At 41.4% G+C, this 60,948-nt stretch overlaps 1 protein-coding gene across 3 annotated transcripts; it reads right to left on the bottom strand.

Moving 5' to 3' along the window:
- Window positions 1–549: 549 nt before the first annotated feature.
- On the bottom strand, window positions 550–55,855 carry FAM124A (family with sequence similarity 124 member A). 3 transcript variants are annotated; one of them, XM_074931685.1, is made up of 4 exons: window positions 55,767–55,855; window positions 35,334–35,365; window positions 16,225–16,964; window positions 550–4,531 (listed from the first exon to the last, which is right to left on the bottom strand). In XM_074931685.1, exons 2-4 carry the CDS (start codon window positions 35,347–35,349, stop codon window positions 3,728–3,730), a joined length of 1,560 nt encoding a protein of 519 aa, XP_074787786.1. In that variant the 5' UTR covers window positions 35,350–35,365; window positions 55,767–55,855; the 3' UTR covers window positions 550–3,727. The 3 variants fall into 3 exon arrangements, with proteins under 3 accessions (XP_074787786.1, XP_074787776.1, XP_074787791.1); XM_074931675.1 differs by lacking the exon at window positions 55,767–55,855 and adding an exon at window positions 45,531–45,648; XM_074931690.1 differs by lacking the exon at window positions 55,767–55,855 and adding an exon at window positions 44,835–44,926.
- Between the last annotated feature and the right edge of the window lie 5,093 nt (window positions 55,856–60,948).

Genomic DNA, 60,948 nt, shown 5'->3' with positions numbered 1-60,948 from the left:
ATATAAAATCCACTTTGCTAAACCATAAAACCATCAAAACTAAACAAAGCCAAACCTACATAGCTTTGCTTATACAATATAATGTTGACATGCAGACACATCCCATGAGGGGAATAAAAAACCATGTAATAGATAACACCACACACTGATGAAAACAATAGGGAAGCACTATTATGAAGACCAGTGTACATGAAACAAACCAAGATGGGATTTAAGCATGTAGGATTACCAATATGTGTCACAGCTCCTATTTTGTCATTCAGCTTTACTGGAGCAAATGATTTACAACACCACAGTGAAAATCAAAAGATCCGGTCTGCAGAGGCAAAGCTGAGTCCAACATAAAAATATTTTTGCTATGTTTATTTTGTAATTATCCCACTGACATGGACTGCCAAGAGCTGGAGAGCTGGTGTCACTGCATTTATTTTGGAGCCTAGTTAAAATAGACAGTGAGTCTGCAATACTTCATAAAGAAACACGCAGAAGGTTAAGCACAACTGACTCTTCATCTCTATTTTATTTCACAGAAGCAATGCATTTCAGGGGTTGAGAGGAAGTTTAGGGAAAACCTGCAGTTCTCAGAAGACATTGTTCATAATTTAACCAAAACAATACAATACATAAGTAAATGCCATGAAACTTGTGCATATTCAACTTTGAAGAGATTAGTCCCTTCTTAAATAATGGGACAAGAATTAATGAAGCCTATCTTCAGTGAAACACTCTTCAAAATCTGGCTTGCTTTATTATAGACAAAAAGTTTTCTGTACACTATCATCTCTGTTTTTCCTGACAGTAGGACACTGAGTTATTCCAAAATTTGGTTATAAGCACCATGAATGTAAACAATTAAAACCTTCATTTCTAGTTAATTATCAGTAAACAGAACAGAAATACTTGCAGACAGAACCAGTGGAGACAGCATAAATTCAGAGTCCGTGGAAGATCATTTGGCTTTCTTCCCATTAGGATTAAAGTGGTAAAATCTGGAGCTGAGATGTTTGTAGAGATGATGGTTAATGCCACACATGAGCTTCATGTTTTGACACCTGAGCTATTCTGTGCTTGTCTATAGACTTCCACTACCAGTGTTTCCTGTCACATCAGGAGACGACGGCCAGATGTGCTGAACTCCTTCCTGCAGAGGCACACCCTAGGCAGAAAGAAATTTCAAAGCCTCCACTTTGTTAAAAACCGCAGTCAGCTTTTGTCAGGAGCTTGGCTGTTGGCGTGATTCCAGGATAAGACAGACACATCAGCTCAAACCAGTTTTTAATTTCATGCTCAGATCAAATGCTATCTATATTATTAAAATATTGTGAACAGGCTTTTTTTTTTTTCCCCCCCTGTTCCAAATAATGAATACTAAAATTTTTAACAGATTTGAACCAAATGCATCCAAATGCTTGTTATATCTGGAAGTGGCTAATGTTGATAAAATGACTGTCCCATAAATATACAATGCTATTTCATAATTTATTTTTTTACTATCACGAATATGACAGAAAATAATGAACCGTAAGTTTAAACCTGACTGTCCTAGGCATTGCTGCTCCTATGGTGAATTGCAAGCTGATGGATAAAACTGCTGGTCTTACCTCACAGTGTTTTAAACATATTTTGATGTGGTACAAACAATAACATAGAGCACAACTTTGGAGAGAACGGGTCTGCTGTGTTCAGAGGGGGTTTGATCTAAAGGCCACAAAAGTCTGAGGAAAGACTGTGCGGACTCTGAAGGAGTATAGAGCAGGTAAACACATGCACACTATGACAAATCCTTAATTTGTCTGGTCCCAGACATTTCTTAAGAGAACAGTTTACCCAAAACTGCAGTAAGCATAAACAGTTTTGAGGACAGGAGGAGGCTGATAATCTCCCATGCTCTTAGATCTTGAATAGATTTTCCTATTCATACATTGCGTCTAGCACAAAAGACAAGGTCTACCTCTGGTACATGCTATGATAGCATCTCACAAAGAGGAGACTTGGACTTCAGCCTGTTGCCTCTTTCCCTTTGTGGAGAAAATGACAGCAAAAGGAAAACACCTCAAGGAGTAGCATCCTGACTCTTGACTATCCCTCTGGCCTCTTCTGTATTGGGGGTGCAGGTTTAATGGAATTCCCCTTCCTCTCCTGTAAACCTGTACTCAATTTCCCCCAGGCTTTCTTCTAGAATTGTTTATACAAACTGTGTATTTACTTAAATGGGTCAAGGGAGCTCTTCCTTTTTTTTTTTTTTTTTTTTTGTTTTTTTTTTTTTTTTGTTTGTTTGTTTGTTTTTGTTTGTTTGTTTTTGTTTTCAAAGCAGCAATTCTTCTGAGTAAAACTACCTGGTGATACAGCAAACATTTGTTTCCACAGTGAGTTTTCATTCCATCCACTGCAACGCCATTATGGTAGGTCTTCAGCATCTCTATCTGTATATGGGTTACATACCGCATTATACATACATCTTTTAACATGGTCATTTTCTCACTAGCTAGACCAGAGCTGCAATCAGTACCGCCTCTCTGCCAAAAATGCAACTTCTCAGAACATGCATGATGAAATATGTATATACAACTTAAATCCTGGTGAAGGTACTTAGCTGTCATATTAACAGCTTTTTACCTTTTTTATAAATACCGAATGAATTGGAGCAAAACAGATTATCAAGAATGTGCATTTTAAAAACATCACTTGAAAAGCCAGTAAAATTTCACTTGTTCTCCCTTTGGAGAGAGGTATTTGAGACGAAAGTGTTTTACTTAGAAGTAAGTTTGCACAGGAAATGTGAAGAATAATTTTCTGCATTTTATTATTTTTAGCAGAAAAATAACCCCTTAAAAAATAGGGAGCTGCCATATATTTGGGACTAGTGGAGTAGCAATAAATAAAAATGCTGAGATGTCTTCTTTGTTTTGTATTCCATAAAAGTAAGCTCTGCATTGCCTGAGTTAGAAGCAGCAAACGTTGTTTACTTGGGTTACCACTGTCCACACAAGCAGTTCAGACGACAATCCACATGACTCTCAATTGTAAAGGACGGGCTTTTTGAGGGGATGGGTTGAAAATGTTCCTTAAGGTTTTCCTTTTGGCACTTTCTGCATCCTGGACTGTCAAAGTGAGAGACACAGCAGAGCTTCCTCTTCATTGGAGATGGAGTGAAATGTCTCCCTGCCTCAGCAATGTCAACTGTCAGAGGTCAGAAGGAACCGTGTATGTCGTCACAGGAAACATCTTCCCCGACTCAACTGGAGATGTGCTACTGTGACCTTCTGTGCTTAGATCTGCTTTTGGAACTTGTGAAAGGGAAAGAAGACCCCTTTGTCCTCCCATCTTTCCTGATTTAAGGGAATTTCTCAGGGAAGTTAAAGAAGTTTGGTGTCACAAATTACTTTTCATTTTCTGCCAAAGAAAACTGGATTATTGTTTGTCTCTTCTGGTATTTCCATCACCACCAGTCCAAGGGTCAGTCACAGAAACCATCCACCTTGCACAGCCAAACCTCTGTGCTAATCATCTCCTCTGATATAAAGGTACAGGGCACAAGCTCAGACTGCTTTACTGTACAGAGTTTGGTGACAACCATCTCTGAGGAATCCAAGTACTTTCAAATATTTAGTATGCTCTGCTGCACCACCTCTCCTCAACAGGAACCTTCTGCAAGCTCAAGGTGGGCACACTGCTGTCATTCGCAAGCAGAACATGTTTGCCCTGGAAGGTGTAAGATAGAGAAACCTCAGATGTAAAATTCTTCTTCGTTAGCTGGTGAAGCTGGGCAAACACTGCCATGACCATCCGGAGAACAAGGAGCTGTTCTCAAGGACTTTTTGGGCTGCTTGGAGACAGATGCTGACATAAATGAGATGGAAGGCCATTCAGAAAGAGAAGGCAGTGAACCATCAACTGACTCAAAGTTATTGCACATGGCTGATACAGGCCTTCCACTGGTGGCCACCCGTTCAGCCTTATTGACAGTTTGTTTCTGTGGGGGAAGAGAGACTTCCAAGTCATTGCAAAATCCATTAAGGGCAGAGTATGCAGAGACCACAGACAGGTCTGAGAAGGACAGCTTCATCCCTGTGTCTACATCAGTCTCCTGAGCACCCTCCAAGTCATCAATGTTAAGCCTGGGGCTGCATCTCCATGTTTTTAATCTGGTTGCAGGTGACCCAGTATTTAAAAACTTAAATGGTTCATTGAAATGAAAAGTCTCTGAGGATGAGGAGGATTTCATTGTGGGCAAGCAGAACAGAGACTTGCTTCGTTGAAATGACCATGAAATGCTGGAGGCACTGCTGGATCTGCGTGTGAAGTCTCCTCGATCACTGTGTCTCAAGTCCTGCTGGGAGAAACCAAGATAATGACCGAGGCCGTTTGCGTGATGTACCTTGTTTTGACCCATTTCTTTTGCTTGTTCAGGGACAGATTGGTGGCTCTGAGGAAGAAAGTCTGGCAGAGTGGTGAAGGAGGAATCTGTTGGCGCAGATGGATATGGTTGCTTGTTCTGCTTTGCAGACTTCCTACACCAACTGCGTGTTTGCTGCAGCCAGGAAAAGGAGAAAAGAAGATCATATTAATACAGAATTGGCAGTCTTACAACCATAAGTCTCCATTGCTGAGTTGTTACTGCAAATAATTATGAAGCAGACTTCATTCAGTATGCTTGCCGCAAATGTTTCACTTCAATAACAAAGAGAAAGCACCCTGCCAAAATCCTAAATATTTACATAAGAAGCCTCGAAGACAACAAGAATAAATGGTAGAGGAGCCCTGCCTTGTGGGCTGTATTACACTAGCTCAAAATTCTCACTTCCTATTGACTTGTTCAGATTCATTCATATTCTGTCTTCCAACATTACTGCCTTAGCAGACAGCTGAAGAACAAAAATGAAGAAGAAATGGGAAAAGTATGTTACAGTCATTATTATTTCTCATTTCTTGCTTACTGTGGTGTAACGTTCTTACTTTTTCCTCTGAAACGTCAAAAAGCCTTTAGCAAGCAACCTCATACTCTGTCATCTCAATAGGAATTTACTACTTCTTTCAACTCTGACATTTGCTCTTTCACATCTGGTTAGCTGAGCAGTGTGCTCTAGAGCCCACTTGCTCTATAACTAGCTCCTAATGACTTTAAACACAGCTTTAAACATGTAATTTGCTTGTAGACACCTAGACTGGAGACCTATCCTGATGGTTATGATCTGAACTGGCACCTGAATCTCATCCCTAGGGCAGGATTCAGCTGTGTACCTGCCAGATACTTGAGCATTTGCACAGGGATAGCAGCTGTGACAAACGGGGAGACAGTGTCCTTCTCAAGAAGCAGCTGGAGGCCAGGTGGCCTTCCTGTGGGATTAGACACTGATGTGGGGGCAACTGAACTGAGGCCCTAGTGTCCAAGCAAGCATAAGGTTTTCCATCATCCCACTTATCTCGGTAAGGCTTTTACAAGTTGGCATTTTAAAAAGTTTAATTTAAAATCTTACTGGAATTTCTCACATAATACAAAATTCTAGATTTCTGTCCCAGAAGGGGTGGGAACTAAAGGAACAAAGTACACAATCATACCCTTGAGAATAAACAGTACTCTCAGCTATGGGAATTGTCAGCTGGAAACAAGAGAGGAGAACGAACCAGGTACCTTGGTCGCTATGTGCTCTTAAAGTGACAAGGCTGTGACAAACACGATTCTGGGCAGTCACAAATGAGCTAAAAAAGTATTAATGTGCTGTGGACAGCACTGCTGAGGCCTCATCCATAATGCTGTGCATGGCTCAAATCATGGCTATGTGAAAAAGAAAAAACTCACTGGAAAAGATGTAGCCAAAAGAAAAAAAAAACCCAACAAAAAAAGATGAACTATCCATTAAAAACCCCGAATCACAAACTAATACAAGGTTTCTAATCACAACAGAAGTAGAAGAGTATTCTGAGGTAAGTAATGGATAAAGATGGAGCTTGATCACTTTATCAAAGAGATTATATGACATGACAGAAAGGGATAAGACCTGGCAACCAAGGAGGTCCTTTGAATCCCCTGTCTCTAGAAGAACTCCATACATTGCTGCTTCTGATGTCTTGCTAGTGCACACCACATCGTCTTAGTGACCTAGACCTGTCATAACCTTCTTGGTTTTTATTGCAGTGATTTTACAGGCAAAAAAGGATTTTCACATCTGTAAAAAATGTTTTGTTCATTCATGACTGCCTATCTAGAGGTGATTTATAGGACAGCCAAACCACGGGCATTCACTTAGACATTGTAAATGAATATATATATACCAGTGTATCTGTAATGAGGTATGTTAATTCATAACCTATTTCTGTATATTATAATAAGATGTTTTCCTTAACGCCATAAAGAATTAAATGAGCTAATGGGGAAATTAACCACAGTAGCGTAGCAGTTTCATTAACTGATAAGAAATGGAGCACAAAAGAGTCAAATAAAATGAGTCAAATTGTCAACAAAACATTAACCAGACATCACTTTAGATCTCTACATGCAACATTATTTTATGTGTGCAATATGTGAATTAATTTGTTTAAAAAATTACTCAACAAGATAAAAGGCTTGTATCCATGAAGAAAATACCAGCTGCTTCATAACTGAAGACATTTCTGGATAACCCAGCAATAATAAATGACATGTTGAAATTACACAACCAAATCACTGCCCTCTTTTGATGGGTTTGTTCAAGAAAACAATCCTCATTATATTTTGTTTGTATTAACCAAAGCTACTATTTTTTTTCTATTCAGCAGATCTGATATCAGATACACTACATGGACTCCACCATGCTTGGTGAGAATCAACAGAAGCACCTCCAGAACACTTTTCTTACCTCTCAGAGGCTGATTCACCAAGCATGATGGTTGAGTCCATGAAGTGTATCTGACATCTGGGATTTCAGCCCCTGGGAATGTTCCTGGGCACATTTAATTTATTAATACAGGTAAAGTCTTAAGCATTTTGGGAATAAAACACAGCCACAAGAGTAGCTGTTTTGAGCTCTCTCTAATATTTACAAACATTCCAGTTTAAATCAGCTTGTGTTAATTTTGGATTGTAGATATGCAACACAATGACTACAGGTGCAACCAAATTACCAAAAGGATGCTTACGTGAGACATCACCTACAAGGGTGTGGAGCAGAGGTCAACACCAGGATAAATGGATGAAGTGAGATGAAACACCCCTGCTAGAAACCCTGGGGGCTCTCATGTAGGAACTTTCTCATCAAAATGCAGATAAAAATTAGAGACTCAATGGAAAAGGTGAAATTCTAAGTGGGAGCACTTGGAAGGGCCAACCTGTCCTGTGCAGCAGAATAGCTTTATGTACCTGACCTAACTGGATCATGCTTACACTAACAAGAAAAATCTCCTTTAAGTAAGACATGAGTTTTAGAGTTTGGTTATTTTGAATGTTTTTCCTAGCTCTTTTAATGTTCCTGTGGACAAATGAGAGTATTTCATTTTATACAAGGTATTTGCTGTTATTCCTGCTACTGGGTCACAGCTCCTAGTCAAGGGCTGGCAGGAGGCAATGGTGGATCTGCGAGGAGAAGGGGACAAGTACAGCCTGCCCTCAGGATGGCTGCCTGCAGGGCAGGCCAAGAGACATCATTAACACAGCTTATTTCTGAACAGCTCTGTTTATAGGAGGAATCGTTTACCTCAATCCTTTTTTTTTTAGATGTGTTTTGATTTAGAAGACCTATTTTTCAATGCTGCTCTTCAAGATATGGGCAGAAAGGGGAAATAATAGGGGGAGACTTTTTTAATGCTTTCATCTTAAAACAACATAACTGAAGACTTTCCTGACTGTGAGAATACCAGACTGCGCAACTGTACTACAGGTAGAGTGTCAGAAGCTCCATCTCATGAAATACTAGTGAATAAAGATTACAGGCTAATCCTACATTGCAGAGAACTGGATTATGTGGACTGATTAAGACTTTTCTGTATCTATATTCTGTAGCTTGTCAGAGATCACAGAGAGGTTTCAATGATTTAGCAAGGATGGAAATTCAGGCAAAACTAGCTTCTAGTCCTGTGCCAAGGCCATTGACTGTGCTCCCTCGTACCACCCTGGCATAGCATATTGAGGGCTGCATGCAGCCTGTGTGTTTGTGTGATCACTCCTCTTTGTTTTAACCTTAGAGTGCCTGACAGTCCCACAAAGTTCAGGCTGAATTTCCAGGTGTGACTGCTCATGGGAGAAACCATGACAAACAAGTGGGAGGTGCTGATCTTCCACTGCCCTTCGTGCCATGGGATGCTGAAAACACCAAAACTTATTTTTGTACCTTGAGGATAGTGTGATGCACATGCAGCTACTCTTTTCAGCAGAATAGCCTTCTCCTGCCTCCTCAGTTCTGCCCTTGGCTTTGGAAGCAGTTGTATCTGCTTTAGTTTTCTGAATTATTTTCTTTTTTAAGTTCTTATCTTCAGCCTTCTCACAGCTTGCTTTCTGCATTGCCTGTTACCCTGCTGCAGCCTGACAGAGCCCTGCTGCTACAGCCATGCTGCCTGCATCAGGCACAAGTGTGGCAGAGATGCTGGAGAGGGGATCAGACATCTGAGAGGGCTAAGACTTGATCCAAACCAACATGTTGATTTTGAGTGAAATTCCAAATACGGGGAGAGAGATTTGTCAGACCTCGCCACAGAGATGCACAACAAACCCGGCCATTGACTGAACTGATTAGCTCTCTAACAGAACAGGTTTTTTCATCTGGCGCTAATCTGCTGCTCATTTATAATCTCTGCACAAATCTTTGTGAAGCCTGAAGGGATTTAGAGTCTTTGTGTATTATAATGGGCTACAGAAGAATTTCATGACGAATATCCGGGAATGCCATAAACAACTGAGAGTGACCCTCACAAAAATGCACTTTTGACTTCACTTGGGCTGCCTATACCTGACACAAAAAATCCATGAGTGCTCCTGCAGTCTATTTTCAGATATCTGCTTTTTAAGAAAGCAGATAGTGATCTCATTACACATTAGCTGTATTAAGCACTGCCAGCAAAGGCTCCGCTGAGGTTAGAACCCAACCAAACAGCCAGCATGGCAATGACATCACCACCTTGAGCCCAGATTTTGCCTGCCTTGCTCAACTGGAGTGTGATGGTGTTTGTTTAATTGTATTAAAACCTGTGGGATTGATCCAGGAAAAAAAAATCCATGCAAGAAAAACTGGCAAAGGTTAGCCCTCAGTATCGCTATATTGTCTTACTTGAAAGGCAAAATGTATTCAGAAGGGCAGCATATCAAAAGGCAAAATGCACAAACTTGATTTAAAATTGAACTAATTGAAAAGTGGCGTGTAGTGTGTTTGCGAAACTAGAACAGGTGGGTGCCTTGCAATCCTAAATATATTTGCTCTTGAGTGTTTGCTGGGTGTATAGTCATCAGAGATCTTAACTGGACTATTGGAAAAGACAGAGAGAAAGTACCTTAGGATGAAGAAAAACAACTAAAAAAATCTCCTCCTATTTGAGTTAGTTGCTGATTGGCTGTGTGCCCCCCCACCCCCCCCCCACCATTAGCACTAAGAACCAAACATCTACGGCACTAAAAGGAAAGGAGAAATAGAGAAAGATCTTTAAAAACAGGAGGCTAGTATTAGACTTACAGATTAATTGAATCAGCTTAAGGCATCTCCCTTGACTGAATCAATTTTTACTCCAAAAGTCTGTCATTTTCACCAGTTTCAACAGAAACTAAAAGTAATTTTTTGTAAAGGTGCTCTATATACATACTTGCTTGTCCCAGATGCTTTTCTTGCCTTTCTCTCTGTGTTCAGATCTGCTCTATCTGCACTATTAATTTGATCAAGATTGAAGCTCTTTTCTCACCTAGATTTTCCTTCTTGCAGACCAAACTGCTCTCTGCAAAAGTGCCCTCTCTTTGTCTGTTTTTATCTTTTCTTTTTACCGTTTCTGCTTCCCGATTTTTCTCTCTTCTACTTGTACTTAACTGTAGTGTCTCAAGACTGTACTAGTTGGACTGTGCTTTCTTTCCTTTATTTCCCAGAGTCTGTAGTTAGTAACGCTTTGAGTAACAGGGGCGAAATGATTTAGCCGCATTTAAGACTGCAGGGGTACATTATATCATCCAGCTTGACCCTGTGTTCATCATTTTACAAATCATTAAGCCATTTCTTTATTGAGCCTGCTGACACTTCAGGCAGATGAGAGCATTTCAGTTTTCAGGAGACTAAATTGCTGTATGCCTAAGACATAGGTGCCACAAATCCCAAGGCCCCTAAAATGGCAGCAGATTGACTAATGATTTTAGACTATTTACACATTTTATCAAGATTATATGAATGCTGGATGACCATCAAAGCACCTAAACTGGAAACTCAGGGAAAGAGAAGGAACGCTGCTTTGTGCTGGAGAGAGGAAATGCAGAGCCAGGTGAGGTCTGGAAGGGTTTGGTGGGTCAGCTGAAGTAAATGCCACTGTGACCACACTAATCTGTGTCCTAAACCTCTCAACAGAAACAGAAGTGGACCCTGAGCCTCCAAGATATGCCTCTCCTTGGTCAAGATAAGCCTGAGTGGCAAACCATCCCTTTTGCTGCAGAGGAGAGTAAAATGTTTCCTAGTCCTTTTAGGGCTAGGAGAGGAAAAGGAAAAGCTTTGTTCTAACCTCAGATCTTGTAATTATTTTGACCTCTGCAGCTCACGAATACCCACCCTTGCTGCCCATATATCTAAGACAGGGTATTTTCTGCATTGTCCAAGTCCCCTTGTCCCAGCTCCTTGCTTCAGTTACAGCCTGTCTCCAGCAGTCTGTAAGGAGGCACTGTCTGCTCCCTAAAACCCACTGGGTCAGTTGTGCATCATGGAAACATCTCTCTCCCCAATTTCTGCATTCAGTTGAGTGTGAGGTTTGACTACAACCATAGCTTTCATGCAGATATGTACACGTTTTAAATAAGCTGAGGGAAATAAAGGCACTTTTGTTCTCCTTGTGGTCCCAGATAAAAGAGTTCATGAGTCTCACAGACACCTGTACATAATACACTAAATAAACAAAGAGGATTTCAGCTATAAGCTTTTGATTCTTTTTGCGGTATAACATAATTGCCGATGCCTGTGTAGGCATGTAACCTTCATGCAAATGCATAGCATAGAGTGCCTTTATGCTTGCAGCTGGCAGACATCTGCAGCCCCTGATTGACTTCTGGCAACTCCAAGGACATATTCAACAGTGACATACTGATCTTGTACATAAATGACTGAAGCTGACTTCATGAAACCATTAGGGGATGACTACTGCTTGAACATAGATCTAGAGTACTCATTTTGTACATAAAGTGATGGCAGAGACCTGAACTTGCAGGTAGCACAGCAGCAGGTTAATCATTCTTAATGGTTGGGTCTACAAGCTGTCTTTTCTCAGAGCCAAAGCTTCAGGTAATAAACTGTGTTTCCTAAATATGGTTGTATCACTTCTAACCTCGGGATTACAGTTGTCTGGTGTAGGTAAGAACACTGGCCTATTAACTCAGCAAATCAGCTAAAAAATTCCCTCTAACTAAAAGCTGCAATCAGTTAACATTTGCCCTGTTATTTCAAGGATGCTCTATAAAGCAACACTAGGCAGAAAATAGCGACCCCACAAATAATATAGGTTCATTAGCACAATAACTGGCATAAAAGTTTACAATGCCAGATCTAACTACCTTGTTTCAGACAGGATTAGCATAGACTGGTAACAAACCACACATTTCTTGAGATTTTTATTTGTCTTGGCTTTCTGGCACTGTTGTTTGCTTCTTGGTGCTGAAGATGGTGAAAGTGAACGGATTTCATCAAGAAATTGGTTATTACAGGGTGATTCAGGTGCTTGAACATAGGTGTTTGGTCCATTCTGGTATCTCTTAGGGTGCCTCCCTGGCATTTCAGAAGGGCACAGCTCTCCTGTAGGTTCTGAGTTCAGCCTGCCACAACACCTCTTCTGGGTGGCTTCGGTACCCATTGGCAAGTAAAATAGCAGTCGGTCTTATGCTTAAGAGCTGAGTCACTAGCTAGGTGAGATATTCATTTGCTGTCACCCACCTTCCTCCCAAGTACACTTGCATGTCCCCCCTCATGCAGAGTAGCTAGGAAATTCTGCCAAAATGTTATTTTACCTTTCCTACCTTATCCAAAGACATTCTCATAATTTAAAGGAGCCATCTGTGCATTTTCGTCTCTCTGCTCACTATCCCTGCTTCCCAAGCATCTGTGGCCAAGCCAGTCCCATCAGTTGTTAACCTTCCTCGTTTCCCATGTTGCACCGCCAGTGTGCAAGTTCATTAGCACTTCAGCTGTCCCTGTGCAGATTATGCCCAGAAGCAGCCAGGAATTTGGACAAGACCTATGAAACTGGCAGTATATTCCATATACCAATATATGGTATATTCTTAGCTGCATTATTTACATATTCTTCCCACTGCTCTGACAAGAGCTCCCCAGAGCTCCTGTTTCTGGGCACTGGTGAAGCAGTGTGGGTGTCTTTCCACAGGATTCAAACATGCTCTTAAGCCTTGCTCCTGCTAAAGCCAACTGTAGCTTACATTTTGCCTCAGCTGGTATATAGTTGCACCCTTGGAGCTAACTTGCCAACGTGGAAAAGCTACTGTGACAAAACAATTTTGAAGGGCTTCCTTGCAAACGAAGGAATAGTTTCTGTGGTATTAAACAGACATACCCTGCCTATTCGTAACTCTATTTTCTCCTGCACTGACTTTATCTAAGCCCCTTGGTAACTACATTTACAAAATGGGTTAAGAACATGGATCAGTCTGGCTGGCAAGTATCCAAGTCCCTGTAAGCACACCAAGAAAAACACAGAGGTCACATCTTGTTAGTCTAATCATGGAGGTATATTCAAACTTCAAGCATTAAACACTGCCTGTAATCTGTAAAAAGGTGCAGGGTCCACATGAAGTAAATAAAAATATTCTGATGATTACTAAGTAGCAACTCCTGTGCAGGCTGAAAAATACTAAGAGGTCATTGTTTGGGTTCATATAACTGCGTAGAAGTGAAAGTTATTACTAATGCTGTGGCATTGATAACATTATTAATAGCAGCACTTGCTGAGAAGTCAAAAGGTAGTACTTGTTACATGAAAAGGTAAATACTATAATTGTTCTGAACTCAGAACATGCTAAAGGAATATATGAATTCCATGGACAACCAAATCAAGTGTTTCCTCTAACCCATTCTCCATCGTATAATCCCTTTTCCTTAACTGACCATTCTGTCTTGAATTAGGGTATTAACGTGTTTTCACCTGCTGAGTGGCTGTTATGTAGTTAGCCATCGATATGAACAACTGCCAACTTAAATCTATTTATCGACAGTTTTTTTGTTCTTGTGCCAGAAGATTCATTTAGTGAAACAGCTTTTTCCCATTCCTGGCATTTATCTTCTGGTATATTTTCTGAGTGCAGTGAGAGGTCCCTTCAGACTTACTTTGGCTAGGCTCATACGACCCTGCTCTTCCAGTTTCCATTTGCAAGACAGTCTCTCCATTCCTCTGTATGGGTGAGAGCCTTTCCCTGTACCCGCACCTCTCTGAAGTCACCTTTCTGGAGCCCAGGGCTGGAGACAGGTGAGGCCTGTGGGACCTTGTGCAATGGTACAAGCACTTCCCACACTCCTTAGGGATACTAACTCCAGGTACACACCAGAGACTGCACTTTTATTTTCATGGCCATGTTGCACTGGTGGCTTGTAGTCATCTGAGTACAAACAGGACATTTTGCCTTTGGTCTAGTTATAGAGCTCCACTTCTGATTGTATGAACTTGTTTAAAACCTGTATACCAGGACCTAGTCTTCATGACTTTACGTGAGATCCGAAGTCCCCGTTTCCCCCCAGTTTTGCATCTATTAAACTTCTTTTAATTAAATTTAATTAAACCACACTTCCAATGTGATAATTTCCATTTCTGTAACTTCATTCCCATTTATCAATTTGCTCTCCTGTTCAGCATCATCCTCCTTACTGAAAACACAAGTGAAAATTAATTGCACTTGGAGGCCATGCTTAGCAGGTTTTTGCTCTTCTCTTTTGATGAATATGGCTAAAATCTTATTCTGATTTTCTTTGCATGTTTTATGTCAGTCTGTTGTTCAACAAGTCTTGTTTTACCTCTACCACCTAGCACCCATTATTTTTGAAAATGTGCTGTTTTGAAATTGAAAGACTTATTTAGAAGCCTTATTGGTTTTTTTTTTACCCTTCCCTTCAATTGACTTGAAACCAGCACAAGATCTCATACATATAGCAGAAACCTCCTGAAAAAGAACAGGGAAAATGGGATGTGAGTCTGGTTGCTGTGTAAAAGTTAATGATGGCTCTTGTAAGCTTAAGTTTACAAGTTACCTCAGGCTAACACAGATATGCCTACCGTGCAAGCAGTAATCCTGACAAATTGGTGGCTGTCTTGGCAGATGGTCAGGGAAGCTGACCTGCCTCCTGAGCCCTACATGTGTGTGGTTCAGCTCTGGCATGGAACATCTCTCTGGGCAGCATCTGCAAAGTGGCATCAAAAAGTTTCACCACCACCTGGATGTGACTCACCAGAGAACAGATGCCCCATGTACCTGGATTTTCAGTTCCCAGGAGCTACAAACCCAGAGGCACTGTGCTGCAGGGGGCTGTACATACCTCCCTGCATGCTAGGAGGTTTGTAAAGTAGAAGAATGGCACCACAATGCCTCTTCCACAGAAAAAAGGTTGAACAATTTGACAAGCATTGTGAATGCAATTCATTTGAAAAAAATACCCCTCTTTGAAATCTCAACAAGTCTTCCAACAGTCTGTGCTCCCTGATTCGGCCAGCAGGGACAGGGAAGGGATCTGACCCCTGTACTCGGCACTGGTGAGGCCGCACCTCGATTCCTGTGTTCAGTTTTGGGCCCCTCACTCCAAAAAGGATATTGAATGACTCGAGCGTGTCCAGAGAAGGGCAACGGAGCTGGTGCAGGGTCTGGAGCACAGGTCGTACGAGGAGCGGCTGAGGGAACTGGGGGTGTTTAGTCTGGAGAAGAGGAGGCTGAGGGGAGACCTCATCGCCCTCTACAGCTCCCTGAAAGGAGGGTGCAGAGAGCTGGGGATGAGTCTCTTTACCCAAGTAGTAAGCGATAGGACAAGAGGTAATGGCCTCAAATTGTGCCAGGGAAGGTTTAGACTGGATATTAGGAAGCATTTCTTTCCAGAAGGGGTTGTTAGGCGTTGGAATGTGCTGCCCAGGGAGGTGGTGGAGTCCCCATCCCTGGAGGGGTTTAAGAGTCGGGTTGACATAGCGCTGAGGGATCTGGTGTAGTTGGGAACTGTCAGTGTGAGGTTAATGGTTGGACTGGATGATCTTCAAGGTCCTTTCCAACCTAGATGATTCTGTGATTCTGTGAATGCTAAGCAGCAATAAATACATCTGCAGTGCAGGAGTGCACATTAACCTGGCTCTGTATTGCCACAGTTCCCCCCTCTGCAGGGCAGGCAGCTATTAAAAGTTTGCTGCTTGTTACCACTTTTTCTCTCTTGGATGTGGTGTAGCGAAGCAAAGCATGCTGATACATTGCCCAGATATGGTGCCTACAGACATCCTAACTAATAAACAGTCTTTCAGGACTTGGTTACGAGCACTTGAGATTAGTACAAAAAGAGTTTTTGGGAATGTCTCTCAGGCTGGCTGCTCTTCAGGGTGCAGTTCTTTTCCTTCACCACCTCCCTCTCCATCCTGATAATCACTGTGCAAAAGAGAGATGCAGTTTGTCACCCTGCGATGCTAGAAAATAATGAATACCATCAGGAATTCTGCTTGTCTTCCAAAAAAATCTCATAACTGAGAGCTATTTTATAAACCCCTGTCAGTTTTGTGCCTAGATTTCTTATAAAACTACACCCATCAGCCATCATTTCTCCACTTGGGCTCATAATTCCTTCTCTCCACATTCTTTTAAACAGCTACCTCATCTCACATCACTCTTTGCATAAACTGAGGTTGACTGATATCTGGATAGTATCATCCACTACTTTCCTGATTAGTTAAACACACAGCAAAGGGTTTCAAGTTCGTTCTTTGGTGTTACTGTCTTGGCTCATTCTCATAGGGTAAAGAAAAAATAAAAGCCTTTTTTCTGGCTGCTATTGCAGGTTAAGCTTTCCTGCACAAAACCAATAAATGTGCTTGTGTTTCCCTGAGTACTGAACTTACCTGCAAAAGGATCCTATTCCCATCATGGTCTTCTGTCTGCCACCTGCCTTCACTGATGGGGCTGCAAGGGTTGGGCAAGAGAGGCACAAGCTTTCCCACATCTTTTACTCTGAACTCCAGCACTGCTGAATCTGTTGGCATTGGCACCTGGCCCTTTGGAAGTTTTTTTAAAGAAAACTGAATGTCTATTTCCATGTTAGAATAGATGGGAAAAACACAAAAGTCTGTTTTTTTCTGACATACTGGTCTTTTCAGTATTAACTCGTACAATTTCAAAATGTCAACAAAGTTTTCACTCCTGCAGTATATAGTGAAGCGGATAATTTCTTTCCCATAGTGCACTGGGCGAATGGCCCACAGAGGAGTCTCTGGAGCCAAAGTGTAAAAGTCCTGGCTGCATGGCATGTAAGGGAGGAACTTCCCATGCACTCGCTCTGTGTGGTGGTAATGCCAAGGCGGCTGCTGAAAGGTTTTGTGGAGCTGCAAGATCGGTTCTTCTCCATATTCCTCCTGCAGAAACAGAATGATGGCAAGGGCTGGCTGAGAAACACCAGCCTTACCTGGCTTCCTGTGCTTCTTGGGTGCTCGTCTTTCTGAGACTCGAAACAGCTGGAGGTCTGGATGGATCCAGGCTAGAAGCTTATCAATGGCTTGCTGAAGAGTCTTGGATTCACCTGGGTCTGTGATAATATGTACACTAACAAGGAATGGATCTTGTATGCCTTCCAGAGAAAGTTCACCTGAGAGCATAAAAAGAAAAATAACCTTTAAGATTTGTAACCAAGTTGTCAACATTTAGGTGATCCTTAAAGGAGAAACAGTCTACTCAGTCACACTAGGCTTTTTTTTCATCTCTCAGGCTCACCGTACAGAGTATGTACATGTATGTTACAGAATAATGTACAGAGATATAGCAACCAAGAAAATAATCAGAAGACAGAGATTCTTCATCAAGTATATTGTAAACATTATTGTCTCTACTGAGGTAACATCCAAAAGACATTATCCAATGTGCATTTCTGTGTTAGAAAAGAGCTGCCCCATATAGCTGTGCGGTAGGAAAGATAAAAATACTGACACAGAGTGGGGGTGACAGGGATGCTAATGATGTGCAGAATGATCAGAGTGGACAGTGTTCATCCCACCATTTTAATTTGTGACAGTTGGCTTGGGGCATGGAAATCACAACACTGAACTCCACTCTATCACCTTGACGTTGGAGTTTTCCACCCAGTTAAGAGTGTTGTGTGTCCTGGAGGCAATTGTTTTAATAAGTAAGGCAAAGTCTGTAGGGAGAGGTGATATCTTTTATTAGACCAACTGATACAGCTGGGAAAAAAACCAGACAGGCCTTCAGGCACACAAGTCCTTCTTCAGGAAAAGATATTACTTGTCCCTACAAATCCTGCACTGTTCATATCTTCAGACCGTCACGACTATAATACTACCGCTTAAAGGTTTTTATAAGGTTAGGGAAGACTGGTAAAAGCAGGAAGCACAAAAATTACACTTACTCAGGGGAAAAAAGAAACCTCTAGTTAGCCTTTGGAATGTTCACAAGGGCTCAATCTGTTGTTGTCCCTGAAAGTTCTTTGATAGCTCAGAAGCAGAGCAATGGCTGGTTGGAGGGCAGGGGAGAAACTGTCACTTCTGTTCTGCTGGAGCTGCATGCCAATAAAGATGCACGTGAATGGAGATCCAAGACAGTTTAATTAATTATGCAGGTAGTCTGGATATTTTTGCTGAAATGGTTCCCTCTCTGTGGTGTTCTGAAACCACCTCCATGTGTGAGACCCCGAGCCTAGGCACAAAGTCTAAATGTGTGAAGCCTTAGAAAGGCTTCCCAAGCTTTTCATTGTGCAGATCACATTTAATAGGGGGATTGTCTCATGGGCTGTTTTCCCTCCTACTGGCAACCAGTACGAACCTCTTCCTCCTCCCTCCTGGCATCAGAATAACATTCCTGTGATACTTCAGCAACTGCTTTATGGAAAAGCAGTATTATACGAGTAGTGTATTTTAGTTGTCTTTCAATACAGAATGGCTGCAAGACCCAGAAAAAAGCTAGATGCAACTTCATAGCTTTCCAGAGCTGACCAGTAAACATACCATTAGCTTCAATTTAGAAGCTGCAGAAAGATACAGTATGCAGAGGAAATAGCAACCATGCATTTTGCCTAGGGGAGATATAGAAAAATCAAGCAAATAATCAAAAATACAATTACGGGAGAGTTCTCATATCTCTGAAATGGGTGATGTGGAGTGACTTTGTCAGATGGTTAAAGGAAGAAAAATATTAAAGAAAATATCTGTGTCAGTATGTGGCAATGGCTTTGCTGTGGCAGTTGCTACTAGTAGGCAATTCTTTGAGATATCCCCTGTGGATAGTCACAGTACGGGAGGAAAACAAAGGGGTGTGGGGGCAGGTCCTCTCATGGTCCTTTACACGGGACAGCAGGACAGGAAGGAAAACAAATTGCAGAGGACAGTGATCTAATAAAACCAGAAAGAAAGTAATCACCATAGCTACGCAGTCATTCATTTTCTAAGACTGGAATAGAAGATGTTCAGCTTTTTTCTCCCTCCATTTCCTTTGTTACACAAATGCTATCAAAGCCTGCAACAAGTGACAGGCTTGATATTTATGCATATAAATGACTGCAGCTCTGAAAGAAGCCTGGGCACAACAATGTGAAGCCGAGCCATCATTCCTGTCGGCTTCTTGCTCTGCACTGAAAAAAAAAAAAATCCCTGAGCATGGCTTTTCTGCCCTCCTGTTGCTCAGCATGGTGCATAGACACTGAATGGCTAGAGCATTTTTCAAAAGTGGAGCCCTGTGGGAGCCAGCCCCGGCATTAGTATTCTGCAGCCATCGCTGCCTGTGCCCATCAGCACCAGATGCTTGCAGAGCCAGCCTCAGAAGACCACCAAAGCACGGCACAAAGCCACTGTTAGGAGCTAGGGTTATACGTACAGCAGAGCAAATTACCTTTTTTGAGCTAGAAGTAACTATGCTGAAGGGGGAAAAGTGTAACAAATCAGTACAGAAAGAACTTCAGTATCTGTTTTATGCTAGTAAAGAAGCTTTTTACTGCAACACTTTTACACCTTTCATTATGTGGCTTCTGTGCTTATAAAATGGCAGCCTTTTCTGTTTTGGTAAGAAAAAAAGAAACAAGAAAAGCAGAAATACGAGGCAAAGAGCTAAGAGAAACTTTCCCTGAACTGATGATAAATTGCAAATTATTTATCCGTTACTTACAAGTCTTTTTGCTTCAACTGATTGGGGGGGGGGGGGGGGCGGGGGGCCGAAGCGACACCATTTCTCATGACATGGTTCAATTTGCCCCCAGCAAATTGTCACAGAAGCAGAAGAAAGCTCTGCATATGTATTAGCCTTCCTGTATTACTAGTTATCCCACAGAAAATACCAAAATGCTGAGGCATCTATCTGAAAATAAGCTCCACAATTCTCACAGCTATTACATTTTTTTCTTTCCTATGACAGAAGAGGATTAGTTCTGAGTTAGTAAAACACAAACATTGCTAAGAGATAACTATTACCAGGATTGAAAGAGTGTTTTAGAATTCTAAACTTTTTACTCCTCTGTTAGGTAGTATTAACCACCCATGAGAGGTTAAAGCAAACAGTCAGACCAAATGCTGCAGGGCTGTCACACTTGATGTCTTAAAGCTGAGAGCTGAAGGTGGCCTGATATTTTATGACTGGTCTTTGGATGGGTCCTTCTCTACATATTATTTTTATTTTGTTGCTGATGCAGTACTGCTGAGCAGAGAAAAAAGAAAGTCCTGCAAAGCAGAATGGCAGTCTTGCCCTGTGGTTCTTCCTCCCCTTCTTCACCTGCCCAGAAACCAGGATCTTTTAATCAGAAAGACAATCTGACAGAAAGTAGTGGGTGTTACCAAGTCTGTCTGTGCCAGCTGCCTCATTTCAGTATGACTTCACCATCCTGTCTTGTGGACATACAGGATAGGTACCTGTCTGTCTAGCCCAGTTGCCAACATCCCCTGCTGAATGCATGGAGAGAGACTGCTGCCTCTGAATAACCTGAGGATAATCATGCCTTCCTAATTCCTTTCCTCCCTCCTTTCTCTGCAGGGAACAGTGGTGCCTGCAGACAACAACCCTCTCGGCAACCAGAGCTGCCCAGGCCTCGCCTGGCCACAGATGCCTTGCTGGATGGCTATGACAACAGTGGCAACCTAGTGACACAAAGACCCATGGGTGAAGTGGGAAGCAATGGGTTAAGTGCTCTGCTCCCTTGGGTTGGATGGTGGTGGAGGCAGCCACCACCCCTGAGAGTTGCCATAAAGACTCAGTCTGGTATCTGTTAATATGATCCTTGCTGCAGCCGGCCAGGAAGGTGGTGGTCCTGGCCCAAAGCAGGCACAAGCAGGTGTAAATTCAGGTAAGCAACCCTAGCAGCTGGGAAGCAGTTAGGCTCATCTGGAAGTACAGGGAACTGGAGCTACAACTCCTTCTCCTTGGAATATGTATGCATTTTACATTAAATCACACAGGAGGCAGAATGTCCCCAGAAGAAACGAGCGGAATTTTTTCCCATGACATCTAAATAACCCTAGGTTAGAGAAGTCTCCTTCTTGCATTTGCTTTTTGGTCCCAGGACTCCTGCACACCTGGCTCCAGCAGAATGGTTACTAGGTTAACTGGCCTGGCAGTTTGGTCCCTCTTTTATGTTGTGAGAGGCCCAGGTTGCATTCTCCTGGAGCTGCCCTGCACAAAGATCTGTCCTTTCTCAGCGCAGTGCTCCAACCACTTTTTGATTTCAGGAGAATTTACCACCTTCATCAGTCTTGATGACATCTGTTTTTCGAGGCTTCTCCAGTGGACTTGGCTGGAAACCCACTGGCTGCCTAAAACCAGCCCATAGCAGACCTTAGGAAGGAGATAAGTACCTGTCTCCCTGAGATGTCTCTCCTAACCCTGTGCTGCTGAATGAAGATATGGACCTAAAGACCTCTCAGACTCACCTGGAGATATTTAATGAAGAGTTACCTACAGGGTTAGACAAACCTGGTAAATACGTGAGTGAGGATGGAGTCTATGGCAAAGAGAGATTTAAGGCAAACTGGATCCCAGCCCCAGTTTTTGTATGGGAAAGTTAATTTCAAAACTGGCAGATATTTTCAATTTTGTAGCCACCTACATTTTTAATCTTCTGTTCAGGAAACTCAGAGGAAGTATTCAACCTAAAACCACTTGAAACAAACATTTTTATTTTTATTTTTTAGCTGACCCACAATATTGCATTGAGAATCTGAGCACCAGAACACGAGCTTCCATTTTCCCACTGCGGCATGCTGCTTGATGGGAACCAACATCTGAACCTCTCTCACACTGACATGCAGACTGGATTCCTTTATTACTACATCAGGCAGTAAGATTTCACATTTCATTCTGACCAAATTGCATGATGGACTACAGGAGATGTAAATCAGTCAATGGGAGAGGGTCAGAGCGAATGCGCCAATCTTCTGAACTGCAACTCCCATGGAGCAGTACTTCATTATCAGGAAATAAGTGCAATCAGGAAGTAATGAAATAACTCAAAATTGAACATTACAGATCAGCATATTTTGTTCATGGTTAATAAATCAAAATATTTTAACTGTGGGAATGTAAAAAAAAAAAATAAATCACTGTATAAATAATGTCAGAAAAAAAGCACTATAATATTTTCTAATTGAAACTTCCTGGGATTTCTGTTGCACAGAAAATGTCAATATTTCCCTATTTCAATCCTATTCCAGAATACAAAGCAATGTCAAAATGGTAGCACTTCTCACTGAACAGGATCTTCACATTTTATTTGAATGCAAGGCAAGACTGACTGTTTTAGGTGTATTAATTGAAAGGCTCATGAGGAGACACAAAGACAGAGGCTATTTTCATAAACAAGGAGCATCACTTTATGGGCAGTTGCCACAGAAGCGGTTACTGAACACCTCTGGCAGGAGAACCCACTGTTAGGTCATGCTTTGATGAATTATGTAGCATCAATAATCTTTTGAACAAGCAGGATGTGACAGATTCACCAGCTCCTCCATTCTCTTTCCCTGCTGTTTAATAGCATCTGACAAATGCTGGGCTGAAGGATAATGTGCTTCTCAGCATGCCCTGCTTTGCACACCACCTCAAACTCAGGAAGGATGTTCAGAAGGAATAAGAAAGGGGATATTCTGCACAGCACAGTGACATGAGAAACCTCTTTCACGCTCCCATCAGAGCAGCATTTTCCTGCGGAGCTGCAGCTGAATGCTCTCTAATAGAGGTAATGGTGCCAGGATGCTCACTCCTCCACCTGTACTAAGGTAGTATAGACAATGCACGGCAGATCAGCATACTAACAAGCATGGCAAAATGGTCAATCTGCCCCTCCAGACGGGCACATGATACAGACTCTCTGTGCTGTTATCCAGTTGCTGTAGAAACAAACAAACAAAAATATGTATTGAGCAAAAATAAAGCTGGAAAATTAAGCCCGTTATCTGCCTGATGGAGATAAAAAGCTTTCTCTGGTACATTAATATAAACAGTCTTACGAGGTGTCACTGCCCTTAGTGTACAGCATGAAATCAATCCTGAGGGAATGAATCTTATCAAAAAGTGATACTTAGTGACCGCAGAGGCCCTGCATAATCAAGCAAAGGCAATGGCAGATCTCATCACGTGGTACCTTTGCTGTTAGCTGGTGCAGCAATTGCTGAAACTCCCCACTGTGCTACAGCCCACACCGAATTCTTATCCCTCTCCCACTAGCTACATTTCCCTGACCTGCCTAAGGATAATGTTTCATGATCAACCTGAGCTGCTGTTGAAAGGGGTCATCTAATTTCATCTCACATTCTTCACCTCTCCATGCACTGCTGCCCACTCCCTGTCATGGTTTAAACCTGGACGGCAGCCAAACACCACACAGCCACTCACTCACCCTCCCCACCCCGGGGATGTGGGAGAGAATTGGAGGAGTAAAGGTAGGGAGACTCATAGATTGAGATAAAAATAGGTTAATAACTGAAGTAAAATAAAACAATAATAACAATAATAGAAAGTACAAATGGGTAACGCACAATGTAATTTCTCACCATCCACCGACCAATACCCAGCCCATTCCTGGCTAGCGATCCCAGAGAAGCCAAGATCCTGAAACCACAATCCTGGAAGTAAGAGACAGCCCCCACTTCCCAGCTGACTATTCTATATACTGAGCATGACATTATATGATACAAAATATTTCATTGACCAGTTTGGATCCAGTGCTCTGGTCATGCTCCTTCCCAGCTTCTTGTGTACCTGCATAATGGCAGGACATGGGAAGCTGGAAAGTCTTTGATTTCTTAGCAACAACTGAAAACAGTATATTATCAATATTGTTCTCATACCACATCCCATACTGAATCCAAAACACAGCACTATTCTAGTTACTAAGAAGAAAAATTAACTCCATACCAGCTGCAACCAGGAAACTCCCTTATGTTGGCTTCGGTACTTGTGTAGCTACACATCTTAAACTGATCATGTAAATGCACCCTGACACTTGCCCTCCTGTTTGCAGTCATATGGTCTATGGTGCCAAGATCACCATCTTGGCTTGCCTTCCAAACCATATAACCCTCATCTTCTTCACAGAAAACACAACCATTGTGGCCCAGAGTCATCCCATGGAAGGTTAGGTACCTGACAGATGTCCCTCTGGCAGGAGGCTGGCTGTCCCAGGATCCTTTTGTAGTCCATGGTGAGAGACAGAATCAAACCTCAGATAAGGCCCATCACTCTCCACTGTCCACAGGTATAGTGGGAACCAAGGAACTCGACTTCCATCTTGGGCACCTCAGCTATGCAACTAAGTTGGAGGGAAAGTTTGTGGGCCTACATGCTTATCTTGAAGATCATTCTTGTCCTAGTATCTTATGTTTCTGTACCATTTTGTCAACAAAAAAGACATGGTTTTGTGATGAGTGTTATGGAAGCAATGCTCTCAAACTATGTGATTGTCATGTCTTCCATTACATCCTCCAAACCCAACTTTTTTGTCTCCTTCAGTCAGTCTGCTGACTGCTTATACCAAGGCAAAGTGTCAGGGACTCCTTAGGTCACAGATATACTCTCAGTCCCTATTTCCCTCATCTCCTCATTCACAGTACTGCAGCTCTCTCACTTATCCCCTGACTAACTGGCAGACAAGAAGCAGTTCACACTTTGTATAAAGGTATGTGTGTGTTGCCTGTGGGCAGCTGTAGGTTAGGAGAAAAGGTAACTTGAACTCACATTACAGCCTTTTTTCTTCATAGAGACAAAAGTTTGTCCCACTGCCTTTCATCCAGCTCCAATGAAACCTGTGGGAAGATAATGTCTCTGAAGAAAGATGGCACAAGTTCACAGCATGTTTCCCTTCAAAAACAGGGTAAAAAGAAAGGGACAGGAGTGTGACATTGTGTTTCTGGCTGTGTAACCCCATGTCCCTGACACTGCAGCCTTCCCTGACACTGCAGCCTTCTCCTTGCTCTGTGTGTGTGCTCTACCCAGGCTTTATGGAGCCTGTAGGCATGTCAAAGCACAGGCTGTGCTTTAGAACACAGCAAAGAAAGACCCCTAACTCTGAGAAGGTGTATGGGACCTTCATGCAGACAAACTGTAGGAACCCACAGTGGGTGCTTTCACTTTTAAAAGCAAGCAAACTGCTTGGCAATTCCTCACAAACACTCCCCAAGATAAGGATTTTTCTGCCAATGCTGTGTTCTTCTCTGTGTGCTCTTTACTCTTGCTGCATGGTGCTCTTGCAACCTGGTGTTCTCCTCCCTCAAAATATGTTGCTAACACCATATGTTACATTGTCAACAGCAGTTTTAGAAATAATCAGAATTTCAATTAAAAAAAAATCATTATCATCTACTTATCCTCTGGAGAGCACTGAAGTCTTACTTCAATACTCCTCTTAACCACAGATTTAGGTACTAACTTGCTGAAAAGAAAGAAATGCAAAATGTTGGTGTACTCATATACCTTCAGGGATATTCTCCTGGATGTCAACTGTTGTCATTTCTCCTCTCACACACAGTTCACCATAATTTGAGAGCTGTCTTGGTGTCTCAGTCTGCACGTGTGTTCATGCCACAAAACAGATTCACATGATTTGGCATCTTCAAACTGTCTTCACTGTCTTAGCTCAAAAGCTACAGTCTACCTCTGTTTGCCCATCTAGGGGCTAAAATGGCTTAATCACACAAGGACTAATTCTCACAGGAGACCCAATACCCATAAGAGAAACAGTAAGTAATTTTTTTTTATACACTGAAAAGTATTCCTGATCTATGGAAAACAGCTGGCAATTGTCATTCTGTGTCTTTCATAAAAACACAAGAAGACACAGTAATCAGAAACCTTTGACTGGAGAACTGAAGCACAATAGTGAGATGCTGCTAGCAGGATTTGTCCCTGTGAGTTTGGTGATGCTACTGGCATGAATGAGCCTGGGCCATGAGCATAAGACACGGGTCCTTAGGTAACAGCCTATATTGCTGCTAAATTTGATCCAGTGAAGAAATACAGGGAAAGCGCATTAATTATTAATGCTCACTATTACATTAATTTGTTTTATTGTTATTTTATATTGTATGTAGAATTTAAAAAGTCACCTCACTTTTCAGGAGGAGTAGGGAAGGGAAGAGGGCCTGAAATTGAAACACAGAGAGAAGTATTGTAAATGGCTGCAGAGTTCCACTCTAGAAGAGTTAAGCTTGCAAAGGTGCATGTCCTTCCCAATCATAAAATTCTCCTAAAGAAAGATATGGATCGTTGTATTTGGCAAGAACCCAGACACCGATCCTTGGTATTGATATCAGGTTCTGTACAGAGTTGCAATGGGTAGTAATTCAGTAGAACTTCCATCAACAAACAGCAGTAAATCAAAAGCTGTATAGTGTATGCCAGCATTCCAACTGCATCCAACAACATACTGTTCAAAGTCTTTTGATTGGAAGCATTGTATTTTCTTAAAATCTAACTCCTATGTAAAGCCCAGATTCTCAAAAGTATGGTTTTTATAAAAGGGTAGGACATTGCCTTATAAAAACCCAAGAAACACTGTACATTCGAGCAGCTGACGAAGTTGGTCCAACAATGAGCTCCATACCTCACACAATGTACTCTAGTTAACTGAGAGTGTGATTTTATGATGGGCTTAAGACAATTTAAGGCTTCACTACTGGCACTTTTCCCCCTTCTATTCCCAACTAAGTGTTTCCAGTGCTTCTCATGTGTCAGGTCTAGATGCAAGTCGAAACAGCTTGCTGAACAGACTGACAAGAAGCCCTCAGAAAAGGAGTAATCAGGAATGTGCCTTCTGATGGCAGTCAGAAAACTGATCTGGCTAAACCCATTAATTGTCAGGCAGACCTCTTCTTTTAATCAGTTTGTGCTTTTGCACAAACCTTCCTGGCATGACAAAGAGGTGGTAGGAAAACCCAGCTAGAGAAGGCAGAAGCCACAACAAAGCATCTACACTCAAGACACGTCTAAAGAAAATATGGGCTCAAACTCTGAGGTATGGTCAAGCACTGCCATGTTTATGTCTCTGTAGACAACAATATTAGCATTACAGCAAAGGAGCCATCTGGACTTGACAGTAGTGGAAAACTATTCTGAATCTCATAATCCTTTCAGCTGACAGAAGTCTGTGGTTCAAAAGACCTACGCCCAACCAGCTGATGGAAAAGGGAAAGCAGTAATAGAAAGCATGGGTTTTTGTCAGTGCTTCATCCTGATTCCATATGGTGGCAGCCAGGAGTCACCTGGTAAACGTTTCATGAACCTTTGAGAAGTTACAGATACAAGATTTTTTCCTAAACTATTAATCAACAAATACGTGGTACTAGCAAAAACGAGGCAGGCAGTGGGCATCTACTGCTCTAGAATGTGGCATGCACCAATAATCAAATGTCCTAGTTCCCCACAGAGTTGCATAAATAAATTTTATTAATTTCTTTTTAAAAGCTCAAATTAAAGAAAATACACCATGATAGTGTACTGCAGTCATTAAATGAGGAAATTAATTGTTGTCACTGTCAAAACAGCATGCATTTAGTAGAAACTGCTTTAATAGCTTCAGCTTTAACAAGTGTTTCATCATTTGACTCAGTGAGTCAGATGGCTTTTCCATTTTACCACAACAAGTTCATTTGAGTCAGGAGCTGCCATGGGACAGATTTTATTTTTTTTTTTTTTTTAGCTTCCCTCTTTGGGCTTTAACAGTTCAGACAGACTGTCTCAACATTTTCTAAATCATTCTCATCACTGTACCAGCTGAACTTGGAATGTCAAGATTTTTCCTACAGCCCATTGTTCAGGGTAAAAGACACACTAAATAGCTGCCTAGCTCCTTGTGGTTTTCTGGGACAGCAGCAGTAACACTTCCACACAGGGAAATTCAACCCACATCACCTAATAACCTGATTTAACTTTCTCTGAAATCTTTCCCGTAAATTTTTACTAGAATTGTGTGGCACTCCATAGCTCAGTGTCTATCAAATGATTTCCTGCGCTTCTGAATCATGCTTGGTAATGAGAAAGAGGAAATATTTGCTTATGTGGTTTTGGTTATGACTATGTGTGCTTAAAAAGGGCATTAGAAAAAATCCAGATTGTCATTCATACATGAATTATTATTTTTTAATAACTAGCCTAGTTTTTATCTTCCATATCTATATGACAGGAAAAAATCCAGAAAACTATATACAAACCAACCAAAACCAGTTTTGATAGCTCTGGTCCAGTAAACGTTTAGGGTACACTTATGCCCCCTTGATACAGAAATCCCAAGATAGCACTAAGCCAGTAGGAAATAATTTAACTGTGGGACACAACATTGGGTGCATTTTAAATGATCCCAAAGAGTGAAACTCTGGTATTAACAAAGAACAGAGATACATGTGTTATTCCAAGCTAATAAGTACATTTAAACAGGAACTTCAGTCTTTAGGAGGGGAAGGGCATGTTTGTGGTTAATGCCACACGCTTGGCATGCAAAAATCAAATCTAGATTTGATTTCAAGCACAGTTACACATTTGTTTGTGCATGTCCATACACATAACTGGGCCTCATTTATTTTTTATCTTCTCTTTCTGGCTACTGGACATCTCTATTTATGTCTTTAAGGGCAAGTTTCCTCTCTACTCCTTATGATTCTAAATAACCATGTGAAGTAAGACCAACCTCAACATGCTATCTCCCTACTAGAACAGCATTCTAATCTCAACTTCTCAAAAGGTAAAAGAGCAAATAACAGCATTAACTCAATATCAACATCTCCAGCATGGTTTCCAGGCAGTGGTGCTCGGCAGCAATGATAACTCTGTGCCTCCTGAGATAGGTCCATTTGCAGTTCCTGGAAATCAGGATGCATCATCTGTGGGTGCTTGCATGGGGATGAGACTGGGATGCTGGGGGGGCTGGGAAGGGGGATGGTGCTGTGTGATCAGATACCATTCAAAACAGAAAGAAGTTAAAATAATTATGCATCAGAAAGGGAAAATTAGACATTGGAGAGCAACAGGGCCTGCTGATGTTGGTCTGGGCTGATGATTCAAACAGAAATACAGGAAATTCTATTTAAACATAAGAGAAAAATTTTTTACTGTGAGGGTGGTCATCACTGGAAGGGGTTGCCCAGAGAGGCTGTGGGGGTATTCAAACCACGATGGGACATTGCTCTGAGCAACCCACTCTCACTGTGCCTGCTTTCATCAGAGGGCTTGGACTAGACAATCTCCAGAGGTGCCTTCCAACCTCAACTTTCTGTGGTTCAGTACTATACTTTTCTATCCTGTACGCAAGCATTTGTTCCTTCATCACAGTGGAATTTGATGACAAGCAGCTACATAAACATGTTTTGCACAGCCAGAGACCGGTATGTGGCATGTAGCAATGACATTTTCCTTCTTCACACAGCCACAGTGGGAAACAGCATTGCTCTTTACCTCTAGCAGCATAACACAGGCCAGACAAGATACGCAGAAGATGCTCACTGCATTTTCCACAGGAGCTGACACAGATTTCACTACTATATAAAACACCTAAAACTGTAAAATTGACAGATGCTGCAGGCTAAGAGCTCTACATGATTTGGGTCCAATTTCCTCTTCCATTTTTCTTCATACTTTAATTAGTCTTCCTTTTATAATAACACCTTCTGGAAATGCAGCATGATGCTGGCAGGTCCACTGTAAATTGTTTTTACAATTGTATTTAATATAGCTCACTGCCAGCCATTGTAAAAGCATTTCAGTTCTCTATGGAAATAAGAAACAATATACTACAATATATCTTTGTATTGCAGTAAAAGAATATAATTATATCCTTACACTTATTAAATTACACTGTTTGGAGAAATATACTTAGAAGATACCCAGTCCAGCAGTGCCTGGGTCAGAACCAGTTTGAACTAATCTAACTCAAAGTAGGCAACTATATAATGAAATTTTAGCTTTGTGATAGATTTTTAAAAGCCCAAATCAAACTCAGTCCCCTTCCTGCTCCCGGTTAGTTTTCATCACCTTTAACATTTAAGTGAAGGCAGCCAGATTTTGAAATGACACACAAGTAATAGGAAGCCATTTCTCCATATGCTATTGTTACAAGGCCCATATACATTATGCACCTGCATAATACTATAGATCCTTATGCTCCTGTAGCTGCCATTATCTCTGCAACCAGAAACACTACATCCTTTGGTTTTGTCAAAAGCTCCATTAGTGCCTATTTTGACAGATGCCATCTCTCAGTCTCTGGAGTGTTTGGTAACAAAAATTCCTAAGAATTAAAAATGGGAGAACTTCTGGAGACACTGACTTTGCTCTCTTCCATCAAGGATCTAGTGCTCAGCCTGGATTTGACTCTCTCTTTTATTCAGGGATACATTTTCCTCTTCATGTTTCATTCCAACAGCACTTACAATCTAATAACTCAAATAGAGGGAAGAGGAAGATTCTTTCCAGGTAACATCAAGAAGCAGACACCATGGTAGGGGAAAAAAAAAAAAAAAAAGAAAAGGAGAAAAATAGACAAAACACAAAGAGCAAACCAGCATATTATTACATGCACTTGGTATGGAAGTGGTGTGGAAAGGGTAATGTAACTGTGCCTTGGCAAGCTCTGAGCATGGATGGGACACATGGCCTTATGCTGATCTCTCATAACCTACCTGGTGGATTACAATCGGCACCTGAGTAGCTTTTGATGGGTCCTCAGAATGACAGTGCATGCAAATATGTAATTTCTACTTTTAATGAGGCCCTAACCTCACATCTGGCTTCAAAATAAACACAGTTACTCAAAATGAGAGCGGATAAATGCAGCAAAGAAAGCAATTGCAGCTTTAGAAAAACAAAGGTTTACCTCAAATTCAGGAATGCACTATCTTTTGGGCAACGATTTATTTCTTATTTGAATATTGCCACTTGACTACATGCCATTAACTTAACCTAATTGTTGTTAATAAGAATTGCTAAGTGTCTAAAAAGAGACTGGGAATAAATCTGAAAGAAAAGGACATCTATTAGGGTATGAAATTTTTGACAAACACAAGGTTTCAAGGGGCTTTTCATAAACTGTACTGTACATAAACCAGTACTGTAGTGCTAGTGAGTTCCCATTCCCCATGGCCAGATTCAGCACAAAGAGCAAACACCACTCAGGAAATAAAATCTACTATCCAAACTGCCATTAGGGCAGCCAATAGCCAAAGTGCCATTAGGGCAGCCAACACACAGCTCGTGCATGGAGGTAAGATACAGCCTCAGAATCTCACCCTGCCTCTGGAATCAAGAATAAGAAACCTTGGCCTTATGAGCCCTCCATAAAGATTACAAATTTTGCACATGGGGACTCTTGTCACTTGTAGAGAAAACAGAGTCCGAAACCAGCCCAGGGAGCTGATGACACTGACAAAATACTGACCAAATCCCCCCAAAAGATCTGAATTTATATATTAGTGTAAGAATAGAATACCAAACAGAAAAAAAAAAATATTAAAAAGAAACATGCTCAGTAACCCTATATTTGTAAATCTGCTAAAAGAAACTGTCTTGTGCTTAATTTTTAGAACCAGAAAGTCGGTGAAATTTCATGGGTTTGGAAGTATGCACAACATGGAAATAAATTTTTTATATCCTACCTCTCAGGTTTACCATGGAAGAATACAAAAAACCTAAAAACACCCCAGAAGAACTCAGTCATTTTCCAGCTGCTAAACGAATGGCAGGGAAGCCAGGGAAGGTGAATTACCAGTTTTGCAAGTGCAAAGCAGGTGAGTGACAAGCCCTTTACCTCACTGAGAAGCACAACATGAACCACCACATGCTACAGGGTTTCACTATTTGAAATGCTCTAAAATCTGCCACAGACTTGCATCTATGCCCTATGGCATCCCATAGGGCCAGTTTTATGTTTCATTTACCAGCTTAGCTGGAAAGGTACAAATGTGTATCCAGGCAGCTCCCTGCTGATTGCCTAGCTGAAAAATGTCAGGAGGAAAAAAATCATTCACTTCCACAGTTATTTATAAGGCAACCTGCTTAAATTGGCTTCTGAGCTGAACAGGTATGGAATATTTCAAATGTTACAAATCACAAAAGTCTTGCTTCAGAATGCCTGCTTCTGGTTTGATTTTTTTCTGAAGAGCTATTATCATAAATGCAAAGATAATGCAGAGGAGGAAATAAGCAACCTCCATCAAAACTCCCCCTCCCTGGTTAATAATCATCCCTGAAGCACATAGCTCAAAGCAATTTGAAGATAATTAAAATGTTGATGTGCAGAGACTGTTGCTTTATTGTGCTGACCAACACTAATCAATTATTTCTTTGTGATTCCAACTGTCTGTACCCATATGCCACCTATGGTCTTTATACTTCGGTATTATGTACTTTGGACTCTTCTGTGTGTGTGAAACGACTATCACAATTCCCTCTTGTATATGATTAGGGATCCCTAATAGTAACTGAAAAGAGTAATGGAAAAGGTAATTGAAAATATAAGCAAAAAGAAGCTTAATACACTTCCTAGATTAATGAAGAGCACACCAATGGGCAAAACATCCTAATAAAACAAAGCACACATCCTGCTAAAGCAGAAAAAGTGGCTATACATACCAGAATTCAGGAAAAAGAAAGTAATTATTAATTTAGCACTTCTCTTCCTGAAATCACACTGCTGAACCTTTCAAAGCTGTAATACCTCAAACCCCAGCACCCAGCAGACAGGTTTGCATGGCCTATTTACTCTGCTCAATAAGAGAAGGCAAAGCGGCACACAGTCACCCTGACAACAGCCAGAGCCTGCACGGCAGATAGCTGCTGCATTTTCTTGCAGGAATAAACACACTGCAAACTTTGACACTCTTTCCCAAAGTACTTGCTGTACAAACTCACAAATGTTAGATGAATGCTGCCAGTAAAAAGCATTCTTGTGTTACCCAAAGCCGGGACACAAGGGCAAAGAAGAAAAGAACTGAGATGCCGCATAAGACCCAATGTCCAACCCACCCACCAGGCAGAGCTTTGAACTGCTGTAGTAGTACATCGCCCACAATAACTGCTGCCATATGCTTAGGGGGAAAAAAGTCCTAAAAATAACCCATGTACAGAATGATCCTTCCATTGTCATATAGCAGCCAATAAGATTTTATTTCTGACCCGGGAGGGTCTAGGGTTCCTGTATACTTTTGCATTGGTGCTAAGTCCTTCAGTTTGTTCAGCTGCTGTCATCACAACCAGTGATACAGACAGCTGTAGTTAATTCACCTGCTAAATCTTTCTTATGCTTTTCTTGGCATGTCTGTGGAAAACCGCTGTAGAGTGGAGTTCATCCAGAAATTTAGAAGATTATTCATTTATTAAACGCTGAAACTGACGTACCACCAAATAAGACCCCTGTAAAACCAAATTAGCCTGTAATCCTTCTGGTTTAGATAAACTCCACTTCATTAGAACAGGAGCTTCAGATGAAGCAGCTGTAGGTAATAGAGATTCTTTGTTTTTTAATTTACAACAGCTTACTTGGTATTATGTGAGGGCCTAAGAGCATCATCGATTAGACTGCTTTCTGTACTATGAATGACACCACTTGCTCAATCTTTTCCCCAAAGAAATTAAAACGGCCAAATCACCTTTTCTTTCTAATATCTCATCCCCATTAATCTTTTCTTCAAATGCATTATACACCCTCTGCCAGCCTCCAGCATGAAAGCACTTCTATTTTACTGAAATTCTTTTATGTAGTTGTTTTTGTTACTCTTGCACTGTCTGACCAAACTGACCACACAAACCCCACAAGTTAAATACTGCTACTTGTGAAGCTGTATCAATATCATTTTTTCTTGGAAGCAGAAAAGAGAAAGGAGACTGACCCATCTCCTGAACTTTTGTGTCTTTGCTAGAATGATACCTTCTTGTCCTGACAAATTACTGGTGTTGAAAGACAACTGTAATCCCCACACATTCTGGACAGCCGTGGCCAGCAAGACACTGAGGTGACTACAGTTAACGTGACACGCTGTTGCTGCCACACAACCAAAAATTACTCTTACAAACAGCTTATTTAATAAAAACAAAGACTTACAATGTAATTTATTACCTTTATTTGTAAAATGTGCAGAGGTCATGCAAAGTTGGTAAGGGATCAAACCCAAATTTTAAATGAGAAATACTTTACCTACACCTTGTCGTCTTAACTTACTTGCCAAATAAGCACTTCTACTAGGGAAATAATTACGAGTCACCACCCAAAAAGTGGAGGAAGCTGACAGCATATTCCCCAAGTCATAACCCAAAATTGTGAGCTGAGGGAGTGGTGGGGCACACATCTGGTGTAACCAGTCAAATCCAACATGTTTTTACTATCACAGAAAATTTTGCCTGAATTTTGCCTCTCAATCATTTCAAAAATTGTCTGACAGCAGAAATCCAGAAATCTATTTAAACAACAGAATTTAGGGAAAGCCACACTAAATTCTCTCTTTCTCAGACACACACACACACACTGAACAGATGGAGGAAAGACAGCAAGCTCCCTGCTAGTCACATCAGCTCAGGAGCCAGACATTACGAACACTGTCTGATCCAGCTCTTGTTGAAATCAATAAAAGCCCTCTGCTGAAGACCATGGGAGATGGAAAATAACCCTCTCCACGCTTCAGTCAGAATGTGTGAATGAGAAAAAACTGACAGCTTTCTTCCCCTCTGATTTTCATGGTGCTTAAAGATCCAGATTATAAAACACAGTTTGTCATCTGTGAATTTTTGATCTGCTTGCTTGGCATAAATGAAGCTCACGTCTATGTGTGAATCAGGGAGACAGGCATCACCTTGCACTTTGACAAGAGAGAGATACTGGTAGCTGTGCATGAATAAGCATTATTGCATTTCAAAGTGCTGTGGATACAGTATAACTAAAAATGGTGGAGTGGGTAGCTAGAGGACTGAAAAAGTGCTCCTTGTTCCTTAAAAAATTGCCATTTTGCACTGGTGAAAAAGAACGAAAAAATAATCCAGACACCAGGATTCATCTTTTAGCAGTTGGATAACCTGAAATTCAACTGTCTGTCACAAATATATAGGAGACTCTGACACTAGAGCATCTATCATCTTTGAAACCAAATAAATGCTTCACAGAATTTACTCTCACGTGCTTTGTTGGCATCAGGTTACAATAAGCATTCAATTACTCCTGCATTTCCCAGCTCTAATGACATTCATCACTGCAAACTCATTTGGCTGGAGGACGCAGTCCCACTAGCCACACCATGTCTACAGATTTTGTTCTCGTTTTGCCTAGCATTCTTGTGAGCTCCAATATTTATGACTTTACACATCACTTGTATTTTGGTCATAAACATCCAATCTATAATTTTCTATGCTCTTTCTAGACACAGATCCAAGAAGAGGAGGAATGGGGACTTTACTGTGTCAGAGTGAACTCCATCATAACACTAAGTTGATGTTCATAAATACTAGCAACCAGAAAAAAGAAAATATGAGAATTCATTTCAAAAATATTCTCAGTTATACTCACTGCTGGTTGAGGACATACGGCTGTACTCAGACCTGCAAGACAAAGATTTTAGTTAGACCATATTAAAACTAAAAGTGATAATGAAAAATATACCAAATCTAACTCAAATTGCATATTAAGATAGTTTAATTCCCATTAACATTTTTGTGCTAAGATAATAACAGGTTTTGAACATGGCCTCAGAAAAACTGACATCTTGCATGACTTTTGAAAACACCTACACAGAGTGAGTAAAGGAACTAGGTTTTTATGTATGGGCAATTCATGCTACCTAATTTTAGGTGTAAATATTAAAGCTCAGAAGGCTCTCTATAAGGAAAAAATAGGCTGCTTCAAACACAGGTTAGGACCAGAAGTCTACTAGATTTTGACTCTGCTCCTCATCTTCCTCACCTTATGTCCTTTGAATGTTGCTTTGCAGGTTTTTTTTCTTAAGATAATTCTATTCAAATAGCAGAACTTTTATTGTTCTTTGGTCACAACTGGCAGGGAAGACACAAAATGAGTACCAAAATATAAACATTTAGGTGACAAAGTTTTTTGCTTTAGGAAATTCTTTTCCTCTTCAAGACACCTCTCAGTAAAACCATACACCATTGGTTCTACTTCAATGCATACTGGATGTGAGAAAGTCAGAACAGTTAAGTATTTTGAGCAACAGTGCAATTAATTTTGTAGCGGCATATAACCCCAAACTCCTGAAAAACCTATTCTAGGACATTTATGTCCCATATTATGTCCCAACATTATGTCCCATTTATGTCCTAAAGATTCAGAAATACTAAAATAAAACAAATATGCCATCACTGGATATTAAAAAAATAAATAAATAATAATTTCCACTTCTGAGGCCCTACCTATGACTTTTGAGTGTTTGGTTTTGGAGTTCACAGTCACACAGCCTCCACTCCCTCACTCGCTGGGTCCCCAAAACAGACCCCACTCACCAAGCTCTCTGCCACAATGAATGTCTTGCATGTATGCCCTGCAGTGCCCTGAACATAACAGGCTAACTGTTCCGGGAGCTGTAACACAGTTGTTGGATCCAAACCTAAATGCTTGTTTTATATAAATAATTGAAACAAGTCTGCAATACTGCTTTAAATTAAAAAAAACCCACGGGAGCCTTGACTCCTAAGATATTTGTCTGGAAATGGATGCCATCTAAGTATATTCTCAGGGCACCTTCATACTCTAGGCTCTCAGGCATCCGGGGGAATAAAGGACATCAACCCTACATAACTATAGTGGATGCTTTCAATTTTAATATGGATACATCTCTGCAGAAGAAACAAAGTCATCCCCCGCTATTTCATAGTGCCGTGCTTAGCACTCAGTATTCTGCAGATCAGATGCTAACATTGCTGGTTTAGGTGAGAAAGCCCATGAGGAACTACTCTCAACTCTTCTTGCCAATCCTGCTGGATGAGTAAAAGGTGACACTTTCAAAATTTTTCACAATACGCATGAAAAAAAACCCGCAATACCATCAATTACCATGAGGTTATAATAGATTTTTGAAAAAGGTCTGTGCAATGCTGGGGAGAGACTTGCTGATCGGGCTTGCAGCTGTCTTCCTCTTGCTCTCCTCTACTAAATCCTGCACCCCCAGCCGTTGTCACACATGGCAGAGATCACAGGATTAGGTCATTAGTAGCCCCTCTCAGTCGCCCCACATATACCTGCTACATAGCACGACCTACAGGAATAAAACGTTATCCCTCAGCCTGCCTCCCCGGTCCTTGTGTAGCTGGGAAAGGCGGAGGCAGTAAGGCATGAGCAGGGGCGGCCATGTAAACACCACCGGTTCAGCTCTGGGCAGGGCCTAGGGAAGCGATCCCAGGGACTGGCTAAGAAGTGCTGTGTGGGCCATAAAGCTGCATGGTATTTTTGGTAGCAAGTCATGTCGGTATCATTTGGCAACGTGTATATTTGGAAGGGTGTGAAAACTGTGTAACACCGTACTCTTCACAAGCCCAGAGGCAAGCAATATACATCCAGCTGCCTTCAAGCATCCCAAGCAAGGATTCATTTAGTCTGGCTTCTGTTTGAAAACAGCCCGGGGCTGTCCCTCAGTGTATCTGTGTTCAGCAGTTGGCAGCTAATTCAATATGAATCTGCTCTGCTTGTATTTCAGATAGAAGAGAGAAAACATTTTGCCTTTTGCTTACTGCAAGTGGAAGCATCTTTCTATTACTTCACACTGTTATTTTATTATCCCAAAGTGCTGCAGGCACATTATAGGACATGGAGAATTAATGAGTCCTGAACTGAGGAAATGGCAGTCTACGTACAGGCAGGACATGAAAAATGAGACAGGAGGAAAAATAAAAAGATGGGGACTGAGAAAGGAGGAGACAACAGTGTGCTTGGAGACTAATTGCACCGACACATTTTAATAGGCTTAGAATTGTATTGGGGTTTTTTTGTAATTCTAATATGGTTCAAGTTAATATTTAATTCATGTTTGTTGCATAACTGACACACAAAGAATTAAAAAAAAAGGATAATTAAGCTCAAAGGCTTATGTCAACCTCAGATGCTGAAATGAGGCCTGTACCCCCACTAAGCTCCCTCTATAGTCAATAAAAAGTCTGAAGTGTGTCTCCATAGCTGTTGTCTAGAGATGAAGCCTACAGAAACCACAATCCTAATGTAGGACACTCAGCTACATGCCTAAAAGCAAATGGGATGAATATGAGTCTCTCTATGTGCTCTCAGGGCTAGCCTGAATTGCCTTATGTCCTCCCTCTGACTCCTTCCTTTCTTAGTATTTCTTTGTCTTGAATCCTTAAGAACAAAAATAACAGTGTTAGTAAAAGCCTTAATATTTTCAAAACATTAGCACAAACTACTTAGATTCATGACGTGCTGGTAACTGGCTTACAAAGTAATTTTTTTTTCCTTAAAGTCAGCTATTTAGGATACTAAATTCTGTAGTCTCTTAAGTTTTTGAGACTAGTATACACAATGAACATTCCCTTTGACAAGATCACACACCAGAAAAAGTAAGCACTGAAATAAACAACTCCTGGGTCATGTAGACTCTCTGGGCATGAAGCAACTTTTTGCCTTCCCATTCTTTCCATACCTGTTTTAAACACCTTGAATATCAGCTTCCACCAGTTCCCTTGGAAGAGGATTTTCCCATTAGGATAACTCAAGAGTAAAGCACTCATGGGCTTTAATGGTGACTGACTGGGGCCATACTGGGCTCAGAGGTTCCAGGCCAATTACATGGTCTTGCAGCAAGCTATTTCCTCTGATAGATACTACATTATAGATAAAAGGAAAGAGACATTCAGGACAGAAAGTGAACAAATGGAGGACTGTTCCCTTTATAGGCACATAATGAGGAAAAAAATGATCAAAAAGGGTATTGAAGCAGTGGGAGGTACTGAAAAGGAAGGCTCATCGCTCAGTCAAAAGACACATCAGTCTGCAAAGAATTTGTGCTCAATGGTCAGCCCACCAGCAAAGAGGAGCTGTGAAGATGTCAAGAGACATTAAAATAGGAATGTAGAAGCTTGAAATAAATGTTGGACCTCGATTCCCATTAGCACCACTGAAGGATCAGGACTGTGCATTATCACAGCGCAAGACCATCAGGAGCACAAAAGATCCGGAGCAATCAATCCTCTGAGATCAGCACACGCTACTCATTGTTGATTAGTAATACAGAGCCTCAAAATACCCCAAAAAGGGAAATAGCCCACTGAATACCAGTAAGCAGCTGCTAGTGCAACTAGTAGTTACTGAGTACAGTATATAAAAACGCTTTGGGTAAGAAGCACAGCTTTGTTACATTTCTGAATTATACAAGGAATGTAGCTACACCAGCGTTGCACTGTGCTTGGGTTACTTTGGCATGCTGATCAGCTGTGGCACAGCATCACATTAACACAGCTACAGCACTGACATCTACAGTAATAAACAAATACACTCAAGAGAACTGTCTGGGACCAAGGCCAACTGCCATGAAACAGTCTGCACCTGTACCATTAAAACCTCTTGCCTTCCAAAACAGACTGCCAAGTGGTCTGCTGGGAACAGGCCCTGGGCCACAGTAACGTGGTAGAACAAGTCCCTGGCCCACAGTAAAACACACCCAAGAATCACATGGGAGAGAGCTAGATGGCCCTGTCCAAACTGATGCCATCAACGTTCTTAGGTATTCAATAGTATGGACAACTCTGCCGCAGTGCTCAGGGACATCCCCACATGCTGTTTAATGAACTAGCGTGGCTGTAACTAGGGTTTCTGAGCCAGCCATCTCCACAAGGCAGTCTACGGTATAAAACGAACACACATCTCAAGTTATTTTAACACAGTAGTACACCATGATATGCCCAAGGTCTCCATTGCCAGGACTAATCCCCCCCACAAATGAAATAGTGGAAAGTTTACTAGCTCGTCTGCTGTCTGCATCCTTTCTTGCCTAGGACTGATGGAATGGCACCTGCTGGATTCACATTTCCCCTGCCTTCTCTACCCAGAGTTGTTTCAGATTTCACTGTTTCTTATTAAGAGCTGTATTTAACAGCTTCTTTGCCTTCCCACCCCAAGAAATCACTCCATGGGCCACATGGAAGGATTTTCTAGCAGTTAAAGCACAATGTGTGTGTCAGAAGATTTAGGTTTGTAGCTCTGTCTTGGGCTTCTTCTCACCAAATTCCTGTGGGTCAGATTACAATCTGCTTCACTAGTATCAATTCAATGCAAATCTGTTACCTTCATAGTACTTCTACTTGTGTAATCAAGATGACTGCATGGAATAACTCAGAGCCACCTGTCTTTAGTAGAGTGATGAAGTCAGATGATGGATTCCCATCCTTCAGCTCTAACTACGACACTCAGGAGCTTATTACTAACAGTAGTGTTTGAGGCCCCACATGAGACGTCATCATCACCTTCATATAAGGATGAAAGGTTGTTTGTAAACTTCCAAAAAGCATCTGATGCGGCAGGACCACACTGTGCTTTAAGGAGCACATGTGCCTGTGCACCCTGCTCATCACACATTCACAGAGCACACTCCCCAGAGGGACACATCAGAACTCAAGTAGCTTGTACCTACGCATCCAAAGTCAGGGGGAAAGTCACCCTCCCAAGGTCCTGGTGCGTTTAACTAACAACAGAAGAAGCCTAGTTTATGCCAAACGTCTAACCTTCACACAGCTACAGTTAGCTGAGGTGAACCTCGTTGCCTGCTGGGATCTAACTATCACGGGTATCAGCACAGACCTCCTGGCCACTAGAATGTGATTTAAAGTCTATTTCAACCACACTTTCAGTGCCTAGCCCCAGAGACATGCACTAGCAGGTCTGCCTACCCTGAGGTTCAACCAAGCAGCTTCACTCCACCGAGTAAATCTGGTTAGAAATGGTGCCTCAACCCAAATTCCTGACAAATAGCTCAACTTTATATTAATCAAATGTCAAATCAGAGACAAGTTTTCTACCTTGACACATCTGGAATGATGGCTATACAGGAAGTGAAAGTCTCAGGAAAAAAAAAAAAAAGAAACCCCAAGGTAAAAATAGGCCTTAAAATAGCTTTCAGCAGCAGTGATTTGTATTCCTGAGAGTTTATTATAGATGGATGAAATATGTGACAAGAGACTGACATGTCATATTGAAGGACTATCATACAGATGACAAAGTCGTAAGTGTTGAATCCCTTTAAGCTAGAAACATGTGTCATGAAAGCAACCTCTCACCCCAATAAACTATTCAACTATTCATTTGATAATTTAAGCAATCCATTCTGACTGAGGACACGCATGAATTACAATACTCTTAATACTTTTATCTTTAAGTGGGATACACCCTCTTTTTTATAGGCTGCCTCGCCTCGTATTAACAATTGTATTTTCTGCTTTAGAGTCTCACATATTTTACAGAACTGCAACACATAAGGAATATTTTATCTGTCTAACAGATAAGTTAACAGAGGCTCAAATAATTTGTCATTTCACCAGGATCACACATGCAGCTAGTGAGAGCCACAAGGATAACCACCAAGCAAGGATAGCAGAGTCAAAAACTTAACATAATCTCTGCAAAAGTATCTGAAGGGATAGAACCATAGGAGAAAATGAAAGGAGGGAACAACCCCCCTGAATAATAACTGCAACCAAACAGTAATAGCTATTGCTAAATATATGTTAAAAATAGCTGCTGTGTGTGACAGTGTCCTAATCTTCAAACATCTTTTATCTGTTTTGTAATAGTTTCTCTACATATTGTTGAACTGTTCCTTTGCAGTTGACTGTTACCAAAGAAATAGTATAATTTTCCTTCTTCCTAAAATACGTCAAATACTTAATTGTCTACTAATTAATTCAGCTGGCATCATCAATATTTAGGTTGCAAACTTACACAGTAAAAAACCCCCTGTACTTCAATAATATCTCCCCACTTTCTCTAAAAAGATTAATAAATTATTTGAAATATGTGGAAAAGTTGCAAATTCAAATAGTTTCAGTTAAAAGTTATAACTTCTCAAAACTTTAAATGACTTCTAAGTGAGGAAGAAGAAAACTAAGGGTTTAGACAAACTTTGATACTATTAATAAGCTAATAATTAAAGTGTGAACCCTTTAAGACATGGGCTTTTACGGATGTTTAAGGGAACAAGTGAAGTTCTGCTTCGAATTATCACATATATTGAAATCTTCATTAATGTCAGCTATCTCACTGAAGTGTTATGCTCAGTTAGGGCATATACGTTTGATAAATAGGTGAGAGCATTCCTATAGATGTAAAGTTAGAACACAGCTAACATGACCAGATAAAAGTTTAGGAATAAAAAATTTAAGACTTTAGGTCCAAGACACTACTTGTTTTCTACAGTCACGATGCGTCACTTGGGATATCAGTCATGAATACAAAAAATTCAGCTGATACTTTGCCCTTGACATCAGTGGTAGCAAGACTCTGTCTCATTGCTTCAAAGTTACATGCCTAACAACTTCTAAAATTGTCTTAGTTTGTAATTTTGGGTATTTTATCCCCCAAAACTCTGCTATTTAGAGTAATGATAGTGAAATAACAGCATTTGCATGGCTTGTAAAACCAAGAAAATTTGAAAGTGAACATTTCTACAACTCACTTTAAGTAGCTTAGTATTAATATTTCTAGCTTTTTTATGGTTTGTTTTTCTTTACAATTTATCTACAGTTCTTTAAACACACATTTCTTCTCTCTTCCATTTCCTTCTTTCACTTGTTTTGCCCTCTGTTTGCCTTCTAATCAAAGACCAAAGAAAGACCATTTTCTTTTTCCTAAAATGTTAGGTTTTATAGGACAAAACCACTACTAATATTATTACCAGATAAAGGTCTCTGTTTCCCATACTTTTGGGCTAAAAGGTATCAGTAGCAGATGAAATAAGGTTTTTATACAAAAAAAGCCCCAAAATACATTTCCCAAGAAGATAGAATTCGTATGGGCAAAGCCTCTCAGACCAAGGATGGCCAAACTCTTTCAAATCTCATTAATAAATAGCCAGTATAAACTAATTGGATTCTATGTTCTACTCCCTTTATTTAGGTACTTGACAACACCAGCTCAAGCCATTCTTATTGGATTCGGGAACTCAAAATACACTATTTCTGTTCGACAGCCTCTTTGCCAACCCTATTTATGAAGTAAATGCAGTTAAGAGGAACATATTTTCCAACAGATTAGGAAAATTAAGGCTTCAAACTGTAACTGACCTTGCGTGTAGCAGAGTTTTGCTTGCTCTTGTAGCTGGAAGCCACATCAAAACCTTAAGGAACATATGCCCCGTAGACTGCTTGATGTATTTGGTTAGCTGCTATAAGCAGCTTCAGTGGTACAGGCTCTGTATAAGAGCTCACACATCATTACATACGATCATCAAGATGACAAGGGCTTGCAGTGCCTGGATTTACTACACTCACTATCCACTATTGTTCCCCGAGTAACAGAAAGGGACCACTTGATGTAAAACTGGTACTGAATTACTCTGACAGTTGTCTCTCCTTATACTTCCAGAGGATGATGGCTGAACTTCAAAATAGTTAATTATTTTTTTCTTTTTTTTAATATTGAGTAATTGGACAGAAAGGAAAACATTTCAATTTAGCAGTAGCTGTGACGGGACTGAAACAAAGCAAAAAGTAGATCTTCTGGTAAGAGAGAAAAGCAAGTGCTGTGAACAGTTGGTTTGGTGAGAAAACTGAAATATAAACATTGTGAAAGAGACATACGAAACATGTTTCTCAGACTAAAATAGATGCTAAACAGAACTAGAAATAATAATTGAAATGCAGAGACCCATTGCTTTTCAAAATAAATTTCAGTGCAAAGCACTGCAGTTATTAATTACCATATGTCATTGTTTAAATTCTCAGACTCTTCCGCTAACCTACACTTTCCAGTGTCAAGCCTGGGACAGGGATGCTTCATAATATCATCAGCTCTAGTACCTCATCAACACGAGAAACAAGCAGCTGTCATGATGATCTCTGAGGTCTAAAGGCTAATGTCACCAGCTGGGTCATATCCTTCCAAGTCCTCCTCCCAAGGGAACACAGGTTTTTCTATTCCAGATAAACACAGCAAATTAAGAGTGACGTGACCTATCAAGGATTTTTTGAGCTTTGAACCTACCATGAATCTACCGGTTATTCTATTTACCTTTTACACACGTTCCCCAAAGGTGAACTAAAATCCTGTTGTTTCAGTGTCTGGAAAGGACGCTTGGATTTTTTCCTTTAAGCTCATGTCACATAAAATATTTTAAAACTTCCACTGTTAGGTGTGCCTACAATACAAAGTGATGGGAAAAGTCCTTAACTCTCAGATGACAGAAGAGATTACAAATTTGTTTTGAATTAATAGCTTGATGTATGAAAAAGATTATGACATTCCATTTCCACCTTTTTAAAAAAAAAATTGTAATATTGCTACTTCAATTTTGATGCCATGCACCTGACACCACTTTGCAAAGAAGAATTAGCTTTACACTTTTGCAACAGCCAGACCAGAGATCAAAGGAGATAAACCAGACAAGGAGCTGGGAGAAAAACAATTGGGAAAGAAAGGAGGAGGAGAATGAAGATCTAGGGAGGAACAGTGTTAAACAAGAGTGGGCAACCTCCTTTTGTCCTTCTGGAGCCAGAGAAGGAGCTAAGGCTCACAGCTGTTCTCAACCAAATGACACAGCAGTAGCATGTAGGATGGGCTGGGGGGCACCTCCCTCTCTCTCCCACAGAGGTGGGCTGAGGGTAGGAGCAGAATGGGGGATCCTATGGATCCTCCTTGCAGCTCCATGATCTTAGAAGTCATCCAACAAATACAGCATACGTCTAGCAGTGGGGTCATGAAGTCAGGAAAAAAAGTAATTCCTGTTGACTCTGATATGACATTTACAGGGTGGACAACTACCAAGCAAAGTCCTCAGCGCTTTATAGTTCAGCGTGATGAGTATCGACAACAGCAAACCAATTTCAGGGTGCCTACAAGTCTAACCTGCTTTTGTGGGTGGCTCTCTGATGGTCCTTCTGAGGAGTCAGCTCTGTCTCCCTGATGTGGTCCCGTCGTCACTGCCACAAGGACAGCATGGGCGGCTGGGCACGCTTCCAGACTCTCCTCAACACAGGTTAACCTGGGATACAGGGATGGTGCGGCACCAAGCCCTGACCAGTGTGTCTACAGCCCATAAAGCTTAGCGCTGGGCCCCTCCGCTGAGGCAGCACAACGTGCTCTGGAGCTTAAACTTAGAGGCCACGGCCACGACCTCTTAGTATCTTCCGCCCCGTGTGTAGAAGGAGGACGATGGGGACTTCTCCCCTACTCGGTCGAGGGAGAGGGGCGAACTCCCCGGGTCTTCCCAAGCACGGCGATGCCCCGCGGCCGGAGCGCTCCGCGTCTCCCCGGGGGATCACTCAGGCCCCCGCCAGCCCCGGGGCGGGAGGAGGAAAGGGAACACGGCGCCGCGCGGGTGCTGCCCGGGGCGCGTCCCGCCAGTCGGAGTGGGGCTCAGCCCAGGACACGAAGCCGCTCCCGCCACCCCGGCCCCGCCGCCGCCGGGACGCGCTCGGTGGCGGCCACCGGCAACAAGTGCAGCCCGCCGGCCCGGGAGGGAGCTTCCCGGCGCTCCGCCGCCACGGCCCGGCCCGGGGGGGAAGGTAAGAGCCCTCCTCCCGTCGCCAGCCACTCACTCACCCGCCCGTCTCGGCTCCCGAGTCCACGCAGTCGTCCTCGCCGCCGGGCTGCTTCTCCATGGCGGCGGCGGCTCGGCGCCCGCCCTCCCGCGGGGGGGCGGCGGCTGCCGCGACCTGCCCCTGCCGCTGCCGCTGCCGCCGCTCCGCCGTGTGCGAGAAGCAGCGGCTGCCGCCGCCCGGCCCGGCCCGGCCCGCCTGCCCGGGGGTCGAAGCCGCTCCTCCGGCCCGGCCTCCCCCTCCCCGCCCGCGGCGGGCGCCGGGCCCCCCTTCGCCTCTCCCGCCTGCCGCGGGGACCCCGCTTGGAGGGGAAGGGGACAGCCTGCCTCGTCTGCTCCCTTCCAAAACCCTTCGTCCCGCAGAGAAAACCTTTCATCCGCGCCTGCCGACAGGCCACCGTGCCTAAAGGGGCTCCTATTTTAGAAACTACTTCGGCACCTTCATTGTATCACTTTTGTTTTTCCAGTTGGAAGAAGGGCTGAAAGGTGCAGCGCCCCATATCCAGTGAAAGTTCAGAGAGCCTTGTTGGATGGACGTCCTTACTAGCCATCTGGTTTCGGAGTATCCGCTGTTAAAAGCCTTTTATTTGAAATCTTTCGCTGTACTGAGCTTTCTCCAGTCTCCCTTAGTGCTGCCTGGCATGTGCTCATTACATCGAATACAATCACTTTGAAATTACACACAGAACTGGGCAGGGGATGGTTTTCCAACCCTGTGAGAATTTCTGTAATGATGACAAAAAATGATGTGAGGCAAAAGGAGCATTTTGAATGCTGCCTGTGAAGAAATGCTGATGTAGGAAAACCTACCGGTAGCAGGGCAGTCACATTCAATAACGTGAGAGTGCAGGGAAAATTTGAGCTCCTGTATTATGTGCATGTCATGCATGCCTGACTGTTTCTCCATCACTTAAAATAAATACAAATATTCACCCATGTAGGTGTGAACCAAGATCTCACTCAGCCAAAAAAAAGTCTTGGCTTAATTCACTTGCCATTCAGACTGTAGCAGATTACAAGAGGAGGGGCAGAACTGATCTGTTAGCTTGTGTCTCCAAGCTGCAAGACCAGCACTCATAGAATCATGGAATGGTTTGGTCTGGAAGTGACTTTAATAGTCATATAGTTCCAACCCCCCTGCCATGGGCAGGGACACCTTCCACTAGACCAGGTTGCTCAAAGCCCCGTCCAGCCTGGCCTTGAACACTGCCAAGGAGGGGACAGCCACAGCTTCTCTAGGAAACCAGTTCCAGTGCCTCACCACCTTCACAGTGAAGAATTTCTTCCTTTTATCTAATCTGAATCTACCCTCTTTCAGTTTAAAGCAGTTACCCCTTGTCCTATCACTACACTCCCTGATAAAGAGTCCTTCCCCATCTTTCCTGTAGCCCCCCCTTAAGTACTGGAAGGCTGCTGTAAGGTCTCCTTGGAGCCTTCTCCAGGCTGAACAACCGCAGTGCTCTCAGCCTCACGTCTCTTCTGAATCAGGTTTAAGCACAAAACTGGGAGGTGGTGTTCTGTGTTTCCCACAATCCAGATATTGTGGGACAATTCAAAAAAATAAATCTATCCCAGAACTGGGAAATCTCTTCCATTAATGTTTTGTGTCAGCTTTGATGAATTGCAACTTTCTCTTAAAAAATCTGTAATGACTACCATATTTCTATCAGTTGCAGGAGATGGCCACATGCAGAAAGTGATCATAAATGAAAAATAGTTGTTTTTTGTTTAAAAGATTATTTTCTTCTACCTTTTACTTTTTGTGCCTTACAAGAAAGAAAAAAAATAGCAAAAATCTAAACATTTGAGACATAAAATGGACCAGAATATAAAAATAGACTTCACAAGACAATCTTACATTGATATAAGAAGTGCTACACTCGTTTAATTTGCCACCAGTGTTTTTTTAAGCTATGTGTATATTGCATGGCATTGATGTCCTTCATTTTAAGACACATTCATGCTTGCCAATGTCTATCAAGCTGTACATAATAGGACAAATTAACGGTAACATCTAACATTGTTTAACAGGCTCACACTGGATGTTGTTTATGCCATTGTTGTCTCTAATAGCGTATGGTCCTGCTTCTCTAAAATAATCTGGTTGTGGGTAGGACCATTGTGAAATCAAGTGAAAGGAGAACATCTTGGGAAGAACTGTCAAGGTGTTGTTAGTGGGCACCAAACCCATAACTGCTTGTTATGAAACCGGTGAATTCCCATTGCTCTAACATGGAGAGGCACTGGGCTCATGTACAGTCCTGCAACCTCCCAGCATCACAGGTCAGGCCACTGTGTGTCTCCAGTGATCTTTGGAAGAAACTTTTGGTCTCTACTATTCATCAAGAGTTAGGAAAAAATCATTATACAGGAAAGTTGGTATCTAATCTGTTTTGAATATTTGTCTATGTTGGCATAAACATTCCCATAAATGTAAGACTTTAGGTATGGAATAATCCCCTTTCATTACAATCCCTCTTCCATCTTTCCCTCAGCAAGTTGCTAAAAGCTAGTTTGGACAAAATGGTATATAAAGAGCTCATACAGAACAGTCCTGTACAGGTACCTACATAGGAGTTCAGGACATATGGAAACAAACTCTTCTATCCTTTGTGACTGGTAAACTGCCATCCAAACCAATTTACTCACAGAATTAAATGCATACAATTTCTTTTAGGACTAGGACCAAAATTCTGTGCACGGCTGTGAAAGTAACCATGGCATGAGCTGGTTCTCAGCTTGCTAATATCTGAATCATCATATCCAGGTAAGAGGCATTAACGTGTTTTCAGGCAGTGTGTCATTAAGAGATTCGTTTAAGGCTAGAGAGAGGCAAAACTGAGACACCAATTCAGTATATCTTGATTCCCAGCTTGGGTCTCTGTTTTGGGTAAATATTCTCCATCAACTGCAATGGTCATGGAGGACCCTGAGTCCCCACAAAGGAGGTATCAACAGTCTGTGTTACTAGGACTGGACAAACCTTGCTGTCTCTCTGATTCTTAGTCTACACACATGCATTTATTTAGTTACTGCAACTGTGCTTAAAAGCAGGTCACTTCCATTTGCTTTTAAGTGGGATTTCAAAATGAAATAAATTGACTCTAGCCACTGTTGAGTGGATTTAAGATGTAACCAAACCTCCTTAAATATTTAGAAATAGATTTAGTTAAATTGATACATTTCTATATGTAAAATTTTAGGTGGCCAGCTAATAGATCTTTTCCATCTCTGACTTTTATTATTCTAGTTAGTTATGTTTAAACACTGGCATATGAGAGGGACTGGAATAGATTTTATGCTGCATTTAAGATTAATTTATTCCATCTGTCCCGGGGAGGGAAAAAAGAAACATTTGAAGGAAATATATAATTAAGATAGTAAGTAACGCTACCACAAACTCTAGGCTCTCTTATTTATATATTTGCCTCATTTAACTCTGTTTTGTTCTGTTCTTTCACATAATTATGGTGAAAAGGAGACTCCTCTGCTTTAAATTTCAAGCATTTCAGAGATTTTAATGAATGAGGTATTAAGTCCTGGCCTTTACTTAGATTTTCTGTTATCTGTGCTTAACATTAGCTCCTCTGTAGGGTTTATTCAAAAAAGAAGTTAAGTTTTAATTACTTTCTTATACTCTGAGGCTGTGATATCAGTTTAAAAATAAGGATAACAGTGAAAATATTCCTAGGTTAAATTTCCTCCAATTTCAAGCCTTTCATTACACAGCATTTAATAGCAGTGGTCAGAAAAACTCAGACACAAAAGTATCAGGAGACATCTTCAAAGATAAGAAAAGTAAAGCACTCTGTTGTCAAAACCAAACACTGAAGACATGAACTGAATGCTCGTTCTGCAGAAAGTTCCTTCTAGTTGCCTAGGGTCAGATCTAAAATAGGACTTAAGGTACTTGAAAGAGGATGTAAAGCAAATTTTTATGACTGTGTTCAAATCTGTTACCATGGTAAGTCCTACATGGTGACTGATCAGGAGATGTCTCCTTTCCAAAGGAAACTGTCAGTGTGCCTGGTGCTGTATGTCCAGACAGTACAAGATTAACTATTTTAGCTTGTATCCAGTTGCTATAACCACTGCCCTTGCAGAAGCAAATGCAGGCAGCAGAACCTCCTCCTTATCCCTCACGGAATGGTCTTAGTTTCCGAGAACATGGTATGGGTGAGCGATAGCCTCGAGCTGAAGGAGGGCAAAGTGGAAAGCTGAAAGATGAACTGCATCAGATCGTACATGTGCAAAAACAGAAGAGGCAAAACCATTGATTTCCTTGATGAATCCACACCTGGATTCAAATTTCAATCTCTTTTCTGCTCCCTGAATTCTGCCTGCTGGGATATCATCTTTCCTGCACCAGTCGTGAGAAAGGAGCATAAGCAGAAGAGTATGAGTCTGGTTCTCCAGCCCAAAGAGAAGTGAGCAAAAAGAAGTGGCTGTTTTATTCATTGCCCCGTGTGAATGTCCTACTGATTCTAGAATCACTTACAGAATGGTTCTAGCTTCTCCCCTATATTTCTTTCTATACAGTGGCAGAGCTTCACTTCAGAGTAGGGAGAGAGGAGGAAAAATATGTCCCTTTTGATGTAACTGAAATTCTGGTGATAAGGGTGCTCTGCTGGGGAAAAAACCACTCAATTCTGGGTTGGGTTTTTTTTTTTTTTTTCATGCAGCATTTTGGATGTCTCCCTTTTTCTGTGCAATTCCAAAAGAAAAGGGGACAGATGCCACTGCAGTTCCTTCTGACATTATGCTATAAATTAGAGAGTCCTCCTAGTTTTGGGGAGACAGACCAAGAAACTAGCTTAGCAGAGGATTCAGTATTGTAGATGAAGAAATTGAAAAGATGTTAAAAGATGGATTTTTCATTCCCAACTAAAACTTTTCAAAATGGACTATAACCATGCTGTCTCCATCCTATACTACCTGACTCTGGAGACAGAATCTCTCCCCTAATAAGGGGTTCTGGATTCCATTCCTGGCACTTTCCATCCCACTCTAGGTGTTGCAGTGATGAACTTCTCAGTTTACAGGGTCTGGCATTTATAGAAAAGGTTTTCTCCTTTAGTGGTCCCAGTGGAAATTAGCACTCTGCAGGTCAAGACTTTGTTAACATTCACTACCGGACTTAAGACATTGGGCTGTGGATTAAAAAAAAAAATTGGAGACAATTGCAGTTTTGGAAGGAGGAGGAGAGTTATGGCTTGGCATGTGGTTCAGTCTTCATGCTAGGTCAGCCTTAAAAGGCTGACTTTCAGACTGGTAAATGTTGCCAAAATATTTGTGGCAGTTTCTCACATAGACTGTTGGGTTGTTGTTTTTTTTTAAGGGTTATGATGAGGTCAGTTTCATTTGTGGTAGGTCTCAAGCCAGACACCTAACCTCCTAAAATGCTACAATTTTGAGGTAAAATACAACTATGCAATAAAAAGCTGTTTCTTCAAAGCACTGAGGCAAGGGTTTTCAGTGGGGTTTAACAGAGTTTGGTTCCCAGGTCCTGCTCTTTTAAGTTTCATTTGAAAACCCTAGCGCGCACACTTCTACCAAAGTTCATGGTACAGTGCAGCAAATATGTATTTTATAAGCAAATTGCTCTTTTTTACTTGACTTCTAGTATATTAAAATTTTTATTGAAAACTTCTAGCACTCAGTAACAACTGCTGTAAAAACTTGAGTATTTGGAGTCCCTTTCTGTATCATCCTGAAGCCCAGAACTCAATGGGAGTACAAGGGGGACTGAAGCTGCACCCCATCTCTGTGCAGGCATCTGGTTGGAGGCTTGACTAAGCTGAACTATGGAAAGCCCTTTTCAAGGAAAGTAAAGTCGAGGTGACTCTGTATCATGGACTTTAAGGAATTAATCTTGCCCTCACATTGCAAGTGATCCCATTCAGCCAGATCTTTTCAGTGGATGTTATCAGTGGGTTTGCTGCATCTTAGTACCAGGATCAGTACCCAGGCTTGGACTTTAGTGCAGTGGCTCTGTGCCAAACAATAACCCAGGCTCTGTGAGTGGACTGATCTCTACTGACATCCTAGATAAAATAAGAGGTGAGCCTTTGCTCCAAACCTTGTTTCAGCCCTCACTGGTATGAGGGAACCTAGAAGATCTTAGCACCAGTTTGGACAGCACTGAATGTGGAAAGCCTGGTGAACAAGGGCTACATGCAACAGTTATGTGAAGGGATGCGGTGGTCATGCGGGTAAATTCCCCTTTTTCTGATGATCAGCTGCTGGTGTTACACTGCACCTCTCCTTTGGTGTCCTGCAAGAGAGAGTGTACAAGCACAATCCAAACAAGGCCATCTGGGACTCCACTGGGACTGGAGAGGTGCTTTCAAGACATCAGTGGTTGGATATAGACCTACAAATTTGCACATATTTCCAGGTATTCTTAGCCTGCGTGGCCAGAGGCTGCTCTAATCTGTGCTGGCTGATGGATGGATGGCCGATGGTCTTCTGTGGACTTGCTGACTTGGGGAAGCAATGCGTGAGCCAGAGTGTGTGTTAGGTGATGCTCAAATGTTTGCTTGGTTTCTTCCTTGATGGAAGCATGTATTGGCACAGTGGAAATGTTTCAGTTGTCATGTTTAAAAGAGTGCTAACAAGTGTCATGTGGTGCCCCATGTGTGATAAGTTTACTAGAAAAGCAGACAACAGACTTGGTGTCACTTTTACGATGTCAGTGAGACAGTTCTGGCTTCTGGTGAGTATCCTGAGCCCTTCACATATACTCAGTGAATGATCATCATATTCACAAAAGCACTCCTATGCTAGTAACCATGACAACTCCTATTAAATGAAGTTTTTCATGAAATAGTGTACTTTACAAGACAGAGGAAACACATTTTCAAGGACCAATCCTGTACCCACTGGTATTCAAAGAGGAAGGATTAAACCCCTATGGCAGCAGCAGTAAATATTATAGCAGCTTTTATGTGTAGACTCTTCTGAAGGGGAAAATGGTCTTCAACTTTTTTCCTTTGCAGCTGGTCATGACAGTAAAACTTTTTACTCTGGCAAACAGTTACATTTAAAACACTGTTGGATCTCCAAGGGAGATTTTATTTCTTAATCGTTCTACCATATTTTTAAAAACCCAGTTTTGAATTACCTGTGATATAAATTTTTAATCATAAGATTGACAGTCAGATGCTCCTATTAAGTTTAAATATTTTTACTAAAACTCTTCATCCAGTAGTTGTGAGTTTTAGCAACTGGTTTATAAGCAAACAACACGAGTGCCTGTTTTATGCATAATCTAAACCATAGTAAACATAGTGAAGTATATCACAGAAAAAAACTTTAAATAATTTTTGCTGGAAGATATGTGATTCTGTTTCCACTTCTGAGATCTCTAAACAAGAGTAGATTTACTGGTGTAGAGGGAGAAGTTAAAGTCACGTTTGGCTGGCTGGTGTGGGAACTCCTGTGTCCGGTGGCTTTGTACAGCCTTCCTGTCCTTCCGTCATTAGACTGAAGCTATAACTGCTCCTTTTACTGATATGGTGAGAGAAGAAATGTTAAAATATCCCTTCTCTTATGTCAGGAGCAACCTTGTCTGTATGATGTCACTACCTGTGCTGAGAATATTAGGAGGCAATGATTGCCGGTGAATTGTGAGTCAAGTGTTTTGCTTCAGAGGCATCATCACTGATGATCAGCATGGGGAGAGGCAGGTGTGAGAGAGAAAATGTACTTGATTTAAATGTGTACTTCTATTAAAAACTGATAAGGAATGAAATCAGAGACTTGTATAGGAACCACAGAAAGAACATCACTGGAACTTAAAAGGAAAAGAAACACTCCCAAAATAAGGGTCAGGGGGTTCTTTAATGTCCTCTTACAACAGGCAAATTGCTGAAAGAATGTAAACTATCCCAGTGTTCTGGTTGATCCATTTGTACCAGAGTGGCCTTTTCTGAGAGCCTATGGATCAAATTAAAGATCTCAACTAAACCTGCGAACTGCATCATCCAATGACCTGCAGAACCAGGGTGTCTCATACTTTTGCTAGCAGCAAAGCTCCTCAGCAGCCAATACGCAGCTAAAGTGAGGCTGCAAAGTCTGCCCTTTTCTCCTGTCCCTGACCATGCATGTCCGCCTCCTCATCTCCACGCTACTTGAAGAATTTGAGGGAGGTGATCTGACTGAAAACCAGCTCAGCAAAAGAAAGAAGTGGTTCATCTTCAGCCAAACTAATAGTTTCCTGGAGACACTCACCTTCTGGTTGCACAAATGCCAGCAGCAAGACAACAGAGAGGGACAGAACAGCATGGCTGGGATTGCATGGCTCCCCCAGGGCAGAGGACAGGACCACAGCAGCTCAAATTCAATTTAACTTCAGCTGCTCTTCTCAAACTGCGCTGAAAGAGCTGCAGAACTATAACTGGGCTATATAAAAGTATGAAGGGCAGAAAGTTGGCCCAAAAATCCATTAGCCAGAAAAGATTATGAGGAAAAAAATTGGGATGTTATTTCTGTAGTCTGCAAGTTTTAACTGAAAATTACGTAACTTCTTTTGACTTGTATAAATCAACTTTAAAAAAAATAGCTTTGATGTTTAAGTGTTTAAGGAGCTCAGACATGCAATAGCTGGCTCTGGCATTTTGCAAGAACTTCATAAAATAGCTTAAGACCATTTGTATTTGTTGTTGTAAACTCATTCTGTAGCTTATCTCCGGAGTTTATTGCCACCCATCTACCTTTAGCATTTTGGATGGCTGCCTACCACTGGAGCATGTGTGTGCCTTCCCTCCAAAGGGCAGTGCCTCCAGAATTCCCTGGCTGCTCCGCAATTTTCTTTTATTAGAGGCTATAAGAATAGTTGTACTAGGTCATATTGAAGATCCATCTAGCCCACTATTTGTCTCATTCAGTAGCCAAAAGCAGGTGTTTAAGAAAAGCATAAGGACAGAACAAACTGCTCATGATACTTCCCTGATTTGTCTCAGGATCAACTTTGACATTTAAGAAGGCCAGGGATCATGAGTGTATGAAGTGGATCAGAGCATAGGTATGCTTAGCCCACCTCTGGTTTTGATCACAGTTTGACTGTGAGAATACATGGCTGATTTTGTGAATGCTACACATTCTAATAGCATTATGGTAGCATCACATAGCTAGTGATGGGGAAAAAGTCTTAACGAAACAAGAAAGCTCACTTGGCAACAGTTACGCTCTAATTTCATTTGCTCTGGAAAGCTGCACTGTGTAGGTGACAGAGTATCTAATGGTTGTTGTCCTCAGTTCTGATATGCTTCAGAGTTTTGTGAGGTAGCAAAAGCTTCTTGGTGAGTCTGCCAAGACTTCCACAGTAGTGGCTGGCAGTGCTACTGCCTGGAGCTGGCCTCTAGTGATTTATAGGTATCATCCTGTACACAGACAGGGGCTTATATCCTCTCTTGACTATGTTGATTTGATTTGATGGAGGAAAAGAATTGTCTGGAAGAATAAAAGTAACCATATCTATCACCATGGAAGACACATCAAGAGACAATGTCCAACTATCAAAGTTGCTAATTGCACCTCTTAGCTTTCTGCTGCACAAACCAAAGCCCAGTTGCCCGTAAGTGGAAAGACACCCAGCTGGATTTAAACATTCTGCCTTTCAGGAAGGAGAAGGTCCTGTTCATATAGATTGAAATCTGTCTTCTCTCCATCATGCTACAGGATTTGGCCTGGCCGTGCACAGCCCTGCTTAGTCCCACTGGTCCTCTGCCTTGTTTCCCTTGGGCCACAGCAGGAATAACAGTATGTTTGGTTTCGCTGTTATGGCAGTGGGGAGAAGGAGCTCTAAACTCTCATTTCCCTCCTTCCCATTAATTCTACTTCTTCCCATAAAATTCTACATGGATGATATGCTGGGTGTACAGAGGCTGTGTGGCTTGGGGAGAGAGGGGTGCACTGCGGTAGGAAGCCCTGTACTACGGGAGAATGCAGGAACAAACAAGCTGTATTCAGACTTTAAAACCCCACCAACTCTCAAAGATGAAAGGAAAAGGCCTAACTGTTATTGTATCCATTATACTATACTATACTATACCCATTATTGTACCCACCTACTGTAACAGATCTCTTGGGTAAACAGTCACTGCCATAGTATAACAAGTAAAATCTCTGTAGTATGAATCTAGAAATAATTATGCAAATTAAAGCATTTACTCTAGTAGTCAGGATCAGGTTTTGCAATGCAGATGGAATGAAAGTGAAAAATTTCTTTCTAAACTTACGCTTTTTCTCTGCTGATTGCTGTATTTTCCCTCAGACTTGGGCTTATGCAGCTCACTGGCAAATAGATCCTTTCAGAGAGCCCAGATGGGCAGTAAAAGGATGACTTGAGAAAAACGTTTCCAAAAGCTATTCTCAAGGCACCTAACATGTAGCAGCTAGAAGAAAGACAATAACATGTGCAAGACACTCTTAATCCAAATCCCAGTAATGGAGTTACATGATAGGCTGCAGCCTCTTGCCTCTTAATTTATAAAGGATCAAGTGGTATTAGAGCCAGTCAGCTATGCATCATAAAGTGCTCATCACAGCACGTCAGCATGTAAAAAAATGCCACTCCACAGAGAATGGGGAATAAATTCATCATTTGTCTTTTAAGTAGCTATTCAAGGAAGCTGATCAGCATGTTCTTGTCTGTGACTGAGGAATGTTGTTTATGCTCAAAGAAATGGTGTGTGACTTTCATGAAATGGTTTAGATACAGATTCTGGGCAAAATAGAAATGCATGAAACCAATAAAACAGTTATGTTCATTGTCTGGAAATGCACTGTTAATCTTAACGCTAAGGCAACACTATTAATTATCTGTTCAGCAAATAGCACAACTATGTAAAAATGCTAAATTTCATTTTGAATATATGCATCCTTTATATCCTTATATGTATGTGTGCATGTTGGCATTTCTGGAACTACCTACTATGGCCTATTACTGCATAGTATGTTACGGATCTACACAGTCTTTTTGGAATACGCACTATGGACGGTATTCTGTGTTTGCAGGACTGATCTCATAACCAGTTTCTTTTCAGCTATTTCCCACAATAATGCTATAGAGCTAAGGGCCACAAAACCCCTTAAAAAAACTTAAGAGAAAACAAAAAAAAGGTCTAAAAACTTGTAAAAATTTTATTCCAAGGCTGTCAAAGGAAGAAACAAAATACATGATTTTAAGCACTTGCCTTTGTTCAAAGAATGTGAAAAGAAGTTTTACAAGTTACTTCTGCTTGTCCAGAATTTGCTCCCTTAACTGGTCTCCAGAAGTTCTGTTCATGGACAATGACAAAGATGTCAAGTTTATTCACCTGGGATTTATCAAATAAAGTCTCATCCCACATTTAGGCAATCACTTTCAAGCCTATCCGTTTAAAGTTAGGTATCTACATCTGTGTTTAGGTTCCCACATAAAACTGACAAGATTTTCAGCACTTACTGTCCATGGGCAATGCAGATGGTCAGCATTCTTCAAAATCTCTTTTATTGCTCTGAATATGAGCCATTAGTTCAAATGATGGTTGCAGATGATAAGGAAGCTCTCAAGCATGTAAGAAAGGGATGGAGTGATTAATGGAAAAGCAGAGAACCTTCTTATCCCATCCAAGGTTACATCATCCCTTTATTTTGCTGCAATTTTCATATAAATTGCCATCTTCTGACCTTTCTTTTTGGCTCATGTGCCTAAGGAGATTATGATTTTGGAAGTATCTTTTTTTTTTTTTTTTTTTTTTTTTTTTTTAACTGCCACAGATTGGCCTTCTATAGCTTATCTTCAGGATCCCTACTCTATTTGTTCATCTTCCTCAAAAATCCATTTTTTTTCCTGGTACTCTCAGGGAAACACAGCAAAAATGCCTCTTACTGAGAGTTCCAGCATCTGCTATTGTCCCCAGACAGTCAGCTGAAGTTTGGAGAGTATTTAGTATAAGGCAGTGCAGCAGTACAGGAAAATATATACTGCTATCAACAAGGGCTATGTCGTCTCTTCCTTCCACTCTCACTCTACACAAGTCTGTGCTATACATATGAGAGAAACAGATTTTTTGCCTAGAGAACTTAGCAGTGAGTTAAGTTTTACCTTTACTTCTAGGTAAAAAAAAAAAAAAAAAAAAGCCATAGGCATTAGTCACCAGGCCAGAGTTCAAGCACAGGATAGAGGAAAAGTCTCCACTTTGGGAAAAGTTTAAAGAAAATGATTTGTCTGAAAGAAGATTTGAAAGAGAAGAATGGAGAAATGCATGAGTCTATGCATGAAATCTGGGAGCAATTCATTGTGTGAAGACCTGTGTGTAGCTTTGTTTTTATTCCAGGGGAACAGTGACCATACCAATCAGGTATCAAAACCAATGAATTTTGCTTGATACTGGGCACTGTTCTGAGCACTGTTAGATGAGGAGCTTAGCTGACCTAATCACCTGCCTGCCTTAGTCAATGGAGAAAGGCAGACACCCTCAGGGTGATCCACATTGCATGGTGTCTCTTCATTGTTAAAGAAGCAGCCTACATATGGTTGGTAGGGAGACTGCCCAGGCTTATGATAGTATTCTCCTATATAGACAGATGCCTCCAAATTGCTCATTCTTGAAGGAGTTTTATAATACTAACCCATAAACTGCAGTAAATATAACTGTCTTAGAGTACTGTCTATTTCTGCTAGACAAATATTTCTTGTGGGATAAGATCATTTATCTGGGGTAGAAAAGTTTCTTTTTGTAACTATTATAGTTCCTGTGGTTGCTGTATCGTGAGATCACCCACATGAAGAAAATGTTTATTGGATTGTTTGAGTGATTGCTTCCTTTCTTGCATTTTTGGCAAAGCTTTTGGGCACTGGAAGAAGTAAATGGACCAAAAAAGTCTTATTCACCTCCCCACCCACATTGTCAGCCATGATTATATCAGCCATGATATAATAACACATGTTTAAACATTCTGTAAGTAAGGAAGAATTTTAATGGGTGATAATGGTGGAAGTTTATGGTATAGCTTGTGACTAATTTTGCAGTGCCTGTGGAAAGGGTATTAGATGGCTCAGAGAACTGAATAAGGGCTCTGGATCATTTCAACAGCCAACAAAAAATAGCAGCGGTTTACAGTCCAGTAACTATATAGTAATTTATTTGCTGTAGATTTCCCTTCTAGTGTGGGTGATGGAAGACCACAGCCATATTCAGCCACCTTGTAGGGGATGCAAAAGGCTGGACACATAGGGATGCTAGCCTTTCCACAGAGCAGGTGTCTGTTTAAAGCTCGGTCTTGCTGGGGCATTGGAAATACATAGGGGTTTGTGGAGGTATATGGCTAGGTAATGTTTACACAGTGCTATGAAGATACAAAGTGCTGTAAGAGTGTTGTCTTTGTTGTTTTTCATATGTTAGTAAATATAAAAGGCTATGAATCCTGATGTTAATCTGATCTCGTTATTTGCCAAGTGCAAGCTTAACTTTCAACAGCATCCTCAGCAGCAGAATATTTATTTAGTCTGTAACAGAGAGACACTGCTATTTGCTTTTCTCACTATTTGTACAGATCTGGTTATAAGAGGAAACCTTTCTGTGATATTCATCACATTGCTTTTTGATTTAATTTTAGGGCAGCTCCTCAGTTACAACTTGGTTTTTGTTTCTTTTTCCATGTAGTTAAGAAATGGATGAGGACCATCCCTCACTCCTCTGCATCTCAGGTTAGCAAAAAGCCGGAAAGGAAAGTTTCTCCCCTGAATTTGAGTGCCTTGCCTAGGGGACAAAGGATAGGGTATCTCTACAGTTGATGCAGTAAGGCCCTTGGCCATGGGCTGCCTGTCTGCTGTTCTGCACAGCACTAGGGACATGGTGCTGGAGGACTGGGGCTGTGCCCCTGGATATCTCTCTCGCTCCCACATAGCAGAGGTTCTTGGAGAAGATTCATGGACAAGCAGTCTAACTGCTGAAGTTTAGACACCCAGGCTGGGAAACTTATCTCTCTGGACTCCCTTCAAATTTGGTAAAGAGACATACGTCCTCTGAGTCACTTCCAGAGGAATTTGTTCCCTTCCAAGTACTTGACAGCACACTTTTTGCAAGTAGGTGGTGTATTAAACACCTAATTTCACTGTTTAGAATTAGTGAAATTGATAGCCTGTGTATGTACTTGCAAGGCAGATTTCGTGTCCTGAAGCAGAAGATTAACATAATAAAGATCTAGACAACAATGACCAAACAAGCAGTTTGTTAGGATGCTGAGTTGTGCGTATGCTGTTATTACATGATCTTTTATTGATCTTCATGCGTCACCGATCAGTTCCAGCTGTCCAGGGCAGATAGAAAACAGCCACAAGGAAGGCAGATGTTGAGTGATGAGGTGCTACTGGTGTTTATCCGAATTCCATTTTACAATAAAATCTCTAGAAGTTGTATGCCTCAGGACTCCTGGAGGCACTCAAGTTACAGTAAAAAGTCTCCAACAGCTCAAGAGCTCTTTTGTAAGAATATCTCTCTTTTAATGATGGACTGCTTTTTCCACTGCTTTGAAGTTACACATGGGCAAGAGAAGGAAGGGACTGCTTGTAGAGCATTAGAAATCCACACTAGCTTTTGTCACTTAAGTCCACTTAGACCTGTATGCTAAAAAAACCTATCAAGCACTTCCTTCCCCACTCTACAATTAAATGTCCTTAATGCAACCTCCACTCCTGTGGTGCTGGCAGAGATCCTTGTCTGACGTCTTCCTGTCCACCTCTGTGGAGGGAAGTTGTCAGAAGGGATGTCTGTACCTGGGAATGGAGCACAGTGCTAAGATTCCCCCGATGGTGGAGACACTCCCAAGCCATGCACACTTACCAGTTCAAGTCCCAAATCATATTGACTGAATTCACATAACAGTGCATCTGAAACAAGGGTGGTAAAACTTGGTTGCAGTGCCATGTGAACACAGACTGCTTTGGGACCCGAGCGCTGTCATATCCAGATACTTCCTTCAACTTCCACAGCACTTCTAGTTCATATTAAGGGGTTGTCTCCAGGTATCTTTGGCTCCTTTGAGGCTCTGATTTAGATTTTGTCATACTTATGAAGCATAGCATATCCCTAACAGGCAGGATAAAGTGGCTCTCAGGGCCAGGAAGAACACAGTCTGATCCTGGCATGAGTGGTTGCATGGTAATCATTAATCTCACTAATGGGAATGTTCCACATAATCTGCTCTGGGTTTTCTAGTGCCTCCTGGTCCCCTCCTTTTCCACATTAAATAAGAACAGGATTATGATGGAGAGTAGTATTTTTTTTTCTGTGGAGAAAAGAAAAAGCTAGAACCAGTCTATAAATAGCTCAAATCTGACAGCCTTAATGAAAATAAGCTTCATGTCTATATAAACTAAGCTCTTTCTCAGTAATAATTATAATAATTTCCATATAATCCACAGGCAAGTCCACA

This window comes from Athene noctua, chromosome 1 (genome assembly GCF_965140245.1).
Source record: "Athene noctua chromosome 1, bAthNoc1.hap1.1, whole genome shotgun sequence".
NCBI classification, from domain to species: domain Eukaryota; kingdom Metazoa; phylum Chordata; class Aves; order Strigiformes; family Strigidae; genus Athene; species Athene noctua.
Note: the sequence above shows the minus strand (reverse complement) of the source record. Positions and strands in the feature narration are given on the sequence as shown.

What these genes read in the sequence shown, in the direction of transcription:
- FAM124A (XM_074931675.1), bottom strand. Translation starts at nt 45,589, where the DNA reads ATGGAGAAGCAGCCCGGCGGCGAGGACGACTGCGTGGACTCGGGAGCC. An exon ending in TCGGGAGCCGAGACGGGCGG is followed by an intron (nt 35,366 to 45,530) that starts GTGAGTGAGTGG and finishes TTTGTCTTGCAG; the next exon opens with GTCTGAGTACAGCCGTATGT. An exon ending in GGAATAGGATCCTTTTGCAG is followed by an intron (nt 4,532 to 16,224) that starts GTAAGTTCAGTA and finishes TCCTGGCTGCAG; the next exon opens with CAAACACGCAGTTGGTGTAG.